The sequence below is a fragment of the Chenopodium album genome, chromosome 6 (assembly GCF_948465745.1).
Source record: "Chenopodium album chromosome 6, dcCheAlbu1.1, whole genome shotgun sequence".
In the NCBI taxonomy this organism is placed as follows: Eukaryota; Viridiplantae; Streptophyta; class Magnoliopsida; order Caryophyllales; family Amaranthaceae; genus Chenopodium; species Chenopodium album.
The window spans coordinates 78757649-78829181 of NC_137839.1; the positions used below are offsets into that span (position 1 = coordinate 78757649).

Consider the following 71533-nt stretch of genomic DNA (forward strand, 5'->3'; position numbering starts at 1 on the left):
CCTCTGGGAGTCCAATTGGGTGGGTGGAACCATCCAATTTGCCTTAAAACGATCAATTTACCAATTCGCAACTTGCACCGATTTTGTGAACTCAAGCCTACCACGGACATTTATGACATTATATAATGGTCATATATGGTTCTAAACGGCATTATATGGTCCTAAGATGTATCCCCTAGGGTCTCAACACTTTTCGACACCGGGCGCCGTAACTTCAAAAATTCCTCAAAAAGCATGGATAATAGCCTTCAATTTTGGAATTTTTTTTGACTTTTTTCTTTCGGAAATAAAAATTGCTGAGATGTTTAACATGGCCCCTTATATCCTCCGGCAGTCCAATTGAGTGGGTGGAACCATCCAATTTGCCTTAAAACAATCAATTTACCAATTTGCAACTTGCACCGATTTTGTGAACTCAAGCCTACCACGGACATTTATGAGATCAATTAATGGTCATATATGGTTCCAAACAACATTATATGACCCTAAAATGTATCCTATAGGGTCTCAAAACATTTTGACACGGGACCGTAACGTTAAATATTCCACAAAATCGTGGATAATAGCCTTCAATTTTGGAATTTTTTGACTTTTTTCGCCCAGAATAAAAAATTGCTGAGATGTTTATCATGGTCCCTAATACCCTCCGGGAGTCCAATTAGGTGGGTGGAACCAACCAATTTGCCTTAAAACAGTCAATTTACCATTTCGCAACTTGCACCGATTTTGTGAACTTAATCCTACCATGGACATTTATGACATTATTTAATGGTCATATATGGTTCCAAACGACATTATATGACCCTAAGATGTTTTCCCTAGAGTCTCAACAGTTTTCGCCATCGGGCCCCGTAACCTCAAAAATTTCTCAAAAAGCGTGAATAATAGCCTTCAATTTTTGAAATTTTTGACCTTTTTTTCCCGGAAATAAAAATTTCCGAGATGTTTACCATGGTCCCTAATAACCTCCAGGAGTCCAATTAGGTGGGTGGAACCATCCAATTTGCCTTAAAACGGTCAACTTACCAATTCGCAACTTGCACCGATTTTGTGAACTCAAGCCTACCACGGACAATTATGACATCATTTAATGGTCATATATGGTTCCAAACGGAATTATATGACCCTAATATGTATCCCCTAGGTTCTCAACAATTTTTGACACCGGCCCCGTAACCTCAAAAATTCCTTCAAAAGCGTGGATAATAGCTTTCAATTTTGGAAAATTTTGACATTTTTTCGCCTAAAAATAAAAATTACCGAGATGTTTATAATGGTCCCTAATACCCTCTGGGAGTCCAATTGGGTGGGTGGAACCATCCAATTTGCCTTAAAACGATCAATTTACACGTTTTCGTACACTCCTCATGTATTGGCTATAAGCTTTTACGGGGCTTATACGTAGTCGAATAATGGTCATATAAGGGTTGAAACAATATTATATGTCCCCGGGATGCATCCCGTAATGTTCTGTGAAATTCCCACACAGGTCATGTTACATCCTTAATTGTTCCGATTTCGTGTTTTATAGCCTTCATATTTGGCTTCCATATCGTTTTTTCACCCGGCGAGATTATGCATCTAAGTACTTCCTTGGGTTCCCAAAGGCCCTTGGGAGTCATAAACAGTGTCCGGAACCATCTAATTCATCTTTAAACTTCATGTCTTAAGGGCCTTGGGAGTCGTAAATTGTACTCAGAACCCGGTATGCCTTATCCTTGGGTGCACATGTCTTATGCACATGCCACACGGCCCCTCGCCCACTTGTACCATCCAACATTCCAACACTTAGGCTTTGTGACACCTCTTAATCCCGTAATTAGCCTTTTTTTAGCATACGAGATGCATCGCTAACCTCGTTTTAAAAAATATAGGTGTTTAAAGAATAGGGTGGGGGGAGGGACGAATCGAAGTGACATAGGGCTGAATCTCAGTATCCACCGCGCGAGCTTAGCCTACGACACGTACCGAAACCCCTAATCTAGGACGGCATCGGGCGATGGGCGCATGCGTCGCTTCTAGCCCGGATTTTGACTTAGAGACCTTCAGTCATAATCCAGCAAACGGTAGTTTCGCGCCACTGGCTTTTCAACCAGGCGACGCATGCGCCACACGACCCCTTGCCCACGCCCAAGGACGAAACCCCACGTCCTAGGAGAAACCCCACGCCAAAGCTCAAACCCCACGCCCAAGGAAGAAACCCACGCCCATCATGAAACCCCACGCCCTAGGAGAAACCCCACGCCGAAGCTCAAACCCCACGCCCATCATAAAACCCCACGCCCTAGGAGAAACCCCACGCCTACTGTATCAAATCTACGCCCAAAACTCAAACCCTACGCCTACTGTATCAACCCCACGCCCAATGAAGAACCCAACGCTTAATAAAGAACCCCACGCCCAATGAAGAAACTCCACGCCCAAGGTCAAACCCCACGCCCAAGATGAAACCCCACGCCCTAGGAGAAACCCCACGCCCAAGATGAAACCCCACGCCCTAGGAGAAACCCCACGCCGAAACTCAAACCCCACGCCCAAGGATGAACCCCACGCCCATCATGAAACCCCACGCCCTAGGAGAAACCCCACGCCTAATGTATGAACCCTACGCCCAAAACTCAAACCCCACGCCGAAGCTCACCCCACGCCATAGGAAGAAACCCCATGCCGAAGCTCAAACCCCACGCCCAAGGAAGAACCCCACGCCCATCATGAAACCCCACGCCCTAGGAGAAACCCTATGCCTACTATATCAATCCTACGCCTAAAACTAAAACCCAACGCCTACTGTATCAACCCCACGCCCAATGAAGAACCCCACGCCCTAGAAAGAAACCCCACGCCCAATGAAGAAACTCCACGCCCAAGCTCAAACTCCACGTCGAAGCTCAAACCCCACGCCCAAGATGAAACGCCACACCCAAACTCCAACCCCACGCCTAATCACATAGCCCACGCCTTAGGAAGAAACCCCAAGCCGTTACTCAAACCCCAAGCCTAAAGAGAGTACCCCACGCCCAAGGAAGAACCCCACGCCAAAGAGGGATCCCACGCCTAAACTCAAACCCCACGCCCAAGGAATAACCCCACGCCCATCCTGATACCCGACGCCTAATGTATCAACCCTACGCCCATCCTGAAACCCCACGCATAAGCTCAAAACCCACGCTTAAAGAGGGACCCCACGAGCAAGGAAGAACCCCACTCCCAAGGAAGAAAACCCACGCCCATCTTGAAACCCCACGCCCAAGGAAGAACCCCACGCCTAAGGAGAAACCCTAAACGAACCAACCCTACGCCCTAGGACCAACCCCACGCCAACAAACCAACCCCACCCCCAACCAACCGACCCTACGCCCAACTAATAAGCCCCACGCCTTAGGGAGGACCCCATGCCCGAGGGACACCACTCTTATATAGGGGCGGGGCCAACACCCAAGGAAACCCCACGCTTATAGAGGGACCCCATGCCTAAGGAAACCCCATGCTCATAGAGGGACCCTACGCAATACTTCTTTTGGGGTGCTCAAAGTTTCCGAGGATAGTAATCTTCATGCCCTAGATGAACAGAACAATATATTTTGGTCATCAAATATATCTAATGATCAGGCAAATAATTCAGTAGCTCAGCGTTTAGATATTCTGCTTTTAAATGCTATTGGGAAGACAATTTAGCAGAGTTTGGAACATCCTTCACACAGCTTTTAGATATTCTTCTTTCAAATGCTATTGTGGAGACAATCTAGAAGAGTTTGGAATATCCTTCACACTCATTGTTGCCATCAATGCACGTTGATGTGCATAGTAGCTCAGCTTTTAGATATTGGAAATCTTATTCTTCTTTCAAATGCTATTGGGGAGACAATATGGCAGATTTTGGAACTTCTGCTTAGGTACTCTTCCTCGAAACCTTCCTGAATTTTTCACTTTAGATGGTGATCCCAGTTATAAGATCAAACTCAATTTTCCTCCAATGTGTCTGCAAATTCCTGGCTGACTATAAAAGGTAATAACCCGGGTTATTACCTTGTCTCTAACAAGGTGATTCCTTATTGATGGGAAAATCCTAAGTGGAATAGCCAGTTGTGACCCAATTGATAATTTTTTTTCTTCCTCAACTCTTTAATATCTTCCATTGTGCGTCGTGCATCGCATGACGAGGACGGACACAACTCGTGGTACGATGTTGCTCGTTGGGCCTCTCGGGGGAGTGGGGAGGGGGGTTAGAGCGAGCCCGATTTCCCCATAAGGGCGTTTGAGGGCTAACGTTGGAAAACAGGACTTGCTGAACCATTTAATTATGTCATTTTGGTCGATGAATCCTTTCGGGTGTGCGGGTACTCGTTGAATGACGGAGACTCGGATTGGGCAAATGTCGAGGATAGGTGCTCGAGGATCCCTTGTGATCAACTAGCCTCAGTCCCTCAGTCCCGAGAGGGTGTCTTACATGTCTAACCCTCAGTCCCTTGTCGTTGGCTTTGGCAGCTGTTCACGGGGTCCCGAACTTATCGGTGCGGACCTCGCACTACCGCTCGCCTGTCCGACACACTATAATATGACTATCGCCACCCACTCGCCAAAGTCTTCACCCCCATTATGGGTGTCTCACATGTCTAACCCTCGCACTGCAGTCAAGTAGTAAAATGTAAATGCCACAATATATAATGTGCATAATACATTAACTTATATTTTGGGAATTTGAGACAGCATAGCTATAGCATTAATAAACACTAAATGGGCCTGATTCATTTTGAAGCACTATAATGGCAAGCTACTTGGGCCTAATAAACTTCTTTATGAATAGAAAACTATTAATTGTTAATGACATATACAAACACACATTCAAAAACAATTTTACTTAAGCGCTCATTCTAAACTTACTTGGCACCATTGGTAATGAAACTTTATCATTACATTATTAAACACTCCAATTAAAATAACGTATTTTATTTCTAAAAAAATGAAAAATTTATGTGTTCAACACTTCAACGTGAGAAGCCCGTTACTTAGTGAGAGACAAAGTTAAAGAGGCAAAATTGTACGAAACAACTTGTTCCAATTTCCATAAAATAATTTGATCCAATTTCCCAGAAAATAATTTGATCCATTTTCCGCATAAAAAATAAAAAGATATCCGCATAAAACATTTAAAAAAAAGAAAAAATAAAAAAAAGTATCCTCCATAAAATCCATACATCATCATCATAAATCATCATCATCATACATCACCATCATCATACATCATTATCATCATCAGCAGCATCATCCTTAGCAAGCATCATCATCTAAAAATAACCATGATCATGATTAGTTATGATAACCATGATTCCTAAGAATTCAAGCTTACAAGAACGTTAATCAAGATTAATTGATCCTCAATTTCAAACAAATTAGAACTTTAAAAACAAATTATTGTGGGCTGTGAATGAAATGTAACAAATGGATCTGCAAATGGAGTATGAAAGCCCTGTATAATCACATAAGACCTCAATCCCCTAAAGTGCCATGGAGAAGACTGGTGGAACAATAAGGCACCTGGCAATTACAGTTCGGTGCTCAAAAGAATCATGAAATGTAGAGAGTTGGGTCCATACTTTGTTTGAACCTTGCTTGCTCCTTCTGTTTCAGAGGTGTACTGCTGGGCAAACAGATCAAAGGGGGTTGGTTTCTCTATGCAGGGGGCTGCTGGTCAAGTCAGTGGATTCAACTGATGCCTGTGGTTTTGGTTGTGGTCTAATGACCTGCAGCAGGTGGTTTTTTTTTTTTTTTTTTGGGGGGGGGGTCTGTAGACTGGGGTTTAAATTTGCAGATGGGGTTGTTGTTTTCTGCTGCTGGGTGGTGTAGCAGCAACATGGGTAGGCATCATGCTAATGGCATCAGTGGTTGAGCTGCAATGGTTGTGTTGGCAGATTCTACACAGGTTGTGGTCAGCTGGGTGGAGGTGAGTTAGACTATAGCATCTTGGATTTGGCTGTTGATCTAGGTTCAATTAGCTGTGGGTTTTTTAAAGGTTCGGCTTTTCAGAGCCTTGTGGGCTTTCTTTTGAATTTCAGGTCTGCAGTTGAGCTCCAGTTTACTGTCATGCTTGATGTGATGCTTATTTTGATGTTGTGCTATGGTGGAAGCAATTATGCAGCCTGTGGTTCTTTTCAAAACATGTGTTTGAGTGATTTTGGTTCCTAAAGTCTCACTTAGTTTTCATTAATCAAAAATGACCATCAACATTTTGTAATTTCTAACACATAAAACATCATATATTTCACAAAAAATCAGACATAAGAATCATAAACAAAAATCAATATTGACCCTAACGAGGACCCTAATGATGATTTCTAACCTATAATCTTAACAAAAATCATAGTACTCCTAATCTAAGAGAGTACTACTTACCTCCACCATGCTAGCCTAGTGAACTCCATGAGCATTAGCAGTCAGGACATCTGTACGAAATAGATAAAGCCAAAAAAAGGAAATATTGAAATTAGAAATCCCAAATGACTTGGAGCAACCGAAAGACCCTGAACCAATATCAATGATGACAGAAAACTGAAAATAATTTGAAAATTGATAAAACATAACAGGGGGAAAAAATGCTACCAGCACCAAACTTTTCAACGATCAAATTGATCTGCTCAGTTGGAGTATGGTTCAGAAAAACACTAGCCATCACTGGACAATCAAACTCTTGTACTATTTGAACCAAACTATTATAATCCAGCCTGTGGTGTCGCACTAATTTGCTGACAGCCCCATGTAAAGCTGCCCTCCGCTGATCTTCAGGTGTTGGGCCACTACTTGCTATGGAGCGGGGTCTGGACCGTGCCCTACTACGGGACCTACTAGCACTGGCTTCACCACTTGCCCCAAAGTCTGCAGGGGCCCTAGGAACTTTGGAGACAAAGTGATTCATTGCTACAATCTACATCAACAACCAAAAACAAAAATTATAAATAATAATAAAACTTATAATAATTCGCATAAAAAAGAAAGAAAAAAAAATACCCACAATTGAATCGGCAGAGCTGCAGCTTCCTTCTTGCTTTTTTCTCTTGAGACCCATATCTCCAATTTATATATATCATGTACCATTAAGTCTCAACCAAATGAAGTCTTTTCCAATCAATTCAGAAATCCAACAAAGAATCTACCTTTTCAGCGGAACTCCTTGGGGGGGGGGGGGAGCTTGAGTTAATGCATGCAATTGAACACCTTTTTCGACAGAGGTGGGAAAATGAGAGAGAAGAGTCAAAGAGATTGGGAAAATACGAATTAGGTCAGCTAGGTAATAGTGGCACAAGGTGAATAAGAATTTTGGATTACTATGGGCCCGTACTTATTTACTGAATTAAGCTGAACTGAACTGAACTTATTAGAGCTGAACTGAACTTATTAGAGCTGAACTAAACTGAACTGAATTGAATTGAACTGAACTTATTTTAAGCTGAAATCCTAAAAGGAATTGTTTATAAGAGAGATATTAAGAGCTGAACTGAACTGAACTGAATTTATTGGAGCTGAACTGAACTTATTGGAGCTGAACTGAACTGAACTTATTTTAAGCTGAAAAGAACAGGCCCTATATTTTCTTCTTATTAAAATTCTTGCTAGAAGAAGATCATAAAAAACATTGTTTTGTATGTATGTATGAATGTGTGTGTGTGTATGTATGGATGTATATATATTGTATGTGTGTGTGTATGTATGTATGTATGTAGTAAGGTTGGAAGAATTTGGATTTCTTCTTTCTCATTTTTGTTATTGATGTAAGTCATGCAAATTATAGAAAAAGGAAAATAAAAAGAAAAGTATGGAGGGTTGTTCATATTGCCAACCCATAAGTTCTTTAATCTTCGATATAGGGATTGCTTCCTATAGTTGGTTGGTACACATGGATCAATTTTTCTTAGGGTTCTTCTGTCAGTACACTTTCTCTCTCTTCATCTAGAGCGTGAGAGATCGATTGGCAGATCTTTCAAGAATCCATTTTGGAGGGACTTTGTTGTGCTCTTTTGCTCGAAAATTGATAGAACTGGTATCACTGCGGAAGATTGCAAAGAAAGAGCTAGATTTTTCGAGGATAAATTCTATGACTATAAGGTTAAGATCTATGTGAAAATGCTTATGTCCATTTCAATTGTGAATGATGAGTGTACATCTATTCTTATTTATATGAATCACTTAAAATTTTCCATATTATCTCCTTCTATTCTGTTCATGTATATGTGAAATGGTATGTGATGAGGATTAGTTTGAGTAGACATGCTTGCTGCCCAGTTTCCGGCCACAATCGAGTGGTCTAATACTCTAATTCAAGTTGTAGTTATGTTATTTTAGTTTAGAACGATTATTTGCGACGTAATTTAGTTATAAGCGTAGTTTGGAGTCCATGAGTGTAAGCTTAAGTAGGTCCAAATAAGTGTTGAAGTAGTCTAATTCACTTGCAGTTTATGCGTGTGATAAAGTTGTATTTCCTAGTTTAATTTGGGTTAGGAGTCAGATGTTAAGCCTGCAAACTAGGTCTCCTAGTTAGTTTAGGATATTATTGCTTCCACTATTGTACTATATATATATTCATGCTTAAATCAATAGGAGAAGCAGAGGTTTTTTTTCATATTTGGCTTAAAAACGTGAGTTCTAGGTCCTCTATTCTTCTAGCAGATAACTCATCAAGGCCATCTTCCATAAGGTCATATTCACTCCATCCTCCACCATTCATCCCCTCCTAATACCTCGGTTGCGCAGCTCACCAAAATAGATTGAAAACCCTCATACAATGGGTTCAACCACATTTTACTATATACGCCTCAACTATCATCAAGAAAATTGCAGTGAACACCACCAAAAAATAACAGAGAAGGGGAAACAGATTTTTTTTGGCATAAACAGAACATTTATCAATTACTCAATTCAATGCACCTTCCAGCATCCGCCGCGTCATAATGAGACGTATATAGTAAAATGTGGTTGAACCCATTGTCTCCATTCTTATCCAGCAGTAATTCCACCTTTATTCTTCGACTTTCGAATGACTTCTCATTCTAAAGATAATTCAATCAACAAAAACTCCAATCTCAACTTAAAATTCAATCAACTGACCTCATCGAGCAACGATCAATATCAACGAGGTAAGGAGAAGAAGAACAAGAAGAAAGATGGTGGAGACTACAACAACATCGATTTAGAGCTTTGATTAGAGTATGATCGATGATTAATATACAAATGTAGAGACATATATATCATACTATAAGGTGTGCATATTACTCATGATATAAATTCAGAAATTAGAAAGATAAAATGCGATGTGATACATGTGTTGAACTGATTAGTACTATCACATTTTATGCGAACTCGAGCACTGCTTTGGGTTAATGGCATCAACATTAACACCATAAATTAAATTCGGTGACTTAACACCTTTATATAGTGAGACCATCACAATTTGTGATATAGTCTAACCTTACTTTCGCTTTGTCTAACTAGAGAAGCTGAGAACAATGAGATTAACTTATCGGTTTGAGCATGGTCCAACTCAAAAAAAAAAAATGGTTTGGCTCGTGATCCCTGTAATTATCAGCAATAATAGGCTTGAACTGCTCTTCACTTAGATGTTGGAATGACATACGAACCTTCACACGAACCTTTTTAGGGTATCCTTAAAGGTTTTACCGACAACAAAAGCGTCGTTTCAAAGAAATTATCCAACAAAAGTACATGTGCGGAAAATGATGTCACATCTTCACCGTCCAATGTCCATGCATATTGGTTTATGTTCATTTGTCCATAAGATGTTGCCTCGTATAAACCATGAAGTTTCCTATCCATGAGAACATATTTTAGCCGTAGAAATTCTATATGTCCATAAAAACAACATACATACATACATACATCCACACACACATAATAACAATCCAGAAACAACAAAATTAAATTTCTTTTGATAAATCAGAAAAAATGGATATAATGAGTATATATGAAGCAAAAAAATGAAATTGAGAGTGTATAATTTACACCTACCCTCTGATGAATAAAACCTAACCAAGCATCATCTCCTTACACATCGGGCTCGCTCGAACCCCCCCCCCCCCCCGAGAGGACCAATGAGTTTACCACTGCTCCATTATCCCCATTGTTATCGGGTGGCGACAGTCATATTATAGTGTTTGGGCAGGCGAGAGGCTGTGCGAGGTCCGCACCGACAAGTTCGGGACCCCGTGAACAGCCGCCTAAGCCAACGACGAGTGTCAGGACACCCGCCCCAATCAGCATCAGTATAAGAGAGAAGATGAGAAACACTGGACTTGTAGAGATGAAGCCCAAAGGAGAGAGTACCTTGAAGATAGTGTATGATTCTCTTAAGTGCACTCATGTGTTCTTTTGCGGGAGCATGCATATGGAGACAAATTTGTTGTACAACATAGGAGATATCGGGCCGAGTGAAGGTAAGATACTGTAGTGCTCCTGCAAGACTACGATACTTTGTGGGATCATCGTAGGGTGAATCAGAGGTGGCACTAAGTTTGGACTCATTATCAACAGAAGTAGGGCTAGGACTACAGTTAGACATTCTGGCACGTTCAATTATTTTGGTAGCATATTGAGATTGAGATAAGAAGAGACCACCGGTGTGCCTAGTTACGGCAATACCCAAGAAATAGCTTAGAGGACCAAGAGCTTTCATAGCAAATTCAGAGGCTAGACGAGTCATAATGGACTTAAGTAGATGATCAGAAGAAGCTGTGAGAATAATGTCATCCACATAGAGTAGTATATAAGCAATATTAGTACCATTGTTGAAGATGAACAAGGAATGATCGGACTTACTATGAGAGAACCCAATGGTGGCAACAAAATCAGCAAATCTTTCGTACCAAGCCTTAGGAGCTTGTTTTAATCCATATAAGGATTTCTTTAAGAGGCAAACATGATCAGGGAAGTGACGATCACGAAATCCCATGGGTTGATGCATATACACTGTTTCATTGAGATGACCATGCAAAAAAGCATTCTTGACATCCATTTGATGAATGGGCCAAGATTTAGAGACGGCAAGACTGAGAACCGTGCGAATGGTGGTAGGTTTGACCACGGGACTGAAAGTCTCATCACAATCAACTCCTTGCTGTTGAGTATTGCCATTACCTACAAGACGAGCCTTATACTGCTCAAAAGAACCATCAGATTTATATTTATGACGAAAAATCCACATGGAACGAATAATATTCACATTAGACGGCTTAGGCACTAATTCCCAAGTCTTATTATCAATTAAAGCATTAAATTCATCCGACATTGCATTCTTCCAATTATGGTTATGAAGCGCACTTACAGGATTTTTAGGAATGGGAGAAATATCTGTAATGGTGGTTGCATGAAAATTAGAAGAATATTTTGGGTTAGGCTTAAAAATACCATGGGAAGCCCGTGTTGCCATACGAGTGGATTCTTTTGAGGGGGGAGGGTCCGGTCCATTTGTAGGTGAAGAAATCTGGGAAAAAGGGGAATATTCAAACCCCCCTTTATAATAACTAAACACCCCCCATGTTATTCGAACTACACAGAACCCCCCTAACTAACTAAATATTCCCCATGTTATTCAAACTCCACCCCCTTTATAATAACTAAACACCTCCACGTTATTCAAACTCCACCCCCTTTATAATAACTAAACACCTCCATGTTCTTCAAACTCCACCCCCTTATAATAACTAAACACCTCCGTGTTATTCAAACTCCACCCCCTTTATAATAACTAAACACCTCCATGTTATTCAAACTCCCCCTTATAATAACTAAACCCCCTTTATAATAACTAAACACCTCCATGTTATTTTTCTCTTTTCGTTTCTTCTCTCTCCTTTCTCTTCTAGGGTTTTTGTTTTCTTGGCCGTTTAGGCCGGATATAGTCTAATTCGATTCCCTTTTTTTTTGCTTCACGTTTTGTTTTGTTTGTTTTGTTATGTTCTTTCTATCTTTGAGAGTTTGTCCCTATTTTATGGGTTTTTCCCAATTTTCAGGGATTTTGATTCTCATCTATGGATTCTCATCGCCGGCCCCTATCCGCTTCCCTCCCGACAATTTCAAGAACTCTTTAACTCTCTTTTCAAAGTCCTTTTCATCTTTCCCTCGCGGTACTTGTTCGCTATCGGTTTCTTGCCAGTATTTAGCCTTGGACGGAATTTACCGCCCACATGGGGCTACATTCCCAAACAACCCGACTCGGCGATAGCGCCTCGTGGTGCGATAGGGTCCGGGCACGCTGGAGCTCTCACCCTTTCTGGCAGTCCCGTTCCAAGGGACTTGGGCCTGGTCCGCCGCAGAGGACGCTTCTCCAAACTACAATTCGGATGACGAAGCTGCTCGATTTTAAAGGTGGGTTGTTCCCGATTGGCTCGCCGTTACTAGGGAAATTCTTGTAAGTTTCTTTTCATGCGCTTATTGATATACTTAAACTCAGCGGGTAGCCCGCCTAACCTGGGGTCGCAAAGGTTTTTCCGCCCCTAAGGGCAACGGTTTTGCCGCCGAACATGGGGGGTGTTTAGTTAGTATAGAGGGGGGTGTAGTTTGAGTAACATGGGGGATGTGAAGTTAGTATAGGGGGGTGGAGTTTGAATAACATAAGGGGGTGTTTAGTTAGAAAGAGGGGGGTTTGAATAACATGGAGGGTGTTTAGTTAGTATAAGGGGGTTGAGTTTGAATAAAATGAGGGGTGTTTAGTTAGTATAAGGGGGGGGGGGTTTGAATAACATAAAGAGGGTGTTTAGTTAGTATAAGGAAGGTGTAGTTTGAATAACATGGGGGGTGTTTTGTTAGTATAAAGGAAGTGTAGTTCGAATAACATACATGAGGGGGTGTTTAGTTAGTATAAGGGGTGTGTAGTTTGAATAACATTGGCGGTGTTTAGTTAGTATGTGGGAGTTTAAATAACATGAGGGGGTGTTTAGTTGGTATAAGGGAGTGTAGTTTAAATAGCATGGGAGGTGTTTAGTTATTATAAGGGAATTAGAATAGCATGAGGGGTGTTTAGTTAGTATAAGAGGGGTGGAGTTTGAATAAAATGAGGGGTGTTTAGTTAGTATAGGGGGGTTTGAATAACATGAGGGGGTGTTTAGTTAGTATAAGGGAGGTATAGTTTGAATAACATGAGGGGGTGTTTAGTTAGTATCAGGGAATTTGAATAACATGAGAGGGTGTTTAGTTAGTATAAGAGAGGGGGTGTTTAGTTAGTATAAGGGGGGTGTAGTAGTTTGAATAACATGGGGGCGTTTAGTTAGTATAGAGAGGGGTGTAGTTTGAATAACATGGGGGTGTTAAGTTAGTACAAGGGGGTGATGTTTGAATAACATAGTGGGTGTTTAGTTAGTATAATAGGGGTTTGAATAACATGGGGGGTGTTTAGTTAGTATAAGGAGGGTGGAGTTTGAATAAAATTGGGGGGGGGGGTGTTTAGTTAGTATAGGGGAGTTTGAGTAACATGAGGGGGTGTTTAGTTAGTATTAGGGGGGTGTAGTTTGAATAACATGAGGGCGTGTTTAGTTAGTATAAGGGGGGTGTAGTTTGAATAACGTGAGGGAGTGTTTAGTTAGCATAAGGGGGGTTTAAATAACATGAGAGGAGGTTTTAGTTAACATAAAGAGGGTTTGAATAATAATATGAGAGGGAGGGTTTTGTTAGCATAAGGGGGCTTTGAATAACATGAGGGGAGGTTTAGTTAGCATAAGGGGGGTTTGAATAACATGAGGGGAAGTTTAGTCAGCATAAGGGGGTTTGAATAACATGAGGGGGGGTTTAATTAGCATAAGTGGGGGTTTGATTAACATGAGAGGGGGGGGGGGGTTTAGCTAGCATAAAGAGGGTTTGAATAACATGAGGGGGGGGGGGGGTTTAGTTAGCATAAGGGTGGTTTGAATAACATGAGAAGGGTTATGTTAGCTTAAGGGGGTTTGAATAACATGAGAAGGGCTTTGGTAGCATAAGGGGGTTTGAATAACATGAGGGGAGGGTTTAGTTAGCATAAGAGAGGGAATAACATGAGAGGGGGGGTGGTTTGAATGACTTGGGGGGTCTAGTTAGCATAAGGGGGGTTTGAATAACATAAGAGGGGGGTTTACTTAGCATAAAGGGGGTTTGAATAACATGAGAAGGGGGGTTTGAATAACATGAGGAGGGATTTGAATAAAATGAGAGAGAGGGGGGGGGGGGGGGTGGTTTAGATAGCATAAGGGGGTTTGAATGACTAGGGGGGTTCATGACCACTTAACGATGACAGCTTTCAAGGGAATCATGATTCCAGAAATTGATTGTAGCACCGGGAATACATCAGCTCCTTAATGGTGGGATCAGGTTGTAACATTGAAGGTACAAAAACCAACATGATTGGCTCAGTTTAAGAAATAGTTACACCAATGAAAACTTATCTGAATTGCAATATAGAGATTCTTCCCCAGCCATAAGCTACAACAAATTTATTATTTTTTATTTTTTATTGCTGTACAAGAACATTTTAATACAACAATGAGAAAACATGCAAATTCTATTATATTTTTCTCTATAACATGAGCTTATGAACAGGATATTGATACTAAAGGAAATTTTCAGAATTAGGTTCCTCTGTATCACTCTGAAGTGCCAATTCAGCTTCAGTTGTTTGATTGATTTGCTCTGGTTGATGCCTCCGATGCAGCTCCACTTCCAAAGCACTCTTTGCAGCCTCTGCCATTTCAGCAGTCTTTAGAGCCTCCTCTTCCTTCATCTTTAGTTCTTCTATCTCCTTTGAAACAGCTTCATATTTTTTAGCTGCTTCCTTTTGGCTTGCCACTAGATCTTCTACCAGAGCCATATTTGCAGTTACTTTTATATCAGCTAACTTTTCAGATTCATCAGCTTTCTCCATCAAAGAGTTGTAATCTTCATTCGATAACTTAATCTTTCCACTGCTTTCAGAACTAGATTCCTGAGCAGCCTCAGCTTTTTCAGAAAGATCTTTAATCTCATCTTGTGCAGCTCTTTCTGCGGCTTTGGCTTCTTCTACTTCTTTGGATAAACTTGCTAGCTTATTTTCCATCTCTGCTATTGACTCTGTGAAAGTTTTGGATTCTTGCTTCCGCTCCTCTATTTCCTTCTTCATCTCTTGAGTTCCTTGCCTAGCTCTCTCAGTTTCCAGTGTCAGTTGCTCAATCAATATGGCCGTATCATCAGAGACATCTGCTGCACTTGTTTTATTTACAACACCAGCTTCAAGTACATTCTTGTTATCGTCTACTTCGGCTTGAAGCTTGTTGACTAAAGCATCTATTTCTTTCTGCTTATGCTTCTGCTCTGCCAATTCTTTTCCAACATGTTCTAGCTCTTGCTCGAGGGATTCAACTGAATGTTGAACAGATGACTTCTCCTCTGCTATCTTCTCTAGTGATTTCTTAGCATTCTCAAGCTCAAAAGTTGTTCCTTTATGAGATTCTAAATATGCAGCTCGGGCTTTTGATAACTTTTCTTCAATGTATAAAATTTCAGCTTTAGTTTCAACAAGTTTCAACTGCAGATTTTCATCCGACAGTAGAGATTGGTGTTCATTCTTCAGAGTGAGCAATTTATGCTCCAATTCTTCTTTGGAAAGTTTATCAGAACATAGATCCTCACGTTTATTTGTTGAAAGCTTCTGGTGCTCCTCTTCAGTGTCTTTAGAAGAAAATTTGATCTTGGCTATTGCTTCCTGCATGCTAGAAATCTGCTTGGTGAGGTCACTGACTCTGTGCTGGTGAGCTTCTGCTGCCGCATTTGCTTTTTGTTTGTCGCGTAAAGCAGCGGCTTTGGCTTCTAAAATCGTGTCATATTCCCTACGAACGCTGTTGAGTAGTTGTTTTGATGCATCAAGCTCCAAGATGGTAGCATTGTACTCCTCTCTGGTGGCATCCAGATCTTGTTGTACACTATCTACCATGTCTTGAGCATTAACACTAGACGATATTGCTTCTTCAAGCTCCCTAGCCCTAACATTTAGAGCTTCTGAATTTTCAAGTACAGACTTCTTGGATTCATTGATGGATTTTAGTTTTTGATTGAGTTCATCAAAAGTCCTACGAGCCTTGTCGAGTTCAGGTATGGTTTTGATTTTCTTGGATTCGGCTCCTCTCAGTTGCTCTTTCAGTCTATTCAGCTCGTTCAAGGCAATATGTAACTGTGCCTCCTTATCTAACACTACCTGCTTGGTTTCACATAGGAAATAGAATTATTAGTAAACAAATTGACATCAACTTTCTAGTATGACAATATAATAAAAAAAAAAATTACCTGTGCTTGAGGTTTGAAACTATTCTTGGTAACAAGAGGTTTGGCTTTAGGAGACAGCGATGATGATGCTTCAACAAAGAGACTGACAGCATCTTTGACAGATTGAAAAGGAGCTTTGGTATCAATCTCTCCTACTTCGACTGCCTTCGGGGAGCTTCCTATGGAGTTCTGTCGTGTTCTTGCTATGTTCATCATGTTAGGTAATTGAACTACTTATTCAAGTGGTAGATCAATTAATGATGCACCCTAACTTTGTTCGTAACAACAAAAAATTGCAACCTGACATATGGTTGGCAGCATCAGAATGTTGGATGCTACTCCAGATTGTGTGTTTTTCTTCTATCAATTAAATCTCAGTATTCATGTGATTTTTTTTAATGAGTAACTCTAATTTCTTACAACACTCGGATCATAAAAAAAAAAGCTTTATCTCATATTTGTATAGGAGATCCTTACAGTTAAAAAAATATTATCAGGTAAATAATAATATACAAGTATGAAATATATATATATATATATATATATATATATATATATATATATATATATATATATATATATATATATATATATATATATGTTAAAATATTCCTTCATTGTAAAAGAATTGAATCAAGGTTGTATTAGCAAGTAGCAACCAAAAAGAAATCTGAAAACAATATGTGCACGTTGATATAAATAATACTCTAATTACATCGTTGGTAGAGATGAGCATACCTGAAGAGAAAAATAGGAGTTATGTATTGGAAGGCAATTAGCTTCATTCAAGTTATCAATTTAGAAAGGGAGATAATACTATGGTAAAATTCTATGATAAATCTTCGTAACAACATTGCTGAATGCCCAGAACTATTATTATAAATTCAAGTTAGAATGCAAGAAAGGAGATTAATCTGCAATAGAATGAAAATGAGAGAAAAAAAAGTAGAAGAGAAGAGAGGACAAATAAGAGCCACACAATTAAAGAGGTTAACACGAACATTGCTCAACAAAGCCTACAATGCTGGACATTATATTACTATTTTTAGATGAGAGATGTGGTTTTGTGGATGTATGTTTGATGAAACTAAATAAATTTGTGTGATATAATCTCATCCAACTTCTTACCTAGGGCTAGCACTAAACTTAGTTTGTGCGCTTTGACCTTGTTTCATATTAATACAATTGTCATAGAAACATAATGTAAAAAATAACAAACTATTAACTTGGTATTACAGAACTTCTGCTGTATTTTTGTGTTCTGTCACTCGTTGCAGATTGCTGAATGCAGATAGAAAAATCCAATTTTAAAAAAATAAAGCTAGCTTTGTATCATAGTTGTTACGCATGGTGACATTTTCACCTGGAGCATACTCATGGTATACAAGCTTCAAGAATGTTTTTAATTTGTGTTAATATTAATCTTCCTAGAGATAGAAAGCCCGTACTCATCACAAGGGAAAACATTTACAGAGCATCGTATCCTAAACATATGGAATACAAGGCAACATACGCTAGCAAATAAGCAGAAAATGGTTCCCAATCAACAGTAGGTACATAATGTGATACAAGTTAGAACAAAAAAGCAGCTACATTATGCAATGTAGTAATTGAAAAGATAGGCAATCAGGCAGCCAGTATGTATGGGGAGTTTAAATCCAGCCCATAACACAAGATCCCTTCAAGTAAAAAACATGAATGTTGGAAGGTTAAAGGACAAGCCTGAAGGTAAGGTTGATCCTGATAGCATCTAGTTTAGTACGTTTAGGCACGGAATGAATCCAATCCCTCTGAGTGTAGCCTTTCATAACCAAAAGGGATCCATGTTTTAATAAAAAGGAATGCTGATCCTGATCGGCATTGCTGGCTGTCTTCAACCGCTTGCTTGCACTTGAATGCGCCTTTGACACTAGTACAGCATTGTAAAGTCAGTTAAGTACAAGTTATAAAGAATAGTAGGAAAGTAGCAATAGTAGCAGTACCTGATTTATTGGGTTTTTTCTTCAAGAAAAAGTGACGTTCGCAACCAAAGGAAAGGGAAGCAATTAGAGGAGTGGGACCATAAAGAGGTTCATCATCAGAATGCCAAGAAACGTAGTCATTGCCAGAATTGTATCGATTCAAAAGCAAGCTATTGAAATGACTTCCAGGAAGAGCATCTTCAACCTTGAAAACGTATACTAGTATGTTTAAGAAATAGTTGAATCAAACAATGTTAAGTAGCAGTTTAAATTAGTAAAAGATTTGAATACCGCTCGGAGAAGATGAACAAGGGGTGGGAATTGGTGCCAAGGGTAAGCATGAGGTTGATAGCCACTATATTTCAATTTGGAAACTCCCTCACATGCAACATAGCAGCTGTCACGGGGCTGCAACCATGTTTATGAGACATCAGGTCTTGAAAATAAAAAAATAATTAATACTCGTAAAATAAAAATACCTGGAGGCATGAACGCCCGAATACATGGATGGTAGGGCGATTCCATGGAATTTGATTGTTGAGGTATTCAAAGTATTTCCAGGCATCCTCGCACTCCACAAATCTCGGGTAATATTCAACTTCACTTCCATTTCCTAATTCTATTATCTTACTTTTTATTCTACCTTTCCCTATTTCTGACAACCACAATTCTCCTCCTCCTTCTCCTTCTCCTTCGTCCCTTTTGCTCTTGCTTTTGTTCACATTCACTGCAATTGATTCTGATTTTTCATTTTCACTTTCTTTTGCTTCTGACTTTTCCATTTTCTCAAACAAAGGAAAATAATCAACTTTGATTTCCCAATTTTACATACCACAACTGCCGTCAACAAACATGGCTCTATGTTAAGGATGGAGACCCAATTTCTCTTTTTTTTTTTGTTGTTGTTGTTGTTTAGAGAGCCAATAAGAATTAATTTCATAATCTCCTAAAGTCGTTAGGGAAGTTCTAAGCACTTGAACTATTGGATCCCTCACTCTCACAAGGATACATTTTACAAGTTGTATTTCGTATTAATTTAAGATTAATTTTTCATAATAATAAGATAATTTTAAACATTTTTATCCACAAAACCCGTGTATAAAACAACATCAAAATACAAGTAATTTTTTAAAATTTTCTTTATCAACCTTAACCATATCGATAATTTGTACTTAATAATACGAAGTATACAAAGATTTTAACGATTGAAGATATATGTTAACAAGCAAGAAAGTCAAAAGGTTAAAATTAGGATTTCTAATGAAACATTAGGGTATGATTATGGTACATCTAAAATTGTGAGCAATTCACACATTACACCCAATTTAGACTCCAATATATATCCTATCACAAGCTCATGATGTCAACTATTGGTACAACACATGGGGAATAGAGCTATCATAAATTGACTCGACCCGAGAATCCGACCTGAACCGGTAATGATCCGAACTTGACATGTACCCAAACAATGGGGTGAAACTAGTGACTCGTAACCCGACCTGAACCAACCTGATGTTGACCGACAACTGATTTGATCCAATACTTTATGACTTGAATCCGAACCCGCACCCAACCCGATAGTAACCGTCAATCGATTTAATCCGACCCGACAACAATTCCAACCCAAACTAGTACCCAACCCTATTAGAACCTGAAAACGTTTATAAACCAACACAACATGTTATTGAAGCGAGTCAAGGACGTTTAATAAAAATTTATATACCTTTTGTTCTTTATTACTTCGTATATAGGTGTGATAAAATCTTGATAATGCTTGAACAAATTATGCAGAGCGTAATTAAATAAATTAACTTGACTAATCGAATTAATTCGAATTGAACTTGAACCTAAACCAAGAATGATCCAACTTTAAAATTATCCGGCCAAATAAAATAATTATCTGACCCAACCTTAACCTGAACCCGAATGTATCATTTATTAACCCGACCAAACCTGACTCAATATACAACCCGAACCTGAAATTGAACCCGTTATGAATTTGATTTGGACGGACTCGACCTACACCCGAAGGATGAATGACCCAGAATAACCTGAATCGAAATTGACTCGACTGGAACTTGATCTGTGGCTAGACTGACCCGACACAACCTGATCCTGATTTGACTCGATGCGAACCTGACTTGAATACCTGAATTGACAGCTCTAATGGGGAGGATCGGAGGAGTGTGGAAGGGCCTTAATGTTGGATGACTTCATGCAGTATAAGTGTATAACAGCAACAAAGAAACCTTAGCTACGAACTCACAGCTTATCACAAACATACACTGATGCACGGCATACATGTTTTGATCAACTTTTTCCAGCAGACCCCTTCACTTCTCCATTTCCCTAAATTGTAAATCATACGACCCACAAGGGCCACAACAACTACAAGCTTGTTCTTATACTCTAGCATACAATAATATAATATTACAGCTCCCTCACTAATCATGTAACAATCACTATCCCTAGGCTCCTAGCTCGGCAATTACGGCCATTCAAACAAAAACCCAACGCCATACATCAAAATTCTATCTAGAGAGAGAATCCGGATTAGGATTTTCCAACTTGAGTTTCAATTCAATTTCTCCAGATTCAACCCCACATAGCCTTAACCATAGCTCTTGAACAATTTCACCATCCACACAATTAATACAACTCTCTCTCACAAGACAGTTATCACTGTCCGGGATCACCTTTCTCAAAGTTGTTTCCCCTGAAGAAACCTTCAGGATCTGTTTTAGTCTTGCTGCTGATACAAGTGGTTGTATATTTACATGAGCATATCCCATCTTGTCATCTGCCTTGAACCGATCTTTGTCAAACACTTCCTGTACAACAATAGCCAACCCAAATTTATAAGGAACTTTAACATGCTTACACCTGATTATATTTGACCCAAATCTAAGAGGTGATTAGGCAGTCATACTGTCTTTGTCGGTCATGTATCTTGCTACATCACAATTCACATTAAAGAAAAATGCTCTTTTTCCTACAGAATCTAACTTGAGGCTGCCATAAATCTGATTATGATAAAAGACGGTTGTATTAAGCGTGCATATACGGGTGATCTGATCAACAAGCTAAGATTGATTAGACAAAGGGAAAGGACAAAAGTTTAAGAATTGTAAAGTTGTAAGCAAATCAATCAGAAAACAGCTTTTAAAAGTCATTCTTATCTCTTCTGTCAACAAGTAGACTAGTCAATAATCAACAATAACTCCTAACTACTACATTATTGTAAGCATCTGTAATTCTGATGTAAACAGGAAAACCACTTCCAAGTGCAACATAAGTTACTCGCTTAATCAAGCAAACTAATGGCAAAACCACACTCAGCAAACATCAAAAGTAAAGACATCAAATGTAGAAGAAAAAAAAGAAGCAATACTTAAACTAAATTACTCACCAAATTGAGAGTTCCAACAGAATCTGTGAGGGAAAAGGTAAGCTCTTCATTCCAAACAGGGTTTAGGCAGCTGTTAATAACCTTAGTCTTTGCAACCTGAAGAAAAAGAGCAACAATCGTCAAACTACAACACAAAACTATACAAATTCCAACAGTTAAAACAGCAACTAGTTACTTCAATTCAACATAAGCCGAATCAGATTAGATAATACATAAGAACTTGATGAGATATAAAGCATTGTTAAACAGCTCAAAAAGGGAAACAGTAAAAAACAAAATGAGAAACCTGATCACCAAGCTTGAATTTGACATAAGGATCACTGGTTTTGAAGTCCCTAACAACCAACCTCTTGCCTTGCACTACCACAACTTTGAGAATACCTGCAGTATTCGACATCTGCCCGAAAATACAAAGTTAGTCTAAGACAAGATATAGCAGAAATACATCCTAAATAATTCAGGAATGGAATAGATATGGCAGAAATACATCCTAAATAATTCAGGAATAGATATGATGGCAGAAATACATCCCAAATCATTCAGGAATAGATATGGCAGAAATACATCCTAAATAATTCAGATGGCAGAAGTACATCCTAAATCATTCAGGAATAGATATGGCAGAGATACAACCTCAATCATTTAGAGTTTAGAGGTCAAATACAAATACCAATAAGGCGAAATTAAAGAAAGAAATTCTTTACCTGGAGAAAAATCAAATTTGGTGGATTGAATGTAAATTCTTCTGTTGGCTGAGTGAAATGGATTTCCATATAAACACACACACACACAAAAAAAAAACCAACAACAGTACTATTAATTAAATGTTAATTATTAATGAAAGACATAAGTATGTTTCTCTGACCTCTTCATCATCCACTTCTTTGAGTTCCTAATTCCTACCCACCGTGTGTTGAAACCAACAAAAGTCAAGTCCACACTGCTAAAAAAATTACTGGTAAAATGCAATGTAATAATGTTGTCAAACTTTGAGACTTTTCTTCTATTGTCCTTCTTCACATAATTTATACTAGCCACGTGGATGATGTGTTTATTACTGATTATACAATAGGATATTTTATAGACTTTGATTGGTTTTTCACAAAATCTTATATGTGGTTGCCATAATGAGGGTTACTTTGTTAGTGTTATAGGGGTTACTCGTTCAGTTTTACAAGAATTACTTCGTCAGTATAATAAAGGTTACTTGGTAAGTATTACAATGGGTTACCGGGTCAGTGTTACAGGGGTTACTTTGTTTTTTAATAAGTGGCTACATGGTGTGGCCAGCCACACACAAAATGCATTGTATAATATATCATTAAAAAGATAATTTCAAGATCTATCCAACCATATAAGATTTGGATAAAAATTATGAGACACGAAAATAATATCTGATCATCTTTGAACGTCTTTCATTTCGAATAAAATTAGGATTTAAAAAAGGGAAGTTTATCCAATTTAAAACTCTTTAAACTTATCCTTTCAAAAAGGATAATTAAGATTTTTGTAGAAACTTATAGAAGCTTCTAATAAATCCTAATTAGTTTAGGAATGGGATTTAACCTTTGGACCCTCCACATGATCATTGGGCCGTAGGTAAAATACGATTTGAGCCCAATTTAGTGTTTTTGCCATAACTTCCACATTATTCATTGGAATTGGGCTTATAATATATCGTTGGAAAAGTCTTTTTAAGCCTCATCCAATTACATCATTATTGGACCCTTATCATGAACCAATCTAAACAGGGTTGGACGTTTTCAATAGAGTATATTGTCGAAAACAGAAAGGAAGTATTTTTATTAAAACAACTGCATCACAAGACTTTTCACACTTTCACTTCGTTCGATAATCTATGACGTGAAAGCTATAAATCACTGAGGTTGATTTTTGGGGAGACACAGTTAGGTGTCTACGGTGATGCGCATGAATGGATTGACGAGATTCCCATTGCCCCTGCATACTATCCAGCGAAACCACAACCAAGGGAACGGGCTTGGCAGAATCAGCGGGGAAAGAAGACCCTGTTGAGCTTGACTCTAATCCAACTTGGTGAAATGACTTGAGAGGTGTAGGATAAGTGGGAGCTTCGACACAAGTGAAATACCACTACTTTTAACGTTATTTTACTTACTCCGTGAGTCGAAAGCAGGGCAATGCACCTCCTTTTAGACCTAAGGTCCACTTTGTGGGCTGATCCGGGTGGAGGACAATGTCATGTGGGGAGTTTGGCTGGGGCGACACATCTGTTAAAAGATAACGCAGGTGTCCTAAGATGAGCTAAACGAGAACAGAAATCTCGTGAGGAACAGAAGGGTAAAAGCTCGTTTGATTCTGATTTTCAATATGAATACGAACTGTGAAAGCGTGGCCTAACGATCCTTTAGACCTTTTGAATTTAAAGCTAGAGGTGTCATAAAAGTTACCACGGGGATAACTGGCTTGTTGCAGCTTAGCGACGTTGCTTATTGATCCTTCGATGTCGGCTCTTCCTATCATTGTGAAGCAGAATTCACCAAGTGTTGGATTGTTCACCCACCAATAGGGAACGTGAGCTGGGTTTAGACCGTCGTGAGACAGGTTAGTTTTACCCTACTAATGATAGTGTCGCAATGGTAATTCAACCTAGTACGAGAGGAACTGTTGATTCACACAATTGGTCATCGCGCTTGATTGAAAAGCTAGTGGCACGAAGCTACCGTGTGTTGGATTATGACTGAATGCCTCAGAATCCGAGCTAGAAGCGACATATGAACCTGCCGCTCGATTGCCGTTTTACAGTAGGGGCTTCGGCCCCCAAGGGAACGTGTTGTAGGCTAAGCTCGCGCTGTGGATGCACCGTGAGAGCCGCCTTGAAGTACAATTCCTACCGAGTGGCAGGTTAAATCCTTTGTAGACGACTTAAATACGCGACGGGGTATTATAAGTGGCAGAGTGGCCTTGCTGCCGCAATCCACTGAGATTCAGCCCTATGTCACTTCAGTTTGTCCCCCCTTACCTACTCCCTAAAAACACCTGTATTTGGGAAAACGAGGTTAGTGTTGCTTTTTAATGCTAAAAAATGTTAAGTAGTGGATTGGGACAAGTAAAAAAGCCAAAGTGTTGGGGTGTGGGATGGTGCAAGGGGGCGTGTGGCATGTGCACAAGACATGTGCACCCAAGGACACGACAACAAACAACTAGTTTTGTCGTTTGAGGGTATGACATTGTTGCCTTAAGACATGGTGATTAAGGATAAATGAGATGGTTCTGGGCATCATCCATAACTCCCAAGGCCCTTTGGGAACCCATGGAAGTACTTTAATGCATAATATTGCCGGATGAAAAAATGATGTACGGAAGCCAAATTTAAAGGCTATAATACACGAAATTGGAGCAATATATTAGTAGGTGTCCAGACCTGGTGTCAGAAATTCTCATAATTTTACAAAATGCATCCCGAGTCCATATGATGTTGTTTGGGCCCATATACAACCATAAGTCGGCTACATAAAGGCCCCGTGGAAGCTTATAGCCAATACAAGTGTCGTGTACGGAAACTGGTAAATTGGATGCTAAAAGGCAAATTAGATGGTTTCATCCACCCAATTGGATCCCAAAGGGTATTAGGGTCTATAGGAAGCTTCTGGGGAATTTTTGTTTCCGAGTAAAAAAAAGGCAAAAATTGGCAAAAATGAAGGCTATAATACATGTTTTTTGGCCAATTTCGGAGATTTTGGGACCCGATGTTGAAAAGTCCCGAGATACCAGGGGATACATCCCAGGGTCAATAGGTCATATAATATCTTTTGGAACCATATATGATCATTATATGTTGCCATATATATCCGTGGTAGCCTTGAGTTTATGAAATCGGTGCAAGTTGTAAACGGGTAAATTGACCGTTTGAAGATATGTTGGATGATTTTACCCACCCAAATGGACTCTCGGGTGTATTAGGGTTCATTGGAAGCATCTCGGCAATTTTTATTACCGGGTCTGAAAAAGTGAAAAATTGTCCAAAATTAAAGGCTCTATACACGATTTCGGGTCATTTTTGGACATTTTTTCGAAAACTTAACTGAATACGTAGGGTGACTCCCAGGGTTATATAAGATGGTTTGAAACCATAAGACACCTATAAAGATGTCTATAAAGTACCCAGAATGAGTTATGTTTCTAATTTGAAATTTTAGAATACAATTATGTCACAAAAGTATATTGAAGTGATAGTACTTGACAATAATGATGTCACATGAATATTATTATGTCATATGAATAATAATGATGTCATATAAGTACATTGAAGTAATGTGACTTGAAAATAATGATGTCATATGAATATAATGATGGAAGTGATATTACTTGACAATAATGATGTCGTATGAATAATAATGATGTCATATAAGTATATTGAAGTGATGTGATTTGACAATAATGATGTCATATGAATCTAATGATGTCATATAAGTATAATGATGTCATACAATTTAAGTATAATGATGTCATATTATCTTATTATATTTATTTTGATGTGATGTCATAATATGATGGGACTTGACAATAGTGTTGTGATGTGACTTCACACTATGGTTTGGAAGATGTGATGTGACAATAGAGGAATGAGAAGTCGTAACAAGTTTTCCGTAGGTGAACCTGCGGAAGGATCATTGTCGAAACCTGGCCAACAACGCGACCAGAAAAGAGAATAGATGATTGTTGATGATCAAGCTTGTTGATGCTTGAAAAAGTGGTGATATGACATCTATTTATAAGGGACAAAGAGGGTCGAAGGAGTAGAAAAGAATCTGAATTCGAATCGAAATAAAACTCGACGGTTAGCAGTTTTTGCGGATTTTGTTCTTATCGTAAATTTTAATCTGGAAGTCCAAATAATGCATATAATATGTCGTTGGAAAGCTCTTGAATGAAGTATACTTTCTAACCCAATTAATATCAGATTAAAATAATGGTCATATATGCTTCCTAATGACATTATATGACCCAAAGATGTATTCTCTAAGATCACAAGAATTTTCGACACCGGACCCCGAATCCTACAAAATTCCTCAGAAAGCGTGAATAATAACCTTCAATTTTGGAATTTTGGACTTTTTTCGCTCGGATGTAAAAAAATTTCGAGATGATTACGATGGTCCCTGATGCCCTTCGGGGTTCCAATTGGGTGGGTGGAACCATCAAATTCGCCTTTAAACGGTAAATTTACCTGTTTACAACTTGCACCGATTTCGTTAACTCAAGGCTACCACGGACGTTTATGACAACATATAATGGTCATATATGTTTCCAAACGACAATATATGACCCAGAGATGTATCCTCTAAGATCACATGACTTTTCGACCCCGAATCCTCCAAAATTCCTCAAAAAGCGTGAATAATAGTCTTTAATTTTGGAATTTTTTAACTTTTCTTCGCCCAGAAATAAAAATTGCCGAGATGTTTAACACGGTCCTAAATACCCTTCGGAAGTCCAATTGGATTGTTGGAACCATCAAATTCGCCTTTAAACGGTGAATTTACCTGTTTACAACTTGCACTGATTTTGTTAACTCAAGCCTACCACGGACGTTTATGACAACATATAATGGTCATATATGCTTCCAAACGACATTATATGACCCAGAGATGTATCCCCTAGGATCACAAGACTTTTTTACACCGGACCCCGAATCCTCCAAAATTACTCAAAAAACGTGGATAATAGCCTTCAATTTTGGACTTTTTTTGACTTTTTTTCGCCTGGAAATAAAAATTGCCGAGATATTTACCATGTTCCCTGATACCCCTTGACAGTCCAATTGGGTGGGTAGAACTATCAAATTTGCCTTTAAACGGTAAATTTACATCTTTACAACTTGCACCGATTTTGTTAACTCAAGGCTACCACGGACGTTTATTATGACAACATATATGGTCATATATGCTTCCAAATGACAATATATGACCCAGAGATGTATCCTCTAAGATCACATGACTTTTCGACACCGGACCCCGAATCCTCCAAAATTCCTCAAAAAGCGTGAATAATAGACTTTAATTTTGGAATTTTTTTAACTTTTCTTCGCCCAGAAATAAAAATTGCCGAGATGATTGCCATGGTCCCTGATACCCTCCGGAAGTCCAATTGGATTGTTGGAACCATCAAATTCGCCTTTAAACGGTGAATTTACCTGTTTACAACTTGCACTGATTTTGTTAACTCAAGCCTTCCACGGATGTTTATGACAACATGTAATGGTCATATATGCTCTCAAAAGACATTATATGACCCAGAGATGTATCCCCTAGGATCACAAGACTTTTTGATACCGAACCCCGAATCCTCCAAAATTACTCAAAAAGCGTGGAAAATATATAGCCTTCAATTTTGGAATTTTTTGACTTTTTTTGGTCTGAAAATAAAAATTGCCAAGATGTTTACCTTTGTCCCTGATACCCTCCGATCGAGAGTACAATAGGGTGGGTGGAACCATCTAATTCGCCTTTAAACGGTAAATTTACCTCTTTACAACTTGCATTGACTTCGCTAACTCAAGGCTACCACGGACGTTAATGACAACATATAATGGTTGTATATGCTTCCAAACAACATTATATGACCCTGAGATATATCCCCTAATATCACAAGACTTTTTAACACCGGACCCTGAATCCTCCAAAATTCCTTTAAAAGCGTGAATAGTAGACTTTAATTTTTGGAATTTTTTTACTTTTCTTCACTCGGAAAATAAAAATTTTTGAGATGTTTATCATGGTCCTTAATACCCTCCTAGAGTCCAATTGGGTGGGTGGACCATCAAATTCGCCTTTAAACGGTCAATTTACCTGTTTACAACTTACACCGATTTTGTTAACTCAAGCCTTCCACGGACGTTTATTAAAACATATAATGGTCATATATGCTTCCAAACCACATTATATTGCCCAAAGATGTATCTCCTGGGATCCCAAGACCTTTTGACACCTGACCCCCAAATCCTCCAAAATTACTCAAAAAACGTGGATAATAGCCTTCAATTTTGGATTTTTTTTACTTTTTTTCGCTTGGAAAAAAAATTGCCGAGATGTTTACCATGGTCTCTTATACCCTCTGAGAGTCCAATTGGGTGGGTTGAACCATCCAATTTGCCTTTAAATGGTCAATTTACCTATTTACAACTTGCACCGATTTCGTTAACTCAAGCTTACCACGGACGTTTATGACAACATTTAATGGTAAAGTATGCTTCCAAAACACATTATATTACCCCGAGATGTATTCCATAGGATCACAAGACTTTTCGACACCAGACCTCAAATCCTCCAAAATTCCTCAAAAATCGTGGATAATAGCTTACAATTTTGGAATTTTTTGAATTTTTTTCGCCCGGATATAAAAATTATCGAGATAATTACCATGGTTCCTAATACCCTCCGAAAGTCCAATTGAGTGGGTGGAACCATCCAATTTGCCTTTAGACGGTCAATTTTCCTTTTTACAACTTGCTCCGATTTCGTTAACTCAAGCCTACCACGGACGTTTATGACAACATATAATGGTCATCTATGTTTCCAAACGACATTATATGACCCTCAGATGTATCCTCTAGGATCAAAAGTCTTTTTGACACCAGACCACGAATCCTCCAAAATTCCTCTAAAATCGTGGATAATACTTGCTAGAGCATATTTCTATTTCTAGTATTAAATCTAGCTTGTCCTGCTATTGATTGTATTACTAGTTAATTTATGTCAATGTAGATGTTTTGATGGTGTATTCTAATAATTGTTGGGGTAATCAAGTAAGAATGTCATTTTCCTTTCATTACTCAAGAATGACATATTGCTAGAATGGTGTATATCCAAAAAGATACATGTGTTCTAATTGCTAAATGTATCTTAGCGTGAGATATTTTTCCTTCATGATAAGTTAGTTAATCATCATTATTTTCTAAACTTCTCATATTATATGCTTTGTAGCTAATAAATTAGGATTTATTTTTGATGTCATTAGTGGTAAAAATATTATTTTTGAGCTATTCTTATTTCCTAACTTCTGTATCTATGTTATTTCTTTCTATAGTGTGTGTCCCTTATCAATCAGAAAAGTTGGACATTTTGCAAGTCTATTTGAAACTTATGCTTCTTAGTTCTTGCTTGCTTGTTTGGCAGGATAATCAAAATTATAGGATAAAGAATAGACTTATGCTGAATTTGCATCTGTGCTGAATGTCCTGGCAGGCTTCCTTTCTAGTGACCTTTTTAAAAAGTTTATTGTTCTCTTATCTCCTCTTTTCTTTCTAAACTCTCATTAGTGCTCTGATAGCATATGCTGAATGGCATTTTGATTTATCATCAGCCGAGCTGTATTTTTTTTTTTTATTGTACTCTGCGCAAAAGATTTCTAAGAGGAAAGCTATTTTAATTATTTTTGGTGTATAGACCACAAAGAGAAATTAATGTAAATGGAATTTAATCGGCTTCCAATGAGTGGAAAGTTGTAGCATATATGAATGACATGTTAATTATGAGTTGAATTGGTTCCCTCTTATGCCTGAGGTGCAAGTTGAATCGGATATACAATTATACAGGTTTCTGATTTCAAGTATATTGACCAAAATTTAAAGAAAGTGTTGCATTCCTTCTGATCCTACTAGAGGTCAATTTTTCATGATCAAGCTTTGGACTTTTTACACCATTGCTTCAAAATTTTCATTCTTAAAATCTCCTAAACATTGTTTAAACAAAAACGCAAGTAGTATGAACATTTTTTTTTTCTTTAGTGACCTTTACAGAAATATGGCTTCGTTTTTTCCCCTTTTCTTTTACATAGAATTTAGGATAATCGTTGGACACTTGAACATAACTTGATTGCACAAGGGCCAATGTTTTGTTGAAATCTGAAACGACATCAGGTTTCAACTGGTTAGTATGGCTGTGAAGAATTGTGTTTGAAAGCATGTTGCGGCTGCCTCAGCCAGAGCTACAATGGTTTAAGAACAAATAACACAAATAATGTAGCGGGCCTTAGAATGAATGACTATAATAATACAAAATAGTGAGGGAGAGCGAATTTCACATTAGAAAGCAGAGATAGGAATGGACAAATGTAATGTTTTTAGAAATGTAAAACTCAATATTTGTACAAAGCATATGTACTAAAAAAAAACCAAAACTAAGCCTGACTTGGACCCAGACTAAATCCACATTATCAAAGTAATTTAGATTAGACACAGTTGTTCATCAAACAACAAGTTGTAGGACATTCTTTCTTTCTTTCTTTTTATATTCTCTTCCCAGTGAGTGCTTGAAAATTTACATCAGACACATACTTGAAGAGGATCCTCTGAAAAGGAAAAAAAATACATACTACTCATACTCAACTTACACTCATAATCTAGTGTACAGATTTACATAAAATACCCTATTATTTCACAAAATGGACAAAATTTGCTATTAAAAATTGATTAACAGCATCAGCATGCAAGGTTGATTACTTGAATTTGTCTGACTTCTTGGATATGATGCTTTTATTTATTTATTTATTTATTGCAATTTGTGCTCCCTTTTGACCTTTTTCTCCCTTTTTTTCATCATCGGAGCTGCTAATATAAGAAGCTCTACCATTTCAATGCCTGCTGCAGAAACTGAATCCATTTTCTCAGTGTTAGGGTTTCCATAATTTGAATTCTCATTGACATTCATATCACTAGATGATTCTACATCTCCCTTCCTAGACCAGCTAAGTGGCAAAGCAGCACTAAGCGCAAGCTTTACCATTTCAACTTCCCTAATAATTTCATCCAAGATTTCCGTTGTGCTAGAAGCAGCACTTTTAGATGAACGTGCATGTTTGTCCTAGAAATGCAACTGGAAAAACTAAGAACAAGTTTTTATCAATTTGTAAATATAATGAGTTGATAAGTGAATTGGTACTTGTACACACTACAAGAAGCATGGTTGCAAAAATAATAACTAGAGAGAATAAAATCTGTTGAAAGGATCACCTGGCCTGTATGAGAGAGACTCGAAGTTTACGAATATCGAATGTCAATCGCTCTAAGTTTTGCATGCTTTCCTTAAGGGTTGCAATCTCGATCCGTAGCCTGCATGCTAAATTAACATATCCGACTAAATAACTAGAGCAATCTGATGAATTCAATCGAAACCATAATTCTGCGTTGTGATAAGAACCTCTGTTTAAAGATGCTTCAGGTTCCAAGTTAGGGTGAGTCACAACAGGAGGATTTCCTTCTGTACCAAGCTAGCGTTTCAAAGTAGTTCCCTTGAACAAGTTTTTAAGCCTCTCATCTCTTCCACAAGCAATTATTTTTCCATCACCAGGTCTAGTAAGAAGGTTTCCTTCTTCGGTGGTTTTCCTGCAAAGTTAAAATAATAGACACTTAACAAGACGCTAGATTTTTGGAATCTTAGAAAAAAGAAATATAGGAGTGCAGAAGAGACTGGAAGATGTAGCATTTGCGGAAGAAGTTACATTCCGTAAAAGGCATCAAGTTTCTGAACAAAACATAATCACCAAGCAAAGATTTGGCCACAATAGTAGGGGTTAAGAGATTAAGTAGGGGTTAGGATAGTAGGGGTTGTAGGATATTAGTAGGACTTGTAGGATAGTAGGGGTAAGATGATAGTAAGGGTTAGGATAGTAGGGGTAGTAGGATAGTAGTGGCGGCTTTGGTATAGTAGGGGTAGGATATTAGTAGGGGTTATGTTTTGTTCATTTATAATCCATCTTATAGAATAAGCAAAGATTTCCCTATTGTATCAAGATATGTAAATGACATCCTCTTTTCTTCTGAAAAGCTCATCCAAACCACCCTAAAAGTTGTAGAATAAGAATGCTAAATGGGCCAAAAATAACGGAAAAGTTAAGTAAATGGAGTACTCAGAATTAATCTTACTCCATGTAATGCTCAAATGTTGATTTATCCAATGAATTTTATAGGCAGCCTTGTTTCCCTTGAAGATAAGATGATTTCTGAACAAAACATAATCACCTAGAAAATATTTGAGCACAATAGTATGGGTTAAGAGATTTAGTAGGGGTTAGAATATAGTAGGGGTTGTAGGATATTAGTAGGGGTTGTAGGATAGTTTATGACAACATATAATGGTCATCTATGTTTTCAAAAGACATTATATGACCCCCTGATGTATCCCCTAGGATCAAAAGACTTTTTGACTCCAGACCCCGAATCCTCCAAAATTCCTCAAAAGCGTGGATAATACTTGCTAGAGCAGATTTCTATTTCTAGTATTATATCTAGCTTGTCCTGCTATTGATTGTATTACTAGTTAATTTATGTCAATGTAGATGTTTTGATGGTGCAATCTAATAATTGTTGGGGCAATCAATCAAGAATGTCATTTTCCTTTCATTACTCAAGATTGACATATTGCTAGAATTGTGTATATCCAAAAAGATACATGTGTTCTAATTGCTAAATGTATCTTAGAATGAGATATTTTTCTTCATGATAAGTTAGTTAATCATCATTATTTTCTACACTGCTCATATTATATGCGTTGTTGCTGATAAATTGGGATTTATTTTTGATGTCATTAGTGGTAAAAATATTATTTTTGAGCTATTCTTATTTCCTAACTTCTGTAACTATGTTATTTCTTTCTATAATGTGTGACCCTTATCAATCAGAAAAGTTGGAATTTTTGCAAGTCTTTAAAATTTGAAACTTATGCTTCTTAGTTCTTGCTTACTTGTTTGGCAGGATAATCAAAATTATGGGATAAAGAATAGACTTATGTTGAATTCGCATCTGTGCTGAATGTCCTGGCAGGCTTCCTTTCTAGTGACCTTTTTAAAAAGTTTATTGATCTCTTATCTCCTCTTTGCTGAATGACATTTTGATTTATCATCAGCCGAGCTTTTTTTTTTATTGTACTCTGGGCAGAAGATTTCTAAGAGGAATGTTGTTTTAATTATTTTTGGTGTATAGACCACAAAGAGCAATTAATGTAAATGGAATTTAATCGGCTTCCAATGAGTGGAAATTTGTAGCATATATGAATGCCTGAGGTGCAAGCTAAATCGTATATACAATTATACAGATTTCTGATTTCAAGTATATTGACCAAAATTTTAGAGAAAGTGTTGCATTCCTTCTGATCCTACTAGAGGTCAATTTTCCATAATCAAGCTTTGGACTTCTTGCACCATTGCTTCAAAGTTTTAATTCTTAAAATCTCCTAAACATTGTTTAAACAAAGACACAAGTAGTATGAACATTTTTTTTCTTTAGTGACCTTTAAAGAAATGTATATGGCTTCGTTTTTCCCCTTTTCTTTTACATAGAATTTAGGCAATCGTTAGACACTTGGATGTAACTTGATTTCACAAGGGCCAATGTCTTGTTGAAATCCGAAATGACATCAGGTTTCAATTGGTTAGTTTGGCTGTAAAGAATTGTGTTCGAAAGCATGTTGCGGCTGCCTCAACCAGAGCTACAAAATTGTTTAAGAATGAATAGCACAAATAATGTAGCGGGCCTAAGAATGAATGAATATAATAATATAGAATAGTGAGGGAGAGCAAATTTCAAATTAGAAAGCAGAGATAGGAATGGACAAATGTAATGTTATTAGAAATGTCAAACTCAATATTTGTACAAAGCATAATTACTAAAAAAAACACCAAAACTAAGCCTCACCTGGGACCCAGACTAAATCAGCATTATCAAAGTAATTTAGAATAGATACAGTACTTCATCAAACATCAAGTTTTAGGACATTCTTTCTTTCTTTCTTTCTTTCTTTTTATATTCTCTTCCCAATGAGTGCTTGAAAATTTACATCAGACACATACTTGAAGAGGATCCTCTGAGAAGGAAAAAAATACATACTACTCATACTCAACTTACACTCATAATCTAGTGGACAAATTTACATGAAAAAAACCTATTATTTCACAAAAGGGACAAAATTTGATATTAAAAATTGATTAACAGCATCAGCATGTAAGGTTGATTACTTGAATTTGTCTCTGACTTCTTGGATATGATGCTTTTATTTATTTATTTATTTATTGCAATTTGTGCTCCCTTCTGACCTTTTTCTCTTCCTTTTTCATCATCTGAGCTGCTAATATAAGAAGCTCTACCATTTCAATGCCTGCTACAAAAACTAAATCCATTTTCTCGGTCTTGTTTGGTATCATTTTTTGTTTTCAGTTTCTTTTTTTTTAGAAAACTAAAAACCAAAAACAGGAAACAAGAAAAAGGTGTTCCACTTTTTTGTTGTCAGTTTTCAAAATTATTATGATTTTAATATGTTTAAATAATTTTGATACATTATGTGACATATATCATATACTTTTATACAACAAAAAACCAAAAAATAGAAAATCACAGTAATGCCAAAAGAACCATTTTCTCAGTGTTGGGGTTGCCATAATTTGATTTCTCATCGACATTCATATCACTAGATGATTCTACATCTCCCTCCCCAGACCAGCTAAGTGGCAAAGCAACACTAAGCACAAGCTTTACCATTTCAGCTTCCCAAAAATAATTTCATCCAAGATTTTTGTTGTGCTAGAAGTAGCACTTTTAGATGAATGTGCATGTTTGGCCTAGAAATGCAATTGGAAAATATAAAAACAAGTTTTATCACTTTGTAAATACAATGAGTTGATAAGTGAATTGGTACTTGTACACACTACAAGAAGCATGGTTGCAAAAATAATAACTAGAGAGAATAAAATCTGTTGAGATGATCACTTGTATGAGAGAGACTCAAAGTTTACGAATATTGAATGTCAATCGCTCTAAGTTTTGCATGCTTTCCTTAAGGGTTGCAATCTCGATCCGCAACCTGCATGCTAAATTAACATATCCGACTAAATATAGAGCAATCTAATGAATTCAATCGAAACTATAATTCTGCTAACACAAACTTTGTAAAAATTATAAGTCATAGACCTTGCATCATTCATGTTGTGATAAGAGCCTCTGTTTAAAGATGCTTCAGGTTCCATGTTAGGGTGACTCACAACAGGAGGATTTTCTTCTGTACCAAGTCAGCGTTTCAAAGTAATTCTCTTGAACAAGTTTTTAAGTCTCCCATCTCTTCCAGGAGCAATTACTTTTCCATCACCAGTTCTAGTAAAAAGGTTTCCTTCTTCAGTGGTTTTCCTGCAAAGTTAAAACAATAGACCTTTAACAAGACGGTAGATTTTTGGAATATGAGAAAAAAGAAATATAGGAATGCAAAGGAGAGTGGAAGATGTAGCATTTGCGGAAGAAGGTACATTCCATAAAAGGCATCAAATTTCTGAACAAAACATAATCACCTAGCAAAGATTTGAGCACAATAGTAGGGGTTAAGAGATTTAGTAGGGATTAGGATAGTAAGGGTTGTAGGATATTAGTAGGGCTTGTAGGATAGTAGGGGTAAGATGATAGTAGGGGTTGTAGGATAGTAGTAGGGGTTTTGGTATAGTAGGGGTAGAATATTAGTATATAGTTATTGATATCCTAACCCCTACTCAAAACCCCTACTAATATCCTACAACCCCTACTATCCTAACCCCTAATATCCTACAACCCCTATTAATATCCTACAACCCCTACTATACCAAAACCCCTTCTAAATCTCTTAACCCCCTAATATTGTGCTCAAATTTTTGTTAGGTGATTATGTTTTGTTTAGAAACCATCTTATCTTCAAGGGAAACAAGGTTGCCTATAAAAGTCATTATTGTGAAAACTTGACTTGGTAGCCCATGAGCTGTGATTTTAAATTGTACCAACCATACTCCAAATTTTCTATCTCAAGAAAAATTCTTTTACCATCTTTGGAGTAAAAAAGAGCTCTAATACTTTTACGCATCCCAATAATCTTCCGATGGGAAATACAAAACAACTTAACCCAAGACTTTTTGTTTTCATACTCCTTCATTTCCCATAATTCAACATTATCAAGCACCCTATAATCCACTCCATCCATAAAGTCACCATCCACAACTAACATCTCAACCTACGCCAACTAGGTTGAATCATCTTACCCATACTATCATCTTAACCCCTTCTATCTTAACCCGTACTATACCAAAATGCCTACTAACATCTCAACCTCTACTATACCAAAACCCTATTATCTTCTAAACCCCTACTATACCATAACCCCTACTATTATCCTACAACCCCTACTAATCTCTTAACCCCTACTGCGTCCAAACCCCTACTATCATCTTACCCCTACTATTCTAACCCCTATTAAATTAATACCTACTATCCTACAACCCCTACTATCCTAACCCCTAATATACCAAAACTCCTACTAAATCTTTTAACCCCTACTATGTCCAAACCCCTACTAAATAAATCCCCCTACTAAATCTTTTAACCCCTACTATCAGCCTACAACCCCTACTACTATCCTATCCCCTACTATCATCTTACCCCTACTATACCAAAAACCCTACTAAATCTCTTAACCCCTACTACACTAAAACCCTACTATCATCTAAATCCCTACTGTCATCTTAAACCCTATTATACCAAAAACCTTACTAAAACTCTTAACTCCTACTAATATCCTACAATCCCTACTATCATCTCAACCCCTACTATACAAAAATCCCTACTAAAACTTGTATCCCCTACTATATAAAAACCCCTACTAAATCTCTTAACCCCTACTATCACCTTAACTCCCTATTAAATCTCTTAACCCCTACTATCCTATAACCCCTACTATCATCTTAACCCCTACTAAATCTCTTAACCTCTACATCATCTAAACTACTACTAAACCTCTTAACCCCTACTATCCTACAACCCCTACTATCATATTAGCCCCTATTAAATCTCTTAACCTGTACTATCATCTAAACCCCTACTAAATCTCTTAACCCGTATTATCATCTAAACCCTTACTATATCAAACCCCTACTATCATCTTAACCCCTACTACTATCCTACAACTCCTACTATCATCTAAACCCCTACTATTCCAAAACCCCTACTAAATCTCTTAACCCCTACTATATTCTAAACCCCTACTAAATCTCTTAATCTCTACTATATTCTAAACCCATACTAAATCTCTTATTAACCCCTACTATTCTACAACTCCTACTATCATCTAAACCCCTACTATATACCAAAACCCCTACTAAATCTCTTAAGCCCTACTATATTCTAAACCCCTACTATCATCATAACCCCTACTACTATCCTACAACGAACCCCTACTAGACCAAAACCCCTACTACTATCTTACAACCCCTACTATCATCTAAACCCCTACTATCATCTATGCCCCTACTACTATCCTACAACCCCTACTATACCAAAACCCCGAGTATCATCTAAACCCCTACTAAATCTCTTAATCCCTACTATCATCTAAACCCCTATTACTATCATATAATCCCTACTATACCAAAACCCCTACTACTATCCTACAACCCTTCTACTATCCTACTACCCCTACTATACCAAAACCCCTACTAATATCCTACAACCCCCACTATACCAAAGCCCTACTACTATCCTACAACCCCTACTATACCAAAACCCCTACTAAATCTCATAACCCCCCAGGCTAACTAACCCCCCCCTCCTCATGTTATTTAAACTCCTCTTATGCTAACTAAACCCTTCTCATGTTATTCAAACCCCTCTTATACTAACTAAACCTCCCTCCCCCCCTCCTCATGTTATTTAAACTCCTCTTATGCTAACTAAACCCTTCTCATGTTATTCAAACCCTCCTTATACTAAATAAACCTCCCTCCCCCTCCCCCTCATGTTATTCAAACCCCCTTTATGTTAACTAAACCCTCTTAGTCATTCAAACCCCCTATACTAACTAAATCACCCCCATGTTATTTAAATTTCTTTATACTAACTAAATTCACCATATGTTATTCAAACCCCCCTATACTAACTAAATCTCCTCCCCGTGTTATTCAACTATACCAACTAAACCCCCCATGTTATTCAAACCCTTTAATACTAACTAAATCAAACCCCCACACCCCTATACTAAGCCTCTCTTGTTATTCAAACCTCCCTATACTAACTAACCCTCCCCCCCCCCCATGTTATTCACCGCCCTATCTTAACCCATTCAAAAGTGAAAACCTTCAAAAATTGGTCAACATCCTTGGGGAATAGTGATATGAGTCTAAAGTCCATGATTTTTACTGTACAATTGAGAAAAATTGCCGAAATTTTGCTGGCTTGAAATTCGTTCATTTCATTGCAATTTGGTTTCATTTAATGAGTCAGCATATTACTTTTTTCCTCTTTTCCCTCATCTCCACTCATTCTACTTTTACATTTCATTTTCTTTTCTCACTCCTCCCTCTCTTTCAGTCCTTTCTCCTACATTAAGATGCGTACTCCATTGATTTTTCATTTCATTTCATAATCTGATTTTTCCATTGAAGCATAATCTGAGTTTACTCTCCTACATTGAAACTGAGGTATGGTTATTGAATTTGCCTAATTTGGTTTGTTTTTGGGTATATAAAAATTATAATTCTGAATTTTTTGGGGCTAAAATGGTTGCTCCGATTTTAGACTAATGGATTCATGAATGAATGGATGCAAATATGGTTTCCTCCATTGAAGCGACTTTGAGGTAAGTGCCTGCTATTATTATTATTATTATTATTATTATTATTATTATTATTATTATTATTATTATTATTATTATTATTATTATTATTATTATAATATATATATATATATATATATATATATATATATATATATATTGTACATTTTCAATTTCACTATGTTGGGTTTGATTGGTTTTATGGCAGGATACATTGGGTTTTTGTTTTCAAACACATGGCTTCATAATCAGTTCACTCAAGTTGAGTTTTGGGCATTGAAATCTCAGGTTTAATTTAATTATTTTTTTTTTTTTTTGCGTATGTTTTACGGATTTAAAGTTTGTGCTATTGTTGGTTTGTTGTGGTTTTTGTTGTTTGAATGTAGTACTATACATTTAGGATAGAGAGTGGACCTCTTACTCTCTCCGATTTGCCATCGAATTTGTAGAACCTTAAGGTTGTTGGAGAGAATTTAACTGAATAACAGAGATTCATTTATGAGGAGTAATAATGATGAAGTTGATTTTGAGCTCTTTCTTAAGTTTAGTGACTGATTTATTTTGAGCTCTTTCTTAGGGTTAGAGAGATTGGGAAAATGTGATGGTGACGATGCGAGAGAAATATGGGAGCAAGAAATATGGACACTGGAGGAGGTCAATTATAGTATGAGGAAGCAATAAACAATATTAGAAGACTTTTTTGCAAAACCATAAAAGACTTGAGTGATAGAAAGAGTAGGGGGGAAGGGAAGTAAAAGGCGATAAGGGGAGCAAGAGATATGGATTTTATTTTTTATAAATGTGCTTGATGAGAAGTGGTAGTATAGTTTTAGATTTACATTAAAAAAATGGATATTAATCTATTCTCACTTGAGCAAGTAAGTTCTTAGATTCACAACAATTGGATAGGGTTCCTCTATGGTAGATTAATTATTCAACTATTGGTTATAATTACTCAAGGTGTGAAAGAGATATGTTTAGGATAGCTTATGAGAAGTGCAGTGACGACGAGCAAGAGCTCATGTAATAGTTTTTGAGAAAAAGCTTGTAAGGGCTTGAGACAAGTATTACTTGTAAATAAAATAAATTTGCCACCATTAATATGGGAAAGTGAGAGGGAGAGAATATGGGGTAAGAAAAAGAATAGGAGGAGCTGAGGGAGAATTGAGAAGTACCTTGAGAGAACATTTTAAAAGTAAACGAGGAAGAGAGACATAACTCTTTTAGGATCCTTTTGATTTTCTCATAACTATGAAAGGTGAGTGAGTAAAGGAGAGGCAAGGAGGAAATATTAAAATTCCAGGAGCACGTAATTTAAACAAATAACTAAGACATGTATGAGTTTAATGTGTTATTACTAATTTATAGTTGTAATAGGAGAGAGTTAGTGATGCTTGAGTTAGGAGGAGCCGAGGGAGAATTGGGAAGTACCTTTAAGAGACCATTTTGAATGTAAACAAGGAAGAGAGACATAACTCTAATAGGATCCTTTTGATTTTCTCATAACCATGAAAGGCAAGTGAGTAAAGGAGGGACAAGGAGGAAATATTATAATTCCAAGAGCACGTAATTTAATCAAATAACTAAGGCAGATATGAGCATAGTGTGTTATGACTAATTTATAGTTGTAATAGGAGAGAGTTAGTGATGCTTGAGTTAGGAGGAGCCGAGGAAGAATTGGGAAGTACCTTTAAGAGACCATTTTGAATGTAAACAAGGAAGAGAGACATAACTCTAATAGGATCCTTTTGATTTTCTCATAACCATGAAAGGCGAGTGAGTAAAGGAGGGACAAGGAGGAAATATTATGATTCCAAGAGCACGTAATTTAATCAAATAACTAAGGCAGATATGAGCTTAGTGTGTTATGACTAATTTATATTTGTAATAGGAGAGAGTTAGTGATGCTTGAGTTAGTTCAGATCTCTTGCTTATATAGTCAATAGTATTGACAATTAGTGACCAGAGTTTAAATTTGGGTGAAAATTTGCTATTAGTTTTATTATCTCTTGTTTAGCTGAGGTTGGGGGTACTGTTTTACAAAACGGGAAATATATATGTCAATGAATAAGTGAAATGTTGAAGTTTGAATCAATTTGATTGTTGTATTTGTAGGATTTTGGATAGGTATATGCAAATAACATGTAAATCCTTTAAGCAAAGTTGCTTGAATCTATCAGCTAGCCCTGATACAACTGAGCTGTAGCAACTCTGATCTTCCCTTCCTCAACAGTTAGCTATGCTTTACGCACCTCCTCTGGCCGTTGTACTAGCCATTTGGAAAATCTCTCGATATTGAACTTACGAGGTCGAATATGCAAACTATTCTCTGCAGACTCAATGCCTGATAACCAACCAATTTTTTTTATCCTGAGAAGTATGGTTACCTTATCACATCATTGAACTCTTTTTTTAGCAAATACTAATTTTTAATTAGCTGGTTATTTATGGTTAATTTTTGATACATTGTGCAGGAAGGGAGATTTTGTTTGCAGTAATCAAGCCCAATCAATGTGTTCCTCTAATTTAAATATCGAGTGCTATAGTTTTATCCGTGTACAAGAGTAGCTGGGTACGTCCTTGACACACACGAGTCTAGATGTTTGGGTTAACATTCGAGGTAATCCTTTGCTTTGCTACTCAAAAAAATGATATTTATTTTATAAACTTTAGTGTGCTCCTAAACTTACTTCATGATCTTTTAAATTAAAAAAGATACGAAAAAATAACAATAAAAAAGGGTGTAATAAACGTAGGTAATTGCAACTGACAAAATGCTAAAAATCTAACATGATAAGGACCATTGCCATTGAATCAGCACAAATTTGTAATGAGGTATAAATGTTAATTAAAATAAGATATTGGACCAAATTGGCTTGTGTTTGAGGTAAACGACTTTTGGGATTAAAGCTTTGATTGATTGATTGACATGTGTACAAATGAGTGAGCTTAGTGAGATTGGCTAATATTAAAGTAAAATGCAATTGGAAATTAAATATCTTACCATGATCAACTTGCAAATCTGTTGTTACTTGTTACCAAATTGCCAATCATGTTGCTATAATGTGTAGTTCCTACTGATTTTTTTTTATTGATTCTTACCTTTGTTAGGGCGGCTAAGCTACCTGGGCACCAAGTTCTTGGTGAAATTGCAAAACTCCTAAAAAGAAAGGTTGAGTCTAATTAGAGACAAATTTTTCAAGGATGAGGTGGGTGGTGATATTTTGATAGGAAGTAGATGTCCCTGTTCCTGTTTTTTGGAATTCTCTTGAGAAATATCTTCTTGTTGTCAACGATTTAATTAGCTTTTCTATTTTCCCTTTACTCATGTTATTTGCATAATTTCGCATAAATTGTGTGGAAATTTGAGTGTCTGAATTTGATCATTGCAATTCTAATAATTTTTCTTTTAAAGCATTGTGATCTTTAGTTTTTGAGCTGGTTGATATTGTTAAGCTCAACTGTGATATAGATGTTGCATACTACTGTAGTATCATTTTGCTCAACCCGTGTAAAATCTACCTTGAAACTTGTCTATCTTAAGCATAGAAACACTTCCAATTTTGATATACTTCTTGTGTTGAGTTAAGGTATGGTATTAATAATTAATGTGTGCTGTTGTTTGAGCCCTATCTTGACGCTGATCTTTCTCCAACTGTAAATTTGTTTAGTTCAGGTCAGTTGATATGCCTGATCTATGTCGTCCATCCATCCAAGATATTTTTTAAATTCACACATACTTCGTATATATTTATCCAACCAATTTGGTCAAAGCATATAATTTTAGGAGCTATGAAAATTGCAAGAGAATATTATGTTGGTGTTTAAAATTCTTGCTCTTTCTCAAGGGGAATGGATGTCAATATATGGTCTATGGTGTCATGTATATGATATTAAATACCAAGACTTTCTTGCTCATATACATGATGGTATTGGCTTAATTCAAATTGTGTAATGGATAAAGTTGGAAGTAGTAACACTTAGTTTATCAACGTGGTTTGAATCTGTCTACAAGTATACTTTAATGGAAATGTTTCAAACTACTTTTATGAGCTTCTCTGCTTCTTGCTGCCGGCTGATTATACACTATTTGTAAGCCGGGACCTCTGAAATGGTCTTATTTCTAAGTAGCAACATCTTTATCATAGGGTTCATATGTTCTATAATATTAATGGCTTTACTATGTTAACTGTATGGCAAATGGCCTGTTGCCTTTTGGCTCTTTTTTAATGTCTCCGTGCATGCGACTTTTAAGGTAACTTCAAATGAGGCCAGTGCTTTAAAACTACTCGAATTTTGTAAGGAGTAATTTTCTTTTGACAACATAACGTCAATGATTTTCTTTGTTTGACTTCACTCTTCAGTGTTGTTGACATTTTAGAAGCTTTTTTATAACCTGATTGCTTATCTATTATAGTACTATATCAAGTATGTGATGTGATTCACACTTGAACTATGATGACTTTTTGCTATGCATCTGCAATGTCACTGATCAATGATTTTAAATAAGATTAATGCAGTTATCAATTAGTGATTTTGTTTGGTATATTGATAGTATTGGGGCAATTACTGTAGTATGTTATGTTAATATTTGCAAATTAGTTTTTGCACCATTTGATAGTGTTGATCAATTTTGTTGGGATTCATGCATTGTCCACATGACTGTTGAATCTAGCATGAACTTTCATATGCTTTTAGAGGTAAACATGAAGTGATATCTGCTATGTTTTGCAAAGCCATTTCAAAAGTGCTATCTGCATTATCCAAATGACTTGAATCAAGCATGAACTTTCATATGTTATAAACTTTGCAAGCTTATAAAAGGAGAGGGAAAGAGATAAAAAGATCACTTTTAAGAGACCATATCAAGAGTGTGCTTGGGGTAAGGAATATAAAACCCTTCAAAAGAGTGACTAAAGAAGGTCAATGGTGGGTTTTGGAAAAATCGTTCAAATCGTAAAAATAGAGTTATAGGGAGGGAGAGAAAGGGGACAATAAGATTGGGAAAAATCATTCAAACCGTGAAATACAGTTTTAGGGAGGGAGAAAGAGGGGACAATAAGGTTGGGGAAAATCATTCAAACCGTAAAAATAGAGTTATAGGGAGGGGGGAAGAGGAATCAATAAGGTTGGGGAGGGGATAAGAAAGAGAATATGAGACAAGAAAGAGGGACAAATACGAGAGAGAGTAATGAGCCTTTAGATTTGAAGTAATTTTTGATGGGTAATTTGAAAGCAAGGAGGCCGAATGAGATTAATGAGGCTACCAAGATGAGGAGAGGAAAGCTTAGATTGAGGTTAAGGTTGCTGCTGCTAGGTTGTTGCAGAAAATGTCTGAGTAGGCATGAGAGAAAGGAAAGGTGGTGGTAGTGGTAGTGGTACAATGTAGAGTAGTTTCGTTTCTAAGACGGGTGTTAAGAAGGTTGGGGAAACTATGGGAGTTTTACAAAGAACTCTGGCTATTTCTGAGAGAAAGTGAGAGTTCTAAAAGGATTTCTAACTTTCTAATAGTCACACGACATTTTTATTTCTATCAATAAGACTCTAAACTAATCTGCATATTCAATTGTCAGTGTATGTGCAATTGTGCACTAACATATTTTTCATTTTCAAGGTTAGAACAATGATATTTCTTTCTTTTAAATTAAGTGTGATTAGAAATATTGCGAGATTTGTGTTTTTCAGCCTGCAATTAGTATTTTATTTTACATCACAATGCTGGAGTAAAAACTGCTAGATGTTGTAGCTATAAAGTATAGAGACGTTAAAGAAATTTGTAATCTAAGGTTACAGCTCTTTCAGGATTTTGTGAGGATTTCATCCTTTTTTAACAATACCACAACACAGTACTATAGTCCAAGTACAAAATATGCATGATATTAGTAAAATGCAGCAAGATAATTTAAACATAACCACAAAGGTGCTATAATTCTAAGCTAACTTTGAAGGATAAGATGCGGGTAACTGATTACATCCAGTATTGTGTATCATCACTTTAATTAAAATAAAAGGTATGAAAATCAATTCACATGTACTCCGTAAGTCCGTATTTATTTTCCCTATACAATCATAATATAAATTGTGAAGCAATGACGAATTTAATAGACCAAATGGATAGCTTGTTAGAATCACATGAAAAAAAGATAAATATTGCTAAGACAACCGTTCAAATTTATGTTATAGATACATCGTAATATCGTATATAACACTTCAGCAAAGAACGCAGGGAGCCAAGGAGTACGAGCTTGTTATTTCACATGAAACAAAGTATTGAAGGTCTAACTCAACCAAAAACTTGAATTGATGGTTGAAGCCCATAATTATTTTTATATACTCTATCACGCAGTCACACCTCCCTATATGAGAGAATTTTGGAATTGAAATAGCTCTAATACCATGTTAAAGGACCAACTCAACCAAAAGTTTAAGGTGATGGCTGAACCCCAAAATTAGTTTATATACTCTTTTTTTTTTTACAAGAAATTAGTTTATATACTCAATCACAAAGTATGTTGTATGACTTTTTTTTTTTTTTTTTTTATGTATGTATATATATCCTACTATTTCTAAGTTAAGATCAGTGAGGAAGGCTGGAAGGCAGGCTAGGAAAGGTTAGGGACAAACAATAAACCTTTGTAATAAAATAATACTACACATTAATTATACAGAGTAGTAACACAATATATTAAAGTGTTAAAAAAAAACACAATATATTAAATTAGGAGTTCATGTAGCTGTCATGACGAGTTCTTTGGAAATAGTTCTCCGTGATTCTCTCACGTATTCGCATATTCCTTTTTTGAACATTGACATGCAGTTTTCTGGCCTTGAGACTTTTTCTTCAGGGATTTTTCTCACTAGAAAAAAAAAAAAAAAAAAAAAAAAAACCCAACTATCCATGACACTTGACTACAGATTATGCAACTACAGGTACCTTATGCGACCGTTGTAAACAAGTACCATGGCGCATTCAGGTTTGAATAATTTGGTTGTTACCGAGTGAATGGGAAAGAACAGTATATATTGTCTAGTGCGGGTAATAGGCACAACTAGACAAGCAGCTGATAATGAAAGTAAAGGTAGAATTAAGAATAAAAATAAATATCATACTAGCTAGGCCCACGTTAATAGATTTTGTTTAGACCTTTATGTTGCTAATTAAAGGAAGGGATTGAGATTATTCAACAACTTTTAAAGAGTTGATTGTACTCTCTTGATCAAATATTTCAGGCCACAGAGCAACAAAGTCAGCACCAACAGAGTCAGCACCATCTAACTTCCTTGATCAGACATTCAGACTATATCAAAACTTTGATACTCATATAATATAATCACAGGAAATTTTAATTTCAATTCCCTGCCCTTCCCTACATTAGAGAGGCATATCATAGGATAAGATTTTATTATCAGCAACTAATCGCCTTCTTAGCCTTCTCCTATAACTGCTCCTCATAAGTCTTGTTTACTTGGATAGATAGATAATACAGTATATTATCATTACATCTTGTCGGTAGAAACTAGAGTCAGGCCAGAATCTAAAAACAAATTAAAGATATCAATCTCATCAAACTAGTGTCAGCACCTTCAACCTCAAGCTCGTCTATGGAAATCACATCCCCTAGCAGGCCTGATGACAGCGATGCCAATGCCACTGCAACAGCCACAGTTGACCATCATCATTACACTCCTTTTGATTCCATACACAAGAGCAATTATGATTTTGGTGGTGTGAGCGAGATCATTGAGATTATGGAGGAAGATGAGGAGAATCTTATTGCATCGTCACATAAAAAAAATAAGACTAGCTTTATTGGGAGATCAGGAGGGCAGCAGTTGACTACTATCAGTGAAGGTGGCATAATAACTAACACCACAAGTTTGTTCTCTATTGATATCCACAATAATAGTGGAAGATCATCTGATGATGTGGTGTATGTTGCGGTGGGCAAGAGTGAATCGAGCAATGGTGCGCTTCTATGGACCCTCAAGCATTCTGTTCATCCTGGGACTACTCTTGTTTATCTCATTCACGTCTTCTCTGACCTCAAATTCATTCCAAGCCCTTGTAAGCACCTCATCTCATTAACTATAATACACTTGTTTCCTAATAATTCTTCATCTAACTGCCTTGCCATGTCGTCCAATTTTTATTTTATTTTTCCTAATAATTACTTGGTATGTATACTAATATTATTGGATAATTTAGCTCCCTTGGTTATAATAATTTGCTTTAAGGGAATCTGGAATCTGATCTGTAAGACTGTAATTAACTAATTGGTGGCATACAGTAAATTATATTTATCCTTTAGGAATTAGGGAGTTGAGATCCTCTAGAGTTTGAAAATTATAGAGTTGTAGAGTTGTGAGAGTGAGAGTTTTAAATTATTTTTTATTGAACTTTTATTTTTTATTTTGAAATGCATGCAAGATGAATATTAGCCATTGATCTTTTGTGGAGGGTCTAGATTTATTGAACTCTATAGAGTTCAACTCTAGAGGATCCAAACCCGGAATTAGGAGTTAGTACATGATAATAAATGCATTTTGCTGATAATGAAAGAATGATTGCAGTTGGAGGAGGGGTGATACCAAAGACTCAAGTGAGTCCAGACCTTGTGGAGAGTTACATGGTGCAGGATACCAGAAAGAGGCGGGAATTACTTAACAAGTACGTTGATATCTGCACTTCACATCGGGTAATCAATGAATGCTAATCCCATAAACTTGGATTTGGTTAAGTGCTCTTAATTAAGCCAGCTTATGTACTGGGCTAATTAGTAGTATGTAATGCTTGTATCTAGCAAGAAATGCTTAATTACTAATGTAAACAATGGTGAACATTTACAGGTACAGGTAGAGACTATACTGATCGAGAGTGATTTTGTGGCAAATGCTATCGTGGAGTTGATTTCTGTTCTCAACATTCGCCAGTTGGTTGTAGGAATGTCCAAGTCCAACTTGAGGTATTACAGACGCCAGCTATATATAATTAAGCTAGTAGTAACCCACTGTACAGGTCCTGATTCCTGAAAACAAGATTAAAACTAGTTAAGCTGACAAATATATAATGCTCCCTATATTTTGGTTAAATAAATAAATGTCAAGGGCGTATAATCTGTTCACAAAATTGTAAAGAATGGTGCATGGTGTGATCTAACAGGAAACTGAAAGCAGGAAAAGGAAGTGCGACAGTAGCAGATCAGATAAGGCAAAATGCAGATGAGGGGTGCGAGCTCACAATTGTATGTCAGGGCAAAAAACTGAATATGTCTGAGCATTATCGAACTTTTGAATATCATCTGCATTCAAATTCTACTTCTTCACCAATAGCTGCCTCTAGCGAAGGCCGTAATCAATTCGACGAGCAGCAACAGCAGCCTCCTCCACCCCACGGTTCCTTCTCTTGTTGCTTTAAAGGTTAATGTTTTTCATCGTCCAAGTATCAATTTTATGTAAGAGGAAAAATACAAGAAGCGGGGATAGCTCAGTTGGGAGAGCGTCAGACTGAAGATCTGAAGGTCGCGTGTTCGATCCACGCTCACCGCATTTTGTCATTATTTTTCGCAAATATGGCCGCCGTTCCTCCTTGAGAGCTGTGACTTGTAAAGAATGTATGCAACCTCACACTTGACTACTTGAGTAGTTCACTTCACTTTTAAGTTGTTGTATCTGTACTCTGCTGAGGAGTACTATTGTATATCTGTTCCATACAATAATTCCATTTAGGAGACATTCAGTCCGACAAATATGCAATAATAATATCAAGTAATATGTACTTATTTAAATGTCTTTAATTAATACTCCAAATCCTACTTTGATCTACTGACTTTAGACCCTAATTATGACTCCCAGCCCTTTAACAATACAGAATTATGTTACTTTAGTCCTTAATCATGCACTTGTAGTCACCCTTGCCTTGGTGAGTTGGTGCAGTACAGCCAGCAGAAATTTTGATTCTTCAGCATGTGCAATTATGCTGTTTGTAAAAGATAATTCTAGCTTTTTAAATACACTGCCATTTTTATTCATTCTTCTTAATAAAGATCATTTATATGAATTAATCTTTTAAAAAAAGAAGACACCTTTCAAAGAGTATGACCTAGAGTTTACATAATTAAAATTGTACATAGAGAAGAATTTCATCCAACAAATTTTAGATAATGACCCTTAAAAACAAATGGGTCACTCTCTTCATGAGTTCATGGTGTCAGGAGTAACGGAGTATTAGCAATGGCTAATTTACTCCGCAATAACTCATGTATCTGACTTCAATGAAATGTGAACAGCAACAGGGTTAATACTTTTGAAAATTAAAAAGCTCTGAAACAAATGGAGCACATCTTAAGATACATATATATTTTACCTCTCTTTCAAGTATTTGGAGAGTTCATACCGCACCCAATACATTAGTTTAAACATAAACACATTACAGGCAACAAACAGTTATGGCCCTTGCAGGCCTAGATCAGCATATTGCAACCATATCTGCTTCTGCCTCCTCAGTACAGGGCACTCCAACTCCACCGCATTTCTCCCAATTTGTGCTCACTAGATAATTATAAAGATCAAATCTTTTTGGCAACAATTCTCCTAATCCAGCAGAGTGCGAAACATATACGGAAAAAAAGAAAAAAAAAAGAAGAAAATTGGAACAAACATTGAAACCTCAGAAGAAATCAAATTCAAGGTAATTGTCAGAACCCTTTTGATCAGGTGCCCTCATAGCAAGATCAGCTTTTTCATGAGAGGGAGGAGGAGCTGCTGCCTTTTCAATAACAACAGGCTTCGGTATCTCAGGGGGTGTAGCACACCGTATTAGTGCCCAGTTGACACCTTCAAAAAATGGGTGTTGCTTAATCTCTGTTGCCCCTCTTTTGTATGCCAACCTATGCTGTGGTTCTTTCACAAGCAACCCCTTTATTAGATCCCTGCCTGCAAAACTTACAGCTGGGGATTCAGGAAATCTTAGAGGTTGCCCCACAACATTGAACAGAGTAGCACGGTTGCCCGAACCCTTGAAAGGAGTTCTACCGAATAAAAGCTCATAAAGAAAGATCCCGAATGTCCACCAGTCTACTGCACTTCCATGACCTTCCCCTTTGATGATTTCGGGTGCCAAATACTCATGGGTACCAACAAAAGACATTGATCTGGCACTGGTTGGCTCTGCCATAAGCTCAGGGAGTGGATTCACTTGGTTTCCAATTTCATTCTTTGCCTTCTTATCTTTCTTGGACCTACTTGTAAAAAAACGTGGCGAGAAGCATGTTGTCGGCGCAACACATGAAGGCTGGATGCAGGAAGGCTCAATACAAGCTGGCTGAACACAGTAACCTTGATCTTTTCGCAACGGCTCCATCTCATTCAATGATGACTTCACTAGTGTTGGACTCACAGCACAACGAAGGGAAAGATCAAAGTCTGAGAGCATTATGTGTCCATCATCTCTCACAAGGACGTTCTCAGGCTTGAGATCACGATACACAATCCCAAGCATGTGAAGATACTCCAGCGACAGGAGGACTTCTGCTACATAAAATCTACAAGTGTTGATTGCAAAACAGAAGTCAGCGTGGTTGCATCACACAATGAAAAAAAAAAAAGTCCATGTCCATGTAACAAAATGGTGACGGTTAATCTTTCCTAATCAAAAGTTGAAGCACAGAATACAACGCTGGTATTGCTTGGATCTTATAGTGACAGGAGTTCCTACAAGAGTACAAGCCACAGGTGAACAAACTCAGTGCCTGAGATATCTAAAGGAGTTGTTGTGCAAGGCTTAGCACCAGTAAACAAACCATATAAGGAACCCTCATTAACAAAATTATGAATGATATTTTTTGAACTTTCAGAGATGTGATTGGTCAACTACCCGCAAATTGTGGTTAAACACAGAATTGTACCATGGAGTCTCAGTCCTCTACCATTGCAGCACAGGGAAAATTGGGCAGCACTCTAAGTTAGCTTGCCAGTATCAGATTGTGGAATGAGTAAATTTAAGATCTTGAAATGTGATTCAATTCAGACATATTGAGTGAACATACCGAACAATAGCATGTCAGTAGAAAAAATAACCTGTCCTAGCAAAGATATACCACAAACAAAATCCAAATGCTCAATGGGAAAAAAAAATGGACAGAACAATAAACAAGAAAAGTGACACAATGTATAAAGTTTAATTAGTACTTGAGCTGTAGGTAATCTTACTTTACTGCTTGTTCAGTAAAATATTTCCCTGGCTGCCTCTGCCTAAGAGTATGCAAATCTCCACCCGGGCAGAATTCCATCACCAAGCATGAAAATTTATCGGTCTCAAAGTGGGTATACAGAGTAGGAAGGAAAGGGTGGTCCAGTGATTGAAGAATCTCTCTCTCTGTCTGAGCTCGTAGTAACTTCTTGCGACTAGCCAAAGATGCTTTGTCCATTACCTTCATGGCAAAGTAACACTTAGTTCCACTCAGCTCAGCAAGGTAAACACTACCAATATCCCCGCATCCCAACCTTTTGAGCAGTCTAAAGTGGCTCAACCCCAACATTCCATCTCTCGCACGGACTATTTGAATAGCTTCCCATCTGACATCATTCCCCTTGTGAGGCTTGCTAATGCTGCTACTAAAGCTGCTGCAACTGCTCTCATCACTAACATCGGTGCTAGTGCTTCCTCTACACAAACTACTCTTGCCACTTTCAACAAAATCAAGCCGGCCACTTGTTTTGGCACTTCCACTTGTCTTAGCAAGGCTGCTTGTTCCATCACTAAATTTAGCAGACACTGAACTGTCTTTGATACTTCCATATTCTGATGTTTTCTTCTCATGATCAGTGGATAAATCCTCCAAAATCCTAGCTTCATTCTCAACAGGATCTATGCCAGCCGAAGAGGGCTCAACACCGGACAACAAATTGAGGGATGCATTTTGGTTGGTGGATTTAGATTTATCAGGATGCTTGGAGGCAATTTGTAGGGAATTCGCAAAGTGGTCAGTGAATTCGGGTTTAGATTTGGTGGAGGCGGAAACCTGGGAAGGAAAAGCCGAACGCCCTAGTCGATGTTGGCGATCAGAAGATGCTTTAGCAGAATTATTGGAAGCCATAGGAAGTTAGGAAAGAAGAAAGGGTTGGAACATCAAAGTGATGGTATACAAATGCAATTGAATCTGGGTTCAACACCCATTCTTCTGAAAATGACAGTAGTAGCTCCCATAATTATGATGTTCTGTAGTCCACCTCCTATCCAAATTAAGAAAGCACAAAACCCATAATCAAACAACATAATTAATCTTATTCTATAAAAATTATATGAGGTTGAGTTGCATGGACTGATTCATAATGCAATTTTTATCTTTATTTTAGTAATAGAATAAAATCAACAAAAATCACATTCAATTTTAATTTCAATGCCCATCAACAGAAATTAGGAGACAAATGGGTAAATTACAAAATCAAATCAGAAAAATAGAAAAAGGAAAGGAATAAAGGAAACCCAAAAGAGGGGGTGAGATTGAACAAGGAGAAAGGGATCCAGTGAAGGAACTTCAACTTGAAGAAGAAACCAAATTAAGAACAAAATGCAGATTAACAAATACTTCGTATAAAATTACTGGGTATGAGATTAACATATTTAATCAAACAAAAGAACAGATCTTTAATTCATGAAAAAGAAGAGATCCCAGAAAAGAAAAGAAATTACCTGATAAAAAGTAGTATGAATCTTCAAGGTTTATGCTTCAGGTGGGGATGTGCAGAGAGTATCAAAGAATGAGTGAGAAGAGGAGAGAGAGTGAATTAGAGGAGAGAGAAAGAGTAAGAAAGTAAAGAGGTAGTCAAACCGATATTATACTACGGAGTGCTACTGTACTGCACAACAGGTCACTGAAACAATGCTACTCGTAGTAAATTGGAAGAAAGAGACTATATAAACAAGGGTTGAGAGAGATTTAAAAGTGTTTGGCAAGGGTAGGCCGGTCAATTTATGCGGGAGTTAAATTTTGCTATTTAGTGGTACAAAATACACTCTTAGTGATACAAAATATAATTTCAGTAATATTTTAAAGGGTTTTTCTATACAGTGCCCCTGAGGTATTGACTTTTATAAGTTGTGCCCACCCATTTTCAAAACTCCACATTGTACCCCCAAGATACCTTTAGTGTCTACGATGTAACCCTACTCTAATCCCTCCGTTTACTGAAGTAAACTTTATGTTAACTTCAAAATAAATAAATTAAAATTAAAACAAAAAACAAAAAAACCCAAACACCTCTCTCTCCTCCCTCACAACTACCCACCACTACACTTCCAGTCCCACTGTTGGGCCCATATTATCACACGACTCATTACATCTAGGGCATCAATCCAAGGCCAATAAGTCAGCAAGAATATGCAAAACGGCTTGATTGAAATAAACAAGGAAAGCAGCATCAAGCATATCAATCAAGGAGATACTTGCCAAAGATACACCTACAGAGCAGGAAACAAGATAAATCAAGAAGATCTTATGCATTTCAAGGATATTCTGAATATATTTGTAAACCCTAGAGATCCCTAGATATAAATAAGAAGAATTAGACATTTGAACGATCATGTACGTTCGCATATACATAAATATAAACAATTTGCTCTACTTTTATCTACGGAATTGCATCCCTACTGAACAAGGAGGCCTATTCTTGCTCAGTATTGCATCTCTAAACTCATCTTCTTTATATAATTGAATATTTACTGCTTGTTTATTGAATACTTGTTGATTTATTATCATTCTTAGTTATTTTATATGCTATTGGTAGAATGATTGTTATTACCCCTCAAACCTAGCAAATTCTTGAATGTCCTTATTGAGATTTGCCTAAACAATTTGGCGCTCACCGTGGGGCTGATAATCAATTAACCTACCAATTCGCCAAAAAACCGAGACAAACACCATGACTGGGCAACCAGTACCTTTTACCATTGCCGAAATTAATGAAGGAATGAACGCATTCCGCCAAACTTTAGACCAGCAGAAAAGCCAAATTGAAACGCTGCTGGCTCAAAAGATCCAAACTGAAACCAAACTCACCAGCCTTACCAAACAAAATGAAGCCCTTCGTAGCCAAATACAATCAGTTTCATCTAAAACCATTAACACCAGAAAGAACACTGAAGGTATAGCCATGCAGCTTGACTTATCCGGAACCTTTCACACCCCTAACGGGGAAAAAGGATCTAACAACAGGGATGATACCCTGGATCTAGACTCTTTGGATGCAGGAACCCCCAAGAAGGACGGTCAGGAAGGAGCCGAAGAGGGAAAAGTAGAAAAGATGGTCAAGGAATACCTCAAGACAATCGAGGCTAAAATAGCCAAAATCCCTGGAATGCCGAAACCCATGGAAGAGGAGGCAGCAGATGGCTATATAGAATCTCCATTCTCAGAAGAGATCGCCATGGTAGAAGTCCCAAAGAGGTTCAGCACGCCCAATATGACCATGTACGATGGAACAACAGACCCCGATGAGCACGTATCCCTTTACAAACAGAAAATGATGACAAGCTCAATCCCTAGAGACATCAGATAGGCTATCATGTGCAAAGGCTTTGGAGCCACATTATCAGGTCCAGCTCTAACCTGGTTCATTAATTTAGATAATGGGACTATTCGATCTTTTGCAGGAATGGTGAACCTATTCAAGGTCCAATTTGCCAGCAGCAGGAAAATCGAAAAACAATCTTCAGATCTGTACCGCGTTGTGCAGAGACATGGTGAATCCTTGAGAGATTATCTTAACAGGTTCAACAGGGAGAAGATTGGAATACATAAGTGTGATGCTCCCACAACAATCGAAGCGTTCAGAAGAGGATTGCTAGACCATAGTGAGCTCTACAAGGAGTTGACTAAATATCCCTGTACAACCTTTGAAGATGTGCAAGCATGGCTCAAGTCAGATTTGAGGAAGATGCATATGCAAGAAAGACTCCCGAGCCAGATCGCCAGTCAAGAAGGAACAACAATTTTCCCAGAAGGGACCATCGATTCAAGCCGTATCAGCGTTCTCGCTTTGACGAGGGAACAGTCAATGCTGTCGAAGAAGAATTTTCTGATTGGAGGGAGGATCCTGAACTCCCACCTAAGTTACATGAGTATTGCTTTAACGTTAACCCTGTAGGGGTAATTAGGACCCTAAATAAGATGGGAGATATTGTACAGTGGCCTAGGAAGAGTGACAGGCCTGGAGAGAAGAAAGATCCATCCAGATGGTGTGATTTCCATTCAGATATCGGTCACACTACTGACGAATGTGTCGCGCTCAGAAAGGAAGTGGCGTACTTGCTAAAAAAGGGTTACCTCAAAGAGCTCCTCTCAGATAAATCTAAAGCTTATGGGAGGGAAAGAGAATCCAAGCAAGGAGGTCCCCCTCCTCCGCCTCCAATTGTCAAAACCATCTGTTTCATATCAGGAGGATCAGAAGTATGTGGCTTGACGTATTCTGCAGCAAAGCGGCATGCGAAGGAAAGTAATAAGGAACAACCTGAAAGGAGGGAGAAATCCAAGATAGACATTCCCATCATGTTCGAAGAAAGCGATGTAATAGAAGGCCATCATGACGGCTTAGTGATTTCACTCCCAGTTGGGAACTGCATGATCAAGCGAATCCTAGTGGACAATGGAAGTTCTGCAAACATCATCATGCTCGACACTCTGAAACATATGAACATAGACGAAAAGAACATCATCAACAAGTCAACAATGTTAGTAGGATTCAGTGGGGAAACCAAGAAGACAAGTGGAGAGATTACATTAGCTACGTACGCAAAAGGAATCAATCTACAGGTCAAGTTCCTAGTGATTGACACTCTATCCTCGTACAATATGATCTTAGGCAGACCTTGGATACATGAGATGAAGGTCATCCCCTCTACATACCATCAAGTCATTAAGTTCCCTACTAGGTGGGGCATTCAAGAAATCAGAGGAGATCCTAGGGAAGCAAAAGAATGCTACAAGATCGCACTAAAAGCAACATCTTCATAAAAGAGTTCAGCATAGCAATCAGAGGGTCAGCTGGGCCAAGAAAAGTTAAGCATAGCAGAAGAACAAGAAGCTACAGAAGTCCAGTTGAACCCCAAACATCCAGACCAAAATGTCAGAATAGGATCAGAGCTGAAGTCAGAACTCAGGGAACAAATATATGACTTCTTAGAAGAAGAAAAAGATGTATTCGCTTGGACCCATGAAGACATGAAAGGCATCTCTCCAGACGTAATTACTCACAAGTTGAATGTAGACCCACTACACACACCAGTAAAGCAGAAGAGAAGGAAATTCACGCCAGAAAGAAACAAGATTATTAATGAGGAAATCCAGAACCTATTGAAGACTGGAAAAATCAGAGAAGTAAAATATCCAGAATGGCTTGCTAATGTAGTAGTAGTAAAAAAGAAGAACGGAAAATGGCGCATCTGTATAGACTTCACAGACATCAACAAGGCATGCCCAAAAGACCCGTTCCCTCTACCTCATATCGATGCCATGGTAGACGCTACAGCAGGGCATGAGTTACTGTCCTTAATGGACGCGTACAGTGGATACAACCAGATCCTCATGCACAAGGACGACCAAGAGAAAACCGCTTTCATTACTAGCTAAGGAATATATTGCTATAAAGTAATGCCTTTTGGATTGAAGAATGCAGGAGCAACATATCAAAGGTTAGTGAACAAAATGTTTGAAAAGCAAATAGGAAATACAATAGAGGTCTACATAGACGACATGGTAGTAAAATCCAAAAAGGCGGAGGATCACGTCAGAGACCTTGGAGAAGCATTCGCCATCCTTAAGTAGTACGGCATGAAGTTGAATCCCACAAAATGCACATTTGGAGTACAGTCAGGAAAGTTCCAAGGATACATGGTTACCCAAAGAGGAATAGAAGCTAGCCCAGACCAAGTCAAAGTCATCCTAGACCTAGAGCGACCAAAGTCGAAGAAGGAAGTACAGAGCTTAACAGGGAAAATCGCAGCATTGAATAGGTTCATTTCAAAGTCCTCAGACAAAAACAGAGCCTTTTACGAAGTATTGAAGAAGAATAAGGAATTCAAGTGGGAGCAGGAGCACGACGAAGCATTTTAGAAGCTGAAAGAATACTTGGCCAACCCGTTGATTCTCTCTAAGCCCAAGGAAGGAGAACCACTCCAGCTATACCTCGCAGTGTCTGAAGGGACGATCAGTGCAGTCCTCACAAGAGAAGAAGACAAGGAGCAGTTCCTAATCTATTACGTAAGTAAAACCCTACTCAGTGCGGAAACAAGGTACGCGTCATTAGAGAAGATCATTTTAGCCTTAGTTACTGCTTCAGTGAAGCTACGCCCGTACTTTGAAAGCCATTCCATACGAGTATGCACCAACTACCTCATCAAAGCTATCATGAGAAAGTCAGAAATGTCAGGAAGGATGGAAAAATGGGCCCTACATTTGAGCAGATACGATATACAGTACGAACCCAGAACAGCAATCAAATCACAAGCTGTGGCAGACTTTAGCCCAACCCTTGAGGAAGAAGCGCAAAAAGAAGTATTGGCACTACAGGAACCAAAAGCTACATAAAAGTGGATACTCCACACAGATGGCGCAGCAAACATACGCGGAGTAGGCCTAGGGATAGTACTGACATCACCCCAAGGAGACAAGATAGCACGAGCAATAAGGTGCAACTTCAAAGCCACTAATAATGAAGTTGAATACGAAGCGCTGATCACAGGATTAACCGTTGCAAAGGACATGAAGATACAACATCTAGAGGTAATTTCAGACTCCTTACTCATGGTAAATCAAGTCAACGGGGAATATGCGGTAAAGGATGCCAGGATGGTAGCCTACCTGGAAGTCACGAAGAGGCTCATTAAAGAGTTCAAGGAATTCAAGATAGATCAAGTACCCAGAAACTTGAACACTGAAGTAGACGCACTAGCAAACTTGGGATCAAACATCAACCTAGAAGAATTTGGAGCTATTCCCCTAGTGCACGTACTTTCTCCAGCCATAGAGAAAGAATCGACTGTGAGCGTCTACAAAGTTCAAGAAAACCCTACAGAGAAAGAAAGTAACAGCTGGACAGCACCACTGAAAGAATACCTCTTGGACACGACGAAACCAACAGGGAAAGTAGCAACTCAAGCACTTGCTCAAAGAGCCTCCAAGTATTGCCTAATTAGCAATGTACTCTTCAAAAAATCTGCAACATGCCCCTTCTTACGATGCCTAGAAGTAAAGGAAGCCCAGCAAGTTTTACAGTCTTTGCACAGCGGAGAGTGTGGAAATCATTCCGGAGGAAGGAACTTAGCCAACAGAGCACTTAGAATGGGATACTACTGGCCCAGCATGAGAAAGGATGCAGCAGAATTCGCTAAGAAGTGTCTAGCATGCCAGAAGCACGCACCCTTGACGCATAGGCCATCAGAGGAACTACATCCAACACTGACGGCTTGGCCATTCATGAAGTGGGGAATGGATATAGTAAAGCTCCCTCCATCGTCAGGACAAAGAGTATACTTCTTAGCAATGACAGACTATTTTTCAAAATGGATCGAAGCAGGAGCATACAAAGAAATCAAAGATAAGCACGTCATATCGTTTATAAAAAGAAACATCCTAAGTAGATTCGGGGTACCAGCAGAGATCATTACAGACAACGGATCCCAGTTCATCAACAATAAGACTACCAAGTTCTGTAAGGAATGGAACATCTCCCTCATTACATCCACACCTAGGTACCCACGGGCAAATGGACAGGCAGAATCAAGTAACAAAGTCCTCATAGGTAACATGAAGAAAAGGCTGGAAGGTGCAAAAGGGAGATGGGCAGACGAGCTACCCAACATACTATGGGCAGACAGGACGACCCCAAAAGGCGCTACAGGTCACACCCCATTCTCGTTGGTATACGGATGTGAAGCAGTGATCCCAACAGAGGTAGAAGTCCCCACAGCAAGATATGGGTTAATGACAGAAGAAAGGAATCAAGCAGAGCTAATTCACAACCTAGACACAGTGGAAGAACTTAGAGAAGACGCAAGAATGAGAATGGCAGCATATCAGCAAGAAGTAGCAAGGTCCTTCAACAAAAATGTCAGAACAAAAGTCTTCAAGTTGGGAGATTGGGTTCTCAGTAAGGTATACGAAAATATCAGAGAAGTGAACGCAGGGAAATTAGCACCCAACTGGGAGGGAACTTACGAGATCATTAAGATGGTAGGCAATGTAGCCTACAGACTCAGAAATGCAGAAGGAAAAGAGGTACAACGAAGCTGGAATGCAGCACACTTAAAGCTATATCATTTTTGAGGATCGAAGGTACGTAGTTATCATTTTTATCTCCTTTTACAAAAAAAAAAAAAAAAAAAAAAAAAAAAAAAAAACAGAAAAGCACAAAAAGCTCCAACAGCCAAAATCAGCACGAAAGGTACTCCTCTTTACTCACACTTTGTCAATTCAATTTATGATCATTACGAGTACTGACTTTGGCATCGGAGGGCCGTTGGGGAAACCCACGGCCACCCCTCACCTTATTCTGTTTTGCGAGGAACAATACCTATACTACTAGGCAAGAGCACAACAGACCATCACAGAGCAAAGGTTAATCATCCCTGCAAGGAACAAACCAACTATCCTCGCAGAGCAAGCAAACACATGTAAGCAACACTACATTCATATTACAACTGTAATACAACTATAATACAACTGTAATACAACTGCAATACGACTGCAATACGATCATAAGACAACAATGATACAATAAGAAACATAAATACAGATCAACATAGCAAAAAAGGCAGAATTACTTAGTTGCAAAGCAGCAAAATAGACAAATTATCCAGCTACAAAAGTATAGCACACAAAAAAGATAAAAATTATCCAACTGCACCAAGGCAGTAAAAACAAACATCCTTCAAAGTTAACAAATTTTTAAAGGTGACACAGCACCATTGAATCTAATTCTCATCCATGTTGTCAGCAGGGACCACTTCCTCAGCAACAGGCTTCGTACTCTCCGGGACATCCCTGACCTCGGCGTTGTGAGGAGAATTCACTTCCTCGTCAGCATAGCTCAGCAACAATGTGCCAGGAGCAGCAGTCCCTGCAGGAAATGCAACCTCAAAAGCAGCCTTGTCAGCATCATAATCCCAGGCCTCATGTTTTCCTTGCTGAAATTCCTCCATCATTTCAAGACGAGCTTTCCCAAAGTAATACGCTGCAGCATCAACAGCCTCGTTCCCAGCCTCCTTCAAGGTCCTCTTCAGCCCATCACGTTCAGCAATGCATTCCCTGTGCCTAGCACGTTCAGCCTTCAGAGCCTCAGTAGCAGCCTTGTACTTATCAGAAAGAGCATCACGCTCCTTCTTCATAGCCTCATACACTCGAGTAAACTCAGACACTTTGCCCAGTACGCCCAAGCAAGACTGCAGGCTCTGCATAACACGGAATCAAGTAAGGAATGCGCAATCCGGTTTTAACCATGTTTATTAAATTTTTTTTCGGAGTATACCATGCCTGGAAAGACTGCACAGCAGCCTCTTGAGAAAGGTCAGCGAAAGTCTGCGAGGATTGGCGATCCTTGAAGGACGGAAACATTAAGGTGTCCACATGCGGAGCCAAGGAATCAAAAGAGAAATCAGCAGCATCAACATCAATAGGTACCCCAGCTTCCTCTTATGGCCAGTACGAGGTGGAGGCGGAGGAGCACCGCTCTTTGAAGCCACCGTGTTGAGAGGAACAGCCTCAGTAGTTTGAGGAGAAGAGAGATGTTTAAGGCGGCACAGAAGGGAGGATGAGCTAAGAAGGTCATGAGACCTTAGTGACCTCGAAGTATCTGCAAAGGAACATGGCAGAATTCAAAAGGGAATATAACAACGAGCATGACAAACGCATACAACAAGGAACACGACAAACATACTCAGCAAAATACATAACTACCTCAGAAAGGATAAACAAATTAAGAGCTAAGTAAATCTTTAAGGTCAGCAAAACAAATTTGCAACAGGACACATCCACAGGGAACAACACAACAAAAATCACAAACACATTAGAAAAAAGAAGAACATACCTTGAGACATAGTTGGGGCAACTTTCTGCTCAGAATCAGGATCGTCCAAAGACTTGATCTGGACAACCGCCTCTGATTGCGTCAACTTGATGAAAGATCTCTCGTCTACACTCAACTCGTACAACTTGTCTATCAGGGACGGGGACTGAGAACGCTGCTTCAATTTACTCACTGCAACCATCAAGCAAATAAGCCCAAATCAACAAAGAAGGAGAGCAAAGCACAAGAAAATGAGAAAACAAAATACCTTCAACCTCAACATTGTCAATCAAAAAGTCACAATCACCACCCAACGAGTCAATCCTCACAAAGAAGAACTTGTGACACCACTTTTTGTCGAAAGCCTTCTCCAAATCAGTCACCAAAGGACCAACACCATCCTTCAAACGAAGACCAACCCGACCCTTACCACTGGTCCTAATAGTATAAGGATAACACAAATCCCTCACATCAAGTTCTAAACCTAATTTCGCACTCAGCAAATCCAAAATTCTCAAAACCCTCCAAGTTTGGGACAATAACTGACAAGGTGAAACCCTAACCCTAGAGAGAAATTGACGAACAAGAGGAGAAAAAGGGAAGGCATGCCCAATTACAAAGGGATACTCAAAGAAACACACCCAACTAGGAGCAGTCCAGTCAGCCCTCTCCCTAGAAGATGGAATTTTCACCACAACCCCATCAGGAAATCGCGCAACAGCAGCGATGCTCTGAACTTCTTCTTTCGTTATGGTGGAAGGATAAACATCCTTAGCAGGGAATACATTCTGCGCCACCAAAGACGGCTTTTTTACACCCTCATCCACCCCAGCAAACACCACTTTTACATGACCACTCATCGCAAAACAAAAGGAAAAACAACGAAGAAAAGAAACAGAGAAAACAGAGAAGAAAGAGAAAATACCTGGTGAAAACCGAAGTCGGGGCAAAGCAATGAAGTGATTAGACAAGAGCCTGCACACTCAATAAACACCAAAAAATAAATAAACCGCCACGAACGGTTATCGAGGAAGTTGCCTTAAAACTGCCATCACGTTTCCTATTTTGCCAACCGTTGAAATAATTTCTGAAAAAATTCAAAATCCTTCCAATGGCTTTTTAAGTAATTTTCACTTCCAAATACTTGAAAATAAAAATTAGGGGCAATTGTTGGGCCCGTATTATCACACCACCCATTACATCTAGGGCATCAATCCAAGGCTAATAAGTCAGCAAGAATATGCAAAACGGCTTGATTGAAATAAACAAGGAAAGCAGCATCAAGCATATCAATCAAGGAGATACTTGCCAAAGATACACCTACAGAGCAGGAAACAAGATAAATCAAGAAGATCTTATGCATTTCAAGGATATTCTGAATATATTTGTAAACCCTAGAGATCCCTAGATATAAATAAGAAGAATTAGACATTTGAACGATCATGTACGTTCGCATATACATAAATATAAACAATTTGCTCTACTTTTATCTACGGAATTGCGTCCCTACTGAACAAGGAGGCCTATTCTTGCTCAGTATTGCATCTCTAAACTCATCTTCTTTATATAATTGAATATTTACTGCTTGTTTATTGATTACTTGTTGATTTATTATCATTCTTAGTTATTTTATATGCTATTGGTAGAAGGATTGTTATTACCCCTCAAACCTAGCAAATTCTTGAATGTCCTTATTGAGATTTGCCTAAACACCCACCATCGCTGCACCTCCACCCGCACCACCGCCGCACCCCCAGCCGCAACACCGAGCCACGCTCCTCTCTCCTCGACCCACCACGGCAATTTAATTGTAGGGTTACATCATAGACACTAAAGGTACCTTGGGGGTACAACGTGGAATTTTGAAAATGGGTGGGCACAGCTTGGAAAATTCAATACCTCAGGGGCATTGAATAGAAAAACCATATTTTAAAAAAGTTTCAAATGTCTCATTAGGCTGTCAAATAATACCATTAAAGCTAAGTGGTACAAAATACACTCCCAATGGTACTCAATGCAGTTTTAGTGGTACTTATAAAAACCATCAGTGGTACAAAATATACTCTCAGTAGTTGTGGTCCCAATTTTTTTTTTTGTCCTTTTTGCACGTGAAACCATTTCTAACGAAAAGGTAGACCTTACCTCACCTTTTTCACTCTCTCTATCTCTCTCTTCTTTTCTCCCTCTTCCTAATACATTTGCTATATTATTTTATGTTGTGAGACATTTTATTTTGTCTCACAACCCTACAAATATACTTCCTCTAGAAGAAAGGAGAAAATCCTCGTTCATAAGCCATATAAACAAGCTGTGTTTATAAGAGGGTATGCACGTCAATTTGCCACTTATAGTAAGGGTAAAGTTGTCAAAATGAAATATGACTGTTAACTTTAGACTAGCGGCATTAGTCTTAGCAATTTAAACGTTCGTTTTTGAATTGTTACATCCCGTTGCTCACCCCTTCCAACTTCAGTAAGATTTCACCAGTTAGCTTCTGCAACTAAGGGAAGTCGTTGAGGACTTTGTCTGAAATTTAATGGGCTGTACACATTGATGTACTCAGATGATAAATTGTTGAGGAGGTGGTGGTGGCGACGTCGACTTGGCGGCGACTAAAATCCCGGTAAATTATTGCATTTACCTTTTTCTTCACTGAATTCCAATTACAACCATGTTCAATTCAAGCAATAAAAAACATATTAACACCCCGAGCAACTATTTTTCTCGATTAAGTACAACAACATTCAATAAAAACAACCTGAATTTACCCACACATTAACCCATTACATGCATATCTTTAGCAATTGCAACAAACGACATCACCAATGTCACAAATTAAACCAATTAAACTGATTTGAAAAAACTAGGGTTTTTCGTAAATGAATATTTACCAATTCAGCTCTACCACTTTCAGATTACGCTCCCAACATCAATTCGGAATATGCTTATCTCCAAGCCTGAACAAAAATAGAGTGCAGAAGTAGAGAAGAACGATGACTGCTTGATGATTGTGTTCTTCAGATGGCGGGTGAGGCAGAGCTTTAGATTTCCAAACAGAAGACAAAATGGGATTGGAATTGGAGAACCGTTTAGCATGCTCTAATGGCTAAGTTATTCCCCCAGTTAACTGCATGTCAACATAAATGCACTAAATCAATAAAATATTCACAGAACCTCAAATATTTTAGAAAATGCCATCATATGAACTGTTTTCGTTTATATGAGAAAGCAACACCAGATTACTAGATTAGTCATACCCATTTTCCATTCACTCAACGCCCTAATTTTGTACCCTTATTTTTTTTTTTTGGGTACGATACCCTTGTAAAGTTGTAATTAAAAGTGTTAATTCGGCTAGTTGAGTCAAATTTGATTAGGTCGGGGGTTAGATTTTGGGTCTATTTTAAATTTGAGTGATGATTAATTTGATTTGGATTAGTCGAGTCAACTTTTAACACATTGATTTACTTATAATTGTAGAATTATTGAAATTGTTAAGTAGCGGTAGTTTAGGTTTGTTTAGAGCTTGCCATAGGCCAACATGTACTGCTATACTAGCTCACGTGTCATGCTAGAGGATCATGCCTGCAACATAATACAAAAAAGTTATACTTGGTAATTGGTAATTTGGTATCATGTTAGACTTGTGCATATCTTTCATAAACAAAATTCATGTGTCCTGTTATGCCATTGAATCCCCTTAACATTTTTTTGAAATGAAGTATAAATAAATGCAAGTCAAGAAGTAGACTCGTCTTTTACCAACTTGTGCCAAAATTTGAACATATTGTTTAGTCTTATGCCCATGGCATATTGGCATGCCTTTATATCGGGCTCGTGTGTCTGTGTCAAGTTAGACCATATCCATGCCAATCAACCCATGCTTAATTTATTATAGATATATACGGAGTACTACAGTATGAAGTACTTCGTATTACTACGTATTATTTTTTTAATCAATCATAAAGGTTATGTAATGAACTAATGATTATTATGCAAGCTTTAAGCGCAGCAGTTGACGATCATGAATAATTAATGATAATGACACACTAATACTCCCTATAGCAGTGCTGCTTGGGGTTTAGATAATCAGGTAATCAGCACTGTTCAAGTGTTATTTATGTGTTCGCCCACGATTAATGTCTATAACTTCATAATTACAGTTCAAGACAATTAACCAGGGTAGATAGAAGTGTCACTGGGAGCACGTCAACACATGGTATAAATAAGAAGCATTCCTTTTCCTACCGGCTTATACACCTTATAGTTCAGTAGGCAAAGTGTAATGGACACAGTAGAAATACATGCTGCACATAAGTAAGAATGCTTGAGCTACTAACAGTAGAAATACATATTCAGTGTGCGCGAAGGCACTACATTGAGGTCAAATTAAGATGGATCAACTTGCTCGCATCGATCTTATGTAACATTCTCGTTACAACAGACAACGATAGGTCAATTTTCTTGAATGAATGCCAAGGGAGGCAAGAGTGGGAAGGAAGACCCCTCAGGCTATGTTTGCTTTTGAGGCTACACATAATTAATATTGTATGGTTACATATCACAGTAACAAATTTAATAATATTGTACATTCTTATATTGTATAATAAAAGTCGGTAAAGAAAATTATTCTATAAAATCAGCACATCTCACATGTCAATTCATTTTACCATCGTTATCATATTCATTGGGACATTGGGACGTGGGAGTGTGAAAAACGGATTGTATTTGTATACCTGCCAGCAAAGCAAGACCCTATTGATATTTGATAAGAAAACCTTAATATCAAGAAACTAAGCGTTGTTTAGTTTCCATATTTTATTTGTGGTATATCAATCCATAAATAGCAAACATATCCTCAATCAGATACACTTGACAAATATCACTTGTAGATAGGAAGTCGACACTACTAATAGGCAACTACCAAAGTCCAGAGAGAAACCTCCAACCACCATATTCTTTACTTGTGTGGCATTCCTTTGCTCTGTCCCCAATCCCCATACCCCCTCTATAATTATATCCTATCCTTCTCTATCTTTCATCTTCTGCATCCAATCCATTTTCCTAAATCAAATTTTACAGATGGGACTTAAGATATAGACATACAAAGGGAGCACAACGACACCTTAACACGTAGTCACACAAAAAAAAAAAAAAAAAAAAAAAAAAGACTAAACTTTTAGATGTATGCCTAAATGCTTAGGGTGTCCATTATACAACTTAAAGCACTAAGCTCACGGAAGATTCACACTATTTACTTGTTCATTTGCTCAATGGAGTCCTCCATTGCCTTATGTGTCCGTTCATGTAGACAGATTAATTAGTTACCTGAGTCCTTACAAATTTGTATAGGTTATTTCCATCCACCACTGCTAATTGGAATAGTCACCAGATTGTATTAACCATGATCTATCCAAATCGACCTGATATATGGATTACCAAGGTCCGACCCAATAAAAGCCAACATTAACCCGACTTCCATGGTGGGTGGGCCACATGCCAATTTTGGCCCAAGACGCTATGAAACCAGCCATGAACTCAACCCAACCCAATCTGTGAATAGTCATAAACATACTTCCCAAATACACATTCTTTCAAACATACAAGGGAAAGGTCCAAAACTGATTTTCAAATGGTGAACCACTCAACCCTTACCAAGCTAATTTGGCTCCAACCAACTTGTGAATAGCCTATATCCCCAACCTACCCTAGTCAAGCTAAACCAGCCTGACCGAACCAGAAAGGGTCAAGTAATTGGAACTTAATGAATCTAATCAGTCAAAACTTATTTAAAATGAACTTTTAAAAGTTGAAGCAAATACACCCCTTGAAAGCTCTAATATCTTGCTTGGGGTGCTAATCCAAAAGCAAAATTCATTCTAGCTCGTATGTGCCTAAAGAAGAAATAATCATAGTAATAAAATGAAGAGAGGATTTAGTTGGCTTTAAAGAAGAAATAAAGGTCGAAAGATATCAGCACATTGAAGTAGACAATTAGGACCCAGATTAATCCAAATGCTAATTGAGCAATCAAGAGTTAGTCAATACTCCATCACAGTGTCACCAATTTATTTTCCAAATATCAAGGAAAAGTAGAAGGGTTAAAGCAAATGACCTGGTTAAATACAACAGAGAAATAATCCATACTTTCAGGCTTAATAATATTGTGGCTTACCGCACAATTTTGGTAAACCTAGTTTGATAGAGTTCCAATAGCAAGACTAACAACTGGGACATGGATTGACATGATAACATGGAAGAAAGTGGCTTCATGGGTTGGGAGGAGCAGGTCCACTGGTTGCTGAAATGTAATATAGTTACGGTCCCAATAGTTGTAGCAAGTCGGACACCTTGTCTGTGTAGTAATCTGGCACGATGTTGTTTGCTGAGTCCTGAAGAGCAGGCAGTGACGTCACACCTGCAGTAAAAGTGCCATAAGAAATGACCACAAATGTAAAATTCGTTTGTTCTAAAATTTTTATATGATACAATATTTGCAATCAAAACAAGTAGTTGTTATACCGGAGAGAACAAGGAGTGTTTTGCAGCCAGCACTCTGTCCAAATAGAATATCAGTATCCAATCTATCACCCACCATACACATTCTGGAGGTGTCGACATTGAATCTGGATACAAAACGCAGCATTCAAATAATCTAATATACATATTGCAATGCTACCAGCAGTACTACTAAGCCGCACTAGGCTGTTCAGGATTCAGGACAACATGAAAGGGGCTGGAGGTCATGTGTTCAATCTTCATTATGCAGAACTATTGCATTTAATAAAAAAAAGTACTTACTTCTTTAGCAAGAAGTCCATCATGAATGTTGATGGCTTTCCGACCACAACAGGCTCTTTCTGAGTTGTGCCACAGACAGCAGCAACCATACATCCAGCACCTGCAACCCAAAATTGAGGAAGAATAAAAGATCAGATGTCATATTATATAATTAGTCTGTATAAAATTATTTCTTGTGGAAATTTAAAGAGACATAGAAAGGAAAGAAGAAAACCGGGCCATTCTTGTAAATCAGTCATATGTCCCACAGCATCACGATTGGTAGCAATAAATAGGCATCCGGGATTCTCACGAATGCAAAGAGTTGCATACCTGTCAATTAACAGAAAAAACAAAGGAGATCAGGGAATACATCTCAAGCAGAGTAGCTCAAATATAAGGTAAGAAAAAAGCAAGCAGTGAACTTGGCAAATTTTGATATAATTGCACTTTTATTTGTTACCGAGTATGAGGAGATGCTTTAAATGTCAAATAAGCCTTCAGATAAAAAAAATAATAAAAAAAAAAAAAAAAAACAGTAAATATCGCCCATTGCAGGAGTAGACTAATTAAAATTAACAGCAAGCAGGTTGTGAGACAAATAGCAAGATCTGCTTGAGTCAACATCCAACAATAGGTATCTACTGCAGGTGCTGTAATTTGCAATTAGATCAAACCAGGGTGTCTAACAGAACAGCTCGTGTAGAAGTAATATTACCAGATGGTATATTATTGTGTAAAAAAAATGAGTTGATGGTCCTATACAGACTGTAAATCAAGGGAGTAAGTGAAGAAGTGATCAAAGTAGATTAGTAAGTGATCATAAAAGCAAGTAACTAATTCATAAAACAGAAAGGCATTGTATAAATGCATAATAAAGAGCAAAAGGAAGGCATAGAAAAATTACTGGAGCTTGTAAAAGTTAATATACTGATCCAATCCAACCACAACTGCTCCAACCTGAAAAGCAAATCAATGCAAAGCACAAAAACTAAATAAAAAGAGAATTGAAGGTGTTTGAAATAGCAATAAAAAAAAAAGTGGCAAAATGAAGTTACATTACAGTCTTGTCATGGTGAAAAAAGGGATTTTGTTTGAGTTCAATTTTCTTATTGGCATCATCCTGTGACAAGATCAATGTACAATCCATAAGTATAATCCATAAAATATACGTATGCGAATTGCAAGGCGAATAGAAAAATAGAATTCATACAGGGCCACCAAGGGATGTAAAGCCAGCAAGGTGTAGCTCCTCTACAATGCCTTCTCCACCAATAACATAAACCTGATAATTATGATAATAATTTACTTAATAGATATACAATAATAGAAATCCGAAACAAAATTATATTTGCTCAACTTCATAACACAACCGCATAACAATAGTGTAATAGGGTGTGACCTTTTTATCCGGAGAAAATTGTATGGATTTCAAGTACATAGCAGCTGCGAATGAGGAGCTGAATATCTCATCCTGCCCAAATAATAATTACAATACTCGTATTAATTTGAAGGGTTGTAATTCAAAATCCGAATAAGTAAAAAAAAAGTTACTCGTATTAAATAAAATTAAAAAAAATAATAATAAAAAAAAATAAATAAAAGAAGAAATACCTGAGAAACAGAAATGCCCAAAGAAAGGAATTTAGAGGCATATTGAGCTCTTGATTTGGTGGAATTGTTAGTCACAAAAACCAGCGCCTTCCCCTGCCATTAATGAAATCTCAGATTCTTAATTGTGTCATGTGTCAAATTATTCAAGAATCGAATAAGAAATTTTATTAAAAAAATATATACCTGAGACCTGAGAAATTGAAGCGTCTCAGAAACGCCATCAATGAGCTTGTCACCTTTCCATATTACACCTGCCAAACACAAACACGATAATTAAAACTGTTAAAAAAAAAAAAAAAAGAGTAAGTAATGAAAGGCATACCATCGCAGTCAAATAGGAATGCGTCCACCGAGTTTAAAAGACTTGCGCCATTTTCCCCATTCAGAACCTCTGTGCTGCTGCTCCCCATTTCTTGCTCTTTCTTTTCAGATTTATTTTTATCTTTCATCCACCTTTTTATCCTTTATTTATTCTCAAATAAATATTGTGATTATAATTTCTCAATTATGCGCTCATTTTTTTCCTTTTTTCTTTTTTCTTTTATTTTTTGCAGCCTCGGTTTCTCAATTTTTAGGGGAATGATTTCCCTAAACAAAAACTTTTATGTACCCCGGTTGAGAATTAAATATTGTAAATCCGCGGCGCATTACAGGAAGTGCATGGTTCGTGCATCCGAGCGGATGTACGATCCAGTGCATCTCTTTCCAAAAAAGCGGAAAGAACATTGCATAGAAATATAAAGAACATTTAATTTAAGTTAAAAGGATATATTATAGAATTGTAAAGAATATTGTATAGAAATGTAAAGAACATTTAGTTAAAGTGCAAAGAACATGTTATAAAATTATAATAAACATAATGTGTAGTTAAATAATGTTTTTTTATCTTCATGTTCTTTGATTATCAGAATAATGTACTTTTATTTGTGACATATGTTAATTGTTTATTTTGAAATATTATTTGAATTTTGACTTTAGATTATGGTGGTTGAATAAAAATAATGTTCATTACAATATATTATCATTAGAGGTGATAAAAAATTCGAGTCGGGGTGGGCCTTAACATAATATCTCGTGTCAAACCGGGAAAATGTAGTGGGCTTTTCGGGTTTTTTTTCAGGCCGAGTTTGGTTTTTTTTTTTAACTAAAAATGCATTTTTAGGCTTGTCTAAACCCGCCCTATTTTCGGGCTGGATCGGGTCGGGTCGGGCCAAAGTTGATCACCTCTAATTATCATGTTTTTAATTAATATTACGGATGTTCTTTAGATATACATATAAAGAACATGAAGTTGGATTTTTTTTTTACAAAATAGGTATATGTTCTTTATAAAACAACTATATGTTCATTACATTACAGCTATATGTGATGTTCTTTATGAAATAACTATATGTTCTTTACAAAATAAGTATATGTTCTTTACTGAACAACGGAATGTTCATTCCGCGTTTTTAAAGAGAAAACGGATGCACGAAGCATCGTGCATCCACCTCCATAGAAAAAATTTCACATTACAGGTGCCACTCTGGAATCTCAAAGGGCTCTACTTCCTCCTCTTTACATATGAAAAAAAAATATTAAAAAAAAAATCTTCTTTTTTTTTTCTTTTTTTTTTTTTTTTTTTGCTAAGGTTTCACTTTGGTTCAAACAACAAACTCTAGTAATCTTCCATAGTAAAGTTAAATACAAGGTACTAATGTTTGACAAAAGTTGCAATTAGAGTATTGAAGTTTTAGAAATTGCAACTAACTAAGGTACTCAAATCTTGGTTGTACATAAAAATTCTAGTGGTGACCTACACCAATAGGTTAACTCATATTTTTTGCTTAAAAAAAATAAAATAAAAATAAATGCTGAGTTAA

At 37.6% G+C, this 71533-nt stretch overlaps 6 protein-coding genes, 1 non-coding gene and 2 pseudogenes across 10 annotated transcripts; 4 read left to right on the top strand and 5 right to left on the bottom strand.

Moving 5' to 3' along the window:
• Positions 1 to 14342: 14342 nt before the first annotated feature.
• Positions 14343 to 16687, bottom strand: LOC145635457 (WEB family protein At1g12150-like). Its single transcript, XM_081686738.1, has 2 exons — positions 16285 to 16687; positions 14343 to 16195 (listed from the first exon to the last, which is right to left on the bottom strand). The coding sequence occupies exons 1-2, from the start codon at positions 16477 to 16479 to the stop codon at positions 14579 to 14581; spliced, it is 1812 nt and encodes a 603-aa protein (XP_081542864.1). The 5' UTR covers positions 16480 to 16687; the 3' UTR covers positions 14343 to 14578.
• A 205-nt stretch (positions 16688 to 16892) lies between these two features.
• LOC145635458 (DNA oxidative demethylase ALKBH2-like) lies at positions 16893 to 19115 on the bottom strand. The gene is made up of 4 exons (XM_081686739.1): positions 18704 to 19115; positions 18516 to 18632; positions 18246 to 18429; positions 16893 to 18172 (listed from the first exon to the last, which is right to left on the bottom strand). The coding sequence occupies exons 1-4, from the start codon at positions 19004 to 19006 to the stop codon at positions 17973 to 17975; spliced, it is 804 nt and encodes a 267-aa protein (XP_081542865.1). The 5' UTR covers positions 19007 to 19115; the 3' UTR covers positions 16893 to 17972.
• Positions 19116 to 20072: 957 nt separating this feature from the next.
• Positions 20073 to 22615, bottom strand: LOC145636508 (protein C2-DOMAIN ABA-RELATED 11-like). Of its 3 annotated transcripts, XM_081688085.1 has the most exons (5): positions 22499 to 22599; positions 22338 to 22385; positions 21920 to 22030; positions 21634 to 21729; positions 20073 to 21055 (listed from the first exon to the last, which is right to left on the bottom strand). In XM_081688085.1, the coding sequence occupies exons 3-5, from the start codon at positions 22028 to 22030 to the stop codon at positions 20756 to 20758; spliced, it is 507 nt and encodes a 168-aa protein (XP_081544211.1). In that variant the 5' UTR covers positions 22338 to 22385; positions 22499 to 22599; the 3' UTR covers positions 20073 to 20755. The 3 variants fall into 3 exon arrangements, with proteins under 3 accessions (XP_081544211.1, XP_081544210.1, XP_081544212.1); XM_081688084.1 differs by having other exon boundaries at positions 22338 to 22615; XM_081688086.1 differs by lacking the exon at positions 22338 to 22385 and having other exon boundaries at positions 22499 to 22612.
• Positions 22616 to 23636: 1021 nt separating this feature from the next.
• LOC145637737 (25S ribosomal RNA) lies at positions 23637 to 24622 on the top strand (annotated as a pseudogene).
• Positions 24623 to 46678: 22056 nt separating this feature from the next.
• LOC145635459 (U-box domain-containing protein 33-like) lies at positions 46679 to 48956 on the top strand (annotated as a pseudogene). Its single transcript, XR_014113850.1, has 4 exons — positions 46679 to 47286; positions 47799 to 47917; positions 48069 to 48184; positions 48382 to 48956. The product of XR_014113850.1 is annotated as a U-box domain-containing protein 33-like (transcript).
• Positions 48695 to 48767, top strand: TRNAF-GAA (transfer RNA phenylalanine (anticodon GAA)). Its single transcript has one exon. It is a non-coding gene; the product is annotated as a tRNA-Phe (tRNA).
• Positions 48957 to 49542: 586 nt separating the features above from the next.
• Positions 49543 to 53094, bottom strand: LOC145636509 (serine/threonine-protein kinase D6PKL2-like). The gene is made up of 3 exons (XM_081688087.1): positions 52912 to 53094; positions 51429 to 52451; positions 49543 to 50761 (listed from the first exon to the last, which is right to left on the bottom strand). The coding sequence occupies exons 2-3, from the start codon at positions 52313 to 52315 to the stop codon at positions 49888 to 49890; spliced, it is 1761 nt and encodes a 586-aa protein (XP_081544213.1). The 5' UTR covers positions 52316 to 52451; positions 52912 to 53094; the 3' UTR covers positions 49543 to 49887.
• A 2035-nt stretch (positions 53095 to 55129) lies between these two features.
• LOC145637359 (uncharacterized) lies at positions 55130 to 56230 on the top strand. Its single transcript, XM_081688814.1, has one exon. It carries the CDS (start codon positions 55130 to 55132, stop codon positions 56228 to 56230), a length of 1101 nt encoding a protein of 366 aa, XP_081544940.1.
• An 11084-nt stretch (positions 56231 to 67314) lies between these two features.
• Positions 67315 to 70282, bottom strand: LOC145635460 (phosphoglycolate phosphatase 2-like). Its single transcript, XM_081686740.1, has 11 exons — positions 69994 to 70282; positions 69855 to 69922; positions 69672 to 69764; positions 69460 to 69531; positions 69271 to 69342; positions 69121 to 69180; positions 68965 to 69017; positions 68293 to 68390; positions 68079 to 68178; positions 67800 to 67903; positions 67315 to 67695 (listed from the first exon to the last, which is right to left on the bottom strand). Exons 1-11 carry the CDS (start codon positions 70118 to 70120, stop codon positions 67595 to 67597), a joined length of 948 nt encoding a protein of 315 aa, XP_081542866.1. The 5' UTR covers positions 70121 to 70282; the 3' UTR covers positions 67315 to 67594.
• Positions 70283 to 71533: the final 1251 nt, after the last annotated feature.

Bases quoted from the DNA above. Each gene is read 5' to 3' on its own strand.
- LOC145637359 (XM_081688814.1), top strand. From the start codon at position 55,130: ATGGCTCAAGTCAGATTTGAGGAAGATGCATATGCAAGAAAGACTCCC.
- LOC145635460 (XM_081686740.1), bottom strand. From the start codon at position 70,120: ATGAAAGATAAAAATAAATCTGAAAAGAAAGAGCAAGAAATGGGGAGC. The intron at 69,532-69,671 runs GTATTTCTTCTT...TTATTTGGGCAG, and splicing joins TGGGCATTTCTGTTTCTCAG to GATGAGATATTCAGCTCCTC. The intron at 67,696-67,799 runs GTATAACAACTA...CTTTTACTGCAG, and splicing joins AACACTCCTTGTTCTCTCCG to GTGTGACGTCACTGCCTGCT.
- LOC145636508 (XM_081688084.1), bottom strand. From the start codon at position 22,406: ATGGAAATCCATTTCACTCAGCCAACAGAAGAATTTACATTCAATCCA. The intron at 21,730-21,919 runs GTTTCTCATTTT...CTTTTTCTTCAG, and splicing joins AATTCAAGCTTGGTGATCAG to GTTGCAAAGACTAAGGTTAT. The intron at 21,056-21,633 runs GTGAGTAATTTA...ATTGTTGTACAG, and splicing joins CTGTTGGAACTCTCAATTTG to GAAGTGTTTGACAAAGATCG.
- LOC145635458 (XM_081686739.1), bottom strand. From the start codon at position 19,006: ATGGAAAAGTCAGAAGCAAAAGAAAGTGAAAATGAAAAATCAGAATCA. The intron at 18,430-18,515 runs GTATTCAAATCT...TACGTTTTCAAG, and splicing joins TTGTTCATCTTCTCCGAGCG to GTTGAAGATGCTCTTCCTGG. The intron at 18,173-18,245 runs GTACTGCTACTA...ATGCTGTACTAG, and splicing joins GAAAAAACCCAATAAATCAG to TGTCAAAGGCGCATTCAAGT.
- LOC145635457 (XM_081686738.1), bottom strand. From the start codon at position 16,479: ATGATGAACATAGCAAGAACACGACAGAACTCCATAGGAAGCTCCCCG. The intron at 16,196-16,284 runs GTAATTTTTTTT...GAAACCAAGCAG, and splicing joins GTTTCAAACCTCAAGCACAG to GTAGTGTTAGATAAGGAGGC.
- LOC145636509 (XM_081688087.1), bottom strand. From the start codon at position 52,315: ATGGCTTCCAATAATTCTGCTAAAGCATCTTCTGATCGCCAACATCGA. The intron at 50,762-51,428 runs GTAAGATTACCT...CAACACTTGTAG, and splicing joins TTTACTGAACAAGCAGTAAA to ATTTTATGTAGCAGAAGTCC.